Source organism: Cydia pomonella, chromosome 7, assembly GCF_033807575.1.
Source record: "Cydia pomonella isolate Wapato2018A chromosome 7, ilCydPomo1, whole genome shotgun sequence".
Taxonomy (NCBI): Eukaryota; Metazoa; Arthropoda; class Insecta; order Lepidoptera; family Tortricidae; genus Cydia; species Cydia pomonella.
Genome location: NC_084709.1, coordinates 18,123,713 through 18,195,223, shown reverse-complemented (window position 1 = coordinate 18,195,223; position 71,511 = coordinate 18,123,713). Strand labels below are relative to the sequence as shown.

General features: G+C 36.1%; 1 protein-coding gene across 1 annotated transcript; it reads left to right on the top strand.

Annotated features, from left to right (window-relative positions):
* Positions 1 to 22,763: 22,763 nt before the first annotated feature.
* Positions 22,764 to 71,126, top strand: LOC133519513 (vitamin K-dependent protein C). Its single transcript, XM_061853519.1, has 11 exons — positions 22,764 to 23,275; positions 23,565 to 23,670; positions 26,459 to 26,573; positions 29,859 to 29,910; positions 33,523 to 33,635; positions 42,235 to 42,369; positions 43,562 to 43,802; positions 48,304 to 48,506; positions 51,941 to 52,097; positions 56,575 to 56,733; positions 69,928 to 71,126. Exons 1-11 carry the CDS (start codon positions 23,213 to 23,215, stop codon positions 70,045 to 70,047), a joined length of 1,464 nt encoding a protein of 487 aa, XP_061709503.1. The 5' UTR covers positions 22,764 to 23,212; the 3' UTR covers positions 70,048 to 71,126.
* Positions 71,127 to 71,511: the final 385 nt, after the last annotated feature.

The following is a 71,511-nucleotide window of genomic DNA, read 5'->3' as shown; positions in this document are numbered from 1 at the left end:
CACAACAAAGGCTACTTCATATTCCGCAAATTCGCCTATAACTTTTTAAAGAAGGTAATGGAGCATAAATATAACTAAGTTCTACGTTTAAATACTTAGTCGTTAAGATATTGCACATTTTTCAGCAGGTTTTTCAGGTGAATTGAGTACTTTGGCACTTAGTCATTTAGTACGAGCTTGATTGACATTAGCTAATTGCAAGTAGGTACAAATTATACAGCGTGGGCTCAAATAATCAAATAATTTTAACTAAAGCGTGCTTAGAATTAAAATACCTAGTTTTGTTACTTTGGTAGGTATCGCGTGTGTTAAAAATGCTGAGTTTACAAGGTATACTGTTATACCAAAATAAATGAGCATAAAAAAATTAATCAAACTCGTCCTAATCAATAGAAAGTCAATATAGAGCGATTTTTTTAATGCCACTTTCATTATTTTTTTTGGTTTTGATAAATTTGGTGGTTTTTTCTACTCAGAATCATGAGCTCTTTTGATCCTAACGGGAAAAAATGTCCCAGATTTTTTTCCTACTATGTTACTATTACATTAAATTACATTATATACTTTGTATGGCGGTAACAAAAAGGAAAATATCGACATTTATGGGACACTTTTTTCTCCTATAAGATGATAAGGGCTTGCGATTCTAACTAGAAATAACATAAAAATGGCATAAAAGGTCCATAAAAAGGTGGAAAAAAAAAGAAAAATGCTCTATGATACTCCATTATGGACAGTTGTTATTATGGTAACACGATGTCGGGGTGCTGTTTAAGAAAACGCATGTGTTGCGAATTCATCTTCTAAATAATACCTGTAATTAAAGAAGAAAAGATATAAAGATAAATCCATCACAGAAGATTTCAAGTGTAATAAGTTAATAAGAAAATTTCAACAGAAATTCTGATAAAATGGTCCTCATTTCACCCGTTTGTGATCGAAAGCCACATATAGACGTATAATACTTTTTGGGTTTCAGTTGGAAACATTATAATCTGTGAGTTTTGACCGCATTGAATTACTTGTTTTGTTTTCGTAAATTACTTAATAAAAATCCCAAAATGCCATATATTTTAATATATTTATTTTACTCGTAATACCGTCAGAAATAAAAAAAAAAAAAAAAAAAAAAAAAAAAAAAAAAAAAAAAAAAATACGTATTATAATCTGTTGAGTTGTTCACGATCACCGTGTATAAGTAGGTAGGTACCTGGTACATATGATAGTGTATAGGTACGGTCAAGGAATTTAATTTCCTACCCATTTCGTACCTTGTCACCGTGACAAACAACATGAAACCCGCTAGAGACATCTTACTATTGTCACTGTGACAAGGTACGAAATGGGTAGGAAATTAAATTCTTTGACTGTACATATAACTAAAAGTGCTGGCTGCTAATATGCCTGTCGTTTTTATCAGGCAAATAGACACGTTTTGTAGTTTAAAGTAAAAAAGCCTAAACATATTGAGAACAAAAACTAACGTCCCGATTCGAACTCAAATATTAGGTCTAGATACGATATGGATCGGATATGTCAATGTCAAAATTGACGTTTTTGTTTTACCAATCGGTGACGTATAGTGATCTATACATACGTACCAATGATTTTCCTAATAATGTCTCACCGTCTTGGCAGATGATTATCCTCTACCCCTATGTCAAATGTCGTCCTCCATCATACACGCTCCAGAGCCACTGGGATTCATAACGGCTATAGAAACTTAATTTTAACATTGTTTTGTTGTTGGCTATTTCCCATTGCTTTTCACTCACCAGGGTGTGACTGCGAAGCCAAGCCAAGTCGAAATTTAGCCAGCCATGAAAGAAAAGTTTTCTGTATAGATCAAATATTGTGCAAAGTTTATTATGAAATAACTTTCGTTGAAACTATTTAAATAGGACCAATTCCCGTCTACTTAGTTATTGAATGAGACTTATTTGTGCTGTACATTATATAAACACGTTTTTGGTGGGATTTCATTTCTTTTTGTAAGTTGCTTGTGACATTATTTTTTATGTTGTTATTTTTTTCTTTCTTTTTTTAGGGTGTATTTCTTATGAGAGGTGCCTTTTTTCATAGCCCGCTTTGTAATATCACTACATTTGTAAAATATAGTCCCCCGCCGCGTCTGCCTGTCTGTATGTTCGCGATAAACTCAAAAACTACTGAACGGATTTTCATGCAGTTTTCACCTATCATTAGAGTGACACTTGAGATTTTAAGAGTATAATTTTATAAGGTTTACCGTTGTGAGTCGGGTGGGACGCTCTTATATACATAATAAGAAGTCGAAGAATAAGTGTGTGCTTTTATAATTTATAGATCTCTGAGATGAAATTTAGTTTACAGGAAAACCCATACAAATTTCCATCCCCTAATTGGAATAATCCCTAATTGGTGAAGGAACAATTTTCTAAAAATCCTTAAATATGTATTTTATTATTGATAAAATTAATAAAAAAATAAAAAAAAAAATAAAAAAAGCGATTCAAAAAAGCGCTACGAATTTTCAAAAACTCAGTTTTCGGAACCTACTGGACCTTAAAAACTAAATTTTCTAACATACCGCATTACATATGTAATGTACTGAATCTTTAAGAATTAACTTATTGCTTTAAAAGCACAACAAAGGCTACTTCATATTCCGCAAATTCGCCTATAACTTTTTAAAGAAGGTAATGGAGCATAAATATAACTAAGTTCTACGTTTAAATACTTAGTCGTTAAGATATTGCACATTTTTCAGCAGGTTTTTCAGGTGAATTGAGTACTTTGGCACTTAGTCATTTAGTACGAGCTTGATTGACATTAGCTAATTGCAAGTAGGTACAAATTATACAGCGTGGGCTCAAATAATCAAATAACTTTAACTAAAGCGTGCTTTGAATTAAAATACCTAGTTGTGTTACTTTGGTATGTATCGCGTGTGTTAAAAATGCTGAGTATACAAGGTATACTTTTATACCAAAATAAATGAGCATAAAAAAAAAAACTCGTCCTAATCAATAGATTGTCAATATAGAGCGATTTTTTTTATGCCACTTTCATTAATTTTGTTGGTTTTGATAAATTTGGTGTTTTTTCTACTCAGAATCACGAGCTCTTTTGATCCTAATGGGAAAAAAATGTCCCAGATTTTTTTCCTACTATGTTACTATTACATTATATACATATTACATATTTGTATGGCGGTAACAAAAAGGAAAATATGGACATTTTGGGATACTTTTGTCTGCTAGAAGATGAAAAGGGCTTGCGATCCTGACTAGAAATAACACAAAAATGGCATAAAAAGTCACATAAAAAGGTGGCAAAAAAAAAACGCTCTATGATACACCATTATGGGCAGTTGTTATTATGGTCACACGACCTCGGGGTGCTGTTTAAGAAAACGCATATGTTGCGAATTCATCTTCTAAATACTACCTGTAATGAAAGCTTCAAGTATATTAACATAATAAGGAAATTTTAACAGAAATTCTGATAAAATGGTCCTCATTTCACCCTTCTGTGATCGAAAGCCACATATAAACGTATAATACTTTTTGGGTTTCAGTTGGAACCATTATAATCTGTGAGTTTTGACCTCATCGAATTACTTGTTTTGTTTTCGTGAATTACTTAATAAAAATCCTAAAATGCCATATATTTTAATATATTTATTTTACTCGTAATACCGTCAGGAATAAATACGTATATAAAAAAAGCTTTTGAGTTGTTCAAGATCACCTTGTATAAGTAGGTAGGTACCTGGTACATAGTGTATAGGTACCTATCACTAAAAGTGCTGGCTGCTAATATGCCTGTCGTTTTTATCAGGCAAATAGACACGTTTTGTAGTTTAAAGTAAAAACATTCTAAACATACCAATGATTTTCCTAATAACGTCTCACTGTCTTGGCAGATGATTATCCTCTACCCCTATGTCAAATGTCGTCCTCCATCATACACGCACCAGAGCCACTGGGATTCATGATGCCTATAGAAACTTAATTTTAACATTGTTTTGTTATTGGCTATTTCCCATTGCTTTTCACTCACCAGGGTGTGACTGCGAAGCCAAGCCAAGTCGAAATTTAGCCAGCCATGAAAGAAAAGTTTTCTGTATAGATCAAATATTGTGCAAAGTTTATCATGAAATAACTTTCGTTGAAACTATCTAAATATGACCAATTCTCGTCTACTTAGTTATTGAATGATACTTATTTGTGCTGTTTATTATATAAACGTGTTTTTGGTGGGTTTTTACTTCTTTTTGTAAGTTGCTTATGACATTATTTTTTATGTTGTGAATTTTTCTTCCTTTTTTTAGGGTGTATTTCTTATGAGAGGTGCCTTTTTTCATAGCCCGCTTTGTAATATCACTACATTTGTAAAATATAGTCCCCCGCCGCGTCTGCCTGTCTGTATGTTCGCGATAAACTCAAAAACTATTGAACGGATTTTCATGCAGTTTTCACTTATCATTAGAGTGACTCTTGAGGAAGTTTTAAGAGTATCATTTTATAAGGTTTACCGTTGTGAGTCGGGTGGGACGCTCTTATATACATAATAAGAAGTCGAAGAACGTGTGTGCTTTATAATTTTCAGATCTCTGTGATGAAATTTAGTTTACAGGAAAACCCATACAAATTTCCATCCCCTAATTGGAATAATCCCTAATTGGTCAAGGAACAATTTACTAAAAATCCTTAAATATGTATTTTATTATTGATAATGATAAAAAGGAGTCCTTATGTCAATTTTAAGACCTCTAGCATCAAAATATACGAGAGTCTCATAAAAACTTCCATCCCATAGTTTAAGGGAATTTGTTTTTTTTTTTTTTGTTATTTTGTTTACTATCTAATACTAGCTTGCATACCAAATTTCAGCTTTCTAGGACTTTAGGAAGTACCCTAAGAATTCTGATGATCAGTTTGTTGTGTCAGTGACGAAATCGGGTTTTTATTATAAATCAATAAAATATAAAGTATAAGGGCTAACAAAGATGTGTTGAAACGGCATATGAAGAGAACTCATATAGAGCCAACGAAGTGGGAGAGTCTAGCCAGTGACCGTCCACGTTGGAGGCATATTGTGCAGACTCGCGTCAGTTTGAAGCCAGGCGGCTCACAGAACTCGACGCTAAGCGCGACGAGCTGAAGGCCAGACCGCCTGCGGCCATACTTTACAATTATGTCGGAGGGGTACTGACTTGCAACGAGTGTGGTCGTACATTTGCTGCAAAAAATGGCTATATCAGTCACCTGAGAGCGCACCAACGACGCTCTCAGCGATAGAACGCAGTCGCTGTGGTCGAAAACGGCTAGGAGATGATGATGATTGACATCCCAAGCATTTTGTTTACCTGGTAAAATCCAAACGAAAGTTATGAGGGTTCAAAAAATCAATGAAACGCTTCGAGAAAAGGTAGGTTGTGCTTCGCTTGGCTCGTCTTGACAGATTTATATGAATATTTACAGTACATATGGTGCTACTGTCCAGCAAGAGTGCGGGAATGAGCACTTTCCGAGCATATGTCGAAACTTTAAAGAGCCATATGTACTGTAAAACGTTGTACGATACACGTGCGAATAGGTAACAACTCGTGTCGATTTAGAACACTCCCTTCGGTCTTGTTTTAATTTATCACCACTCATTGCGAATTTCCTATTTTCTGCACTTGTATCGTACAAGTTTTACACTACATTAAAAAGTTTCTCTTTAAAGTTTCGACATATGCTCGGAAAGTGCTCAATCCTGCACGCGTAAATAACTATTGAATGTTAGTTTTCGGAAACAATTCTAATGATTTTGGTAGTATATTGCAGTATTATAACAATTAACTATCCGAGATCTTTATATCAATAATTAGGTATCTCGGTTACCGAGATATAAAAGATGACTCACGTTAGAACGGTCCGGGTCCGGGTCGAGGCCTCCGAGCTCAATGAGGGGGGGAGGGGGGTTAAGGGTCGGCAACGTGCATGTAGCTCCCCAGAGTTGCAGGCGTACATAGGCAACGGAGACTGCTTACTATAAGGCGGGCCGTATGCTTGTTTGCCACCGACGTAGTATAAAAAAAAACCACTTTGTTTTCTATAGAAAACATCACGTGATCAGTGATCACCGATCACCCGTCATAGAAAACGAAGTGTAGGAATCCTTAAGTTGGTATTTTCATTATTTTATGAAATGTGTTATTGCCCAGTAATATATGATCACGCGCCATATTGCGGAATTTCATGGAAACTAAATTCTGAATACTAAACTGAACTGTCACCTTGGACTTGAGAATAACAGCGCCCTCTTGACAATGATCATATATTTCTGGTCGGGCTTTAATAATATTTTATGAAATATATGAGTGTTAATTTAAAAAGTTTTATGATGGGTACCTACTACCTATAAGCTTTCAATGTCACCTTTCTTTTGTACAGCCTGGGTCTTTATTGTTTCCCATAAAGTTTTAAGTCATAATGTATTGTTTGTCCGCATTTTCGTTAGCCATAATTTGGTTTTTCTCATAAACGCGTAACTTTTCAGGATTGACATAAAACAAACCTAACCTAACCTATCTATAGGATAACCTAAGGAAATTCCTGAAAAGTTAACGGTTTCAGAGTTATGACTAATGATAATATGACTATCATTACATTATGACTTTCAATAATTATGCGAAAGCAAGGGATCCGGTACAGCCTACAATGACGATAGGTTTTATTTCGGACAATCTATAATTCGACCTGCATAGTACCCTAACATGACACCATCACATTTTGTTTTAAAGATTTAACCATAACAAACTGAGAGGCCAATTAAAACTTACACCTGACTTCAAAACGATATCTAAATAATGTCATTTTGTTCTCATTCGCCCTTTCGTCTCGCTCGCGCTAATGCATGAACGAAAAAGTCCGAGCGAGAAGTACACGCGAATGAAAACTGGCATAATTTACGTTTTAATGTCATGTGCACGTTCGAATTAGCCTACCGTTTTATACAATTATACAGATGTAGTGAATAATCCTTTCCCATCGTATTTTCTCGGAATCGTTCGTATTTATCATGTTACTTCAATCAACCTCAGTACTTTTTGTATCGAAACTGGTTGAAATAGCAAGACACGTTCTTGCGTTTCCGTGAAAATACGATGGGAAAGGAATATTCACTACATCTGTACGAGTACGCGCGTGTAAGCTCGTATAGACCGAATGTGGGGAAATGTAACGCACGTGTAAGCTCTTAACGCCAAAAAAACCGTATAAGTACGCGCAGAAAAATACGCTAGTCTGAAACCGTTCTAACCTATCACAGCATGTTGTGCGGTCATCATCGTGCTTTAATAAAATTTTGAGCTAAAAATGGGACTGGCCTGTCGAAGTAATGTACAGATGGTGCCAGCATAACTTGTCAATTCCACGAATAGTGTCAAATTCCAGGCCAATTTAAGCTAAATCTCATAGAACAAAGCTATATAAAACCTGTTCTGGAGCCATCTATCAAAACCTTTGACAGTTACTAACTCCCTTGGAGTTGTGACTAAAGGGTCGCTTATCAAGTTATCATACCACAGGACGGGCCACCGTGCGCTCGTAGCACAAAAAAAGGTTTTCATCGGCTTTTTGCTTTTTATATTGATCTAAAAGCCATGTTGCGATAATTACTGGTACAGATATCTGGAGCCATCTCACAGTTTAATAATATTTTTACGATCAATCTGGAAATGATCTAAGCGGACGATAGACCGTAATTTTATGGTGACATAAATTCATTTTCGCTCGAGCTAAGTACTCGCGTTCATTGCCAATTAATTTATGTAATTTATGCAACAATGAAGCGAATGTAGGCCTCGAGTGGCGTATCCAGATTGTCAAATCAAGATATTAATTTGATATTCATTACAGCGCATCTCTCTCGCTGATTGTACAGTCACGGACTTTAATTGTTGGGCCATTTAGGGTTCAAGCTAATTTTCTTGTAGTACGTAAATCGTAGGTGTGTTAAGGACAAATCAATTTAATATTTTGTATTTGAATTTGCCTCTAGACCTCTGTTTGCCTCTATATAGATATCTTTCCTGGCATTGGAGACAAATGTAAATTTTGCTCGATCTTGGAGGCTATTTTTAATTATCTTTCAAATACCGTCGCTACGTTGATCAGGTTTTGGACCTAAGTACCTACTAAATTAAAATATACCGAGTAAGTTATCGCGAATATTTTAATTAGAAATCAGATATTCTTTGCTTAAATGCTAAGTTGAATACTGTTCTAGATACAATAATATTGATGGTAGTATAGGAGTAGACTAGTAATAGTATCCATACAATAATGAACTACACGCGTAGGTGATATTCAATGCGCTTGAATTAGAATAATCCTACTTCGATATGATGTGTAAGTACACGTGGAAGCTATAAACACTTAAAGTTAATATTTTCGGTACATGTGAGAAATTATAAAAAAAGTTTTAACATTTCTATCATACCGATCATACTTCAATTTAGTAACATTGCCTAATTTTCTTCCTTGTCTGTCTTCTACAGGCGGTTTTCTGTGTCTTAAAGTACCATTGACCTAACCCTCGCGAGCTCGCGACGTCATCTTAGCGTCATTGTAGCTTATGGTTATGACGCATTGTTGTAAATCCGTCGCGTGTTATATAACAGGAAAAAGCAGCCAAGTGCGAGTGGGACTCGCCCATGAAGGGTTCCGTACCATTTAAGACGTATTAAAAAAAACTACTTACTAGATCTCGTTCAAACCAATTTGTTGTGGAAGTTTGCATGTATTGTATCATGGTACATCATATATTTTTTTTAGTTTTATCATTCTCTTATTTTAGAAGTTACAGGGAAGGTGTTCCCCATTTTACCACTTTGGAAGTGTCTGTCGCGCAAACTATTCAGTTTAGAAAAAAAATGATATTAGAAACCTCAATATCATTTTTGAAGACCTATCCATTACCCCACACGTATGGGTTTGATGAAATTTTTTTTATTGAGTTTCAGTTCTAAGTATGGGGAAGCCCAAAATTTATTGTTTTTAAGGTTCCGTAGTCAACTAGGAACCCTTATAGTTTCGCCATGTCCATCTGTTTGTCTGTCTGTCCGAGGCTTTGCTAAGTGGTCGTTAGTGCTAGAAAGCTGAAATTTGGCATGGATATATAAATCAATAAAGCCGACAAAGTCGTACAATAAACCCTAAATTTTTAAGAATGACTACGGAACCCTATTCTGAGCATGGCCCGACATGCTCTTGGCCGGTTTATTTTATCTATTTTTGTGTGAAAATCTTAATGCGGTTCACAGAATACATCTACTTACCAAGTTTCAACAGTATAGTTCTCATAGTTTCGGAAAAAAGTGGCTGTGACATACGGACGGACAGACAGACAGACATGGGTTCCGTTTTTTGTCATTTGGCTACGGAACCATAAAAACTGGTGACCATGCGGAGGTACTGATGCGTGTGTTTACGACCGTGTGCGTTGAGTCGCGACTATTGAGTTACCTATGTTAGTGTATTGGTAAAATCAGTGTACGTTGCGAGGGACGAGTGTAGGGAATGGAATAATCGGCCAAACTTCATAACCGGTTTCTGTTACGGTTATGCTCGAAAATCGATAATCGGTTATAATCGGTTACGGTTATATTCGACAATAAAATTATAAATTTACCATCAAAATTAAAATGTTATTAAAAGTATAAGTCTTCGTTTTTTAAAACAGTAAAAGTAAAAATATGATCTTGGACGTGATACATTATTTATCATTCAATCAAAATATTGCATAAGGGAAGTCAATTTGGTATATTTTCATTATTAAACTACTCGAATGACAAAAATTATAGTTATAGGCGTGACAGCCAAAAAAGGCAGGATTTTGTAGTATTTAGAAGATCAATTAATAGAATTTGAGTCAAAATAACCGAAAGTAACAGGAACCGGTTATTCGAGTTTCTAGTAATTGGTTATGAAATTTTGTCAAATTAATCATTTATAACCGATTAATAACCGATTATTATACCAACTAGTTTACAGTTGAGATAAATTAATTAAAAACTAACTTAGGTTACTTACACAAAAAAACTTAAAATGTTTTTTTGCATGAACTAACTAAATTAAATAATGATACCTATTTCGGTTACGGTTATAACCGATTTGCATTCCCTAGACGAGCGGCCGATACTTCCCGGACAAGTGCGTGTAATTTACTGTTATCGGTAGCTGAATCACCACTCCCGTCATTATTGAAAAGTTGATCGTTCGCACGCCCGTAGGATTTAAGGGGATGTTCGAGGTTATGAACTGACCTTCAGTTACACTACAATGTTTAGTTGTATATGGTAACGGAACAGTGGAATCTTATACTTACGTTTAATTTTATTTGACATCAATGATATTATGTAACTATGAATAGGTTATTTATACTTATGCACCAGGAGGACAAAAATACTTCCATATTTATTTCGTTACCTACGAATTAATCTGTTATTGTGTTATTGATTAATTTTCGCATACCATTTATCTTTGTCATACTCGTGAAACATAAGCTTGTCTCTTTCTCTTTCGGTGTACGGGTGCTCGTTAGCACATGATTTCTCGCTTGCCTAGGCGCCTATAACCTATCTGGAGTTATAATATCATTGGTTGACCTATCATACATCTAAAAAAAATCGTACGATATTGCACTTGCCAGATTTTCATTTGTTCGAACATATAACCCTAATAATATATTCAGAAGGGTCACAAATCTATCCCAACCCAATTCATCTAATGCTACTTAAATACAATGTCTGTAAAAAAAATTGTAGGGTAAGTGTCATAAGTTTTCGAAAAATATGTATTTAAACAGATTAATTTCAGAAAGTGATATGTACTTTTATAATGGAGAAAAATACTTCGGAACATAGATAGGTTATTTTTATTCAGTCTTATTTTTGTCGATTAACTACGGTCACTGTATAAGATCTGACCAGCAGTGGCGGCGTAGCCTATTTTTGTAGCGGAACGTTTGGCGATATCAAAGGGGACGTATAGATGAAGTAGGTTTCTAATGTTATTTTCATAAACTTGTTGAATTTCATAAGAATCATAAGTCATAGCTAATCCGTAAGCATTTTTCATCTTTACTGTATTCGAATGCCGATATTGTTTTAGAAGGTATGCCGTGAACGACATATTAATTTATACAAATTGCACTTTGTTGTTTTTTTATTTCGCATGGAAGACGGGGTGCCGTAAGAAATCACGGACAGAAAATATGCATCTGATTAAAAAGATTGAAAACCACTTTCAATTTATGTTCGTTAATTTCATGTGGAATGAAAAAATCAAACAAAATGGAGATTTAAAACATTGGCAGCTGTAGACCTACTAGTACCCTACTACTGTAGGCCTACTGGTGATGAACATGAATATTTTTTAAGAGGTTTGGGTATATTGGTGTAGGTAGGAATGCTAAGCACACTTTGATCACAACTTTGATTAATACTTTGATGATTGTTCTTATAATAATTATGTATGTATGTAAGTATGTATATACTTTATTGTACATAGAAATAAAAACACGAAAAACACAGTTACAGAATAATTATCGCGGAAGTCAGCGTTACTTGTAAAGGTACCGTTCGGATTTAGCCTGCACCAGCGTCAATGCTGCAGTAATATCGCGCTGCAATACTGCAGCAGTCCAGTCATGCTGTTAACTGTGTTACTGCAGGAATCTTTAAATCTAGCATAAACCATCATTATCATCTTCCTCTCCTTATCCCGGCTTTTGCCACGGCTCATTACAGCTCCCAGCTTAGCAACAGATCCCAAGAATCGGCGTAGGCACTAGTTTTTAAGAAAGCGACTGCCATATGACCTTCCAACCTCTGGGTAACTAGACCTTATTGGGATTAGCCTGGTTTCCTCACGAAAACATCGTCACCGAAAAGCGACTGGTAAATCAAATAATATTTCGTACATAAGTTCCGAAAAACTCATTGGACGATCCGGAGTTTGAACCCGCGACCTCCGGATTGAAAGTCGCACACTCTTACCGCTAGGCCACCAACGCTTAATCTAGCATAAAACATGTCTTGATAAAATAACCTTTTTGATGTTTACTGCAGTCGGCATCATTACTACTGTAGGAGCGCTACATTACTGCCGAGTGCCGATTGCATTGCTAGCACAAATAGTATAGTCAAGTTAAGAAAAAGTATGGAAGTAAGTCGTGTAGTCGTGCTTTTTTTGGATTTGTTAGATGGCGCAACTAGATTGATTCCCCCGAGTTGCACCGTTTCTATTATGTACGGAAGACCGTTAAATTTTAGGTATAAACTATAAAGTGCCGTAATTTTGGAGTAAATAAAAAGCTATTAGGTTCAAGCTAAGTAGTGTATAGAGAACACCTTGATGCATAGTATATCTTAATTAAAAAGATGTGCAATGTATGATACCCTAAAAAATTTTTTTTTTTCGATTGCGGCTCGAGGATAAGTCAGTCGGTTGGTGCAATCTCAAGTTAAGCTTTTTAAAGCATTATAAACATTCAGTTAACTTTGCACGCCTGGGCAAATTATGGAACATGTATTTTTAATTATTTTGTACATTGTGCTTCGGGGGAAATTAAGAGAGACGTGAAAATTTTAAAAACGGTACTTATCTAAAGACACTACATTTGCACTAAATAAAAAATAGATTTTTTTCACCGGAAGTTTGTAAAAAAGTAAATAGAATTAATCGCAACGAACTGCAAGCGAAGGTGGTTGGCAGCACGTGGCGCGGGGCGCGCGGGGCGGGGAGATAGCGCAGCGCGGTTTGCAATATCTGACAATTTTTCGGATCCGGATACATAGAAATAGGATATCAAGAACGACTGTCAAACTTCAAAAGTGCGACCAAAAATGAAATGCAGGTTTGTGCGTAAATTGTCTATGTGAGATCAAAAATAGTGATGTCATGTAACAACATATTAATAATCTATCGGTGTTTGACTGCTTTATCGACTACTTATTCAAATGTGTTTGATTGTATAAAAAAATGTTATACGAGTAGGTATGAAGTCGCTTCCCTTATGGTCATATAGGGCCCAAAAGGTGCCTATGAAACCAGCATCATATTTTAGTATGTTGTTAAGCATGTTATTCTGACTAAAAAACCATCGGGAGACAGTTTCTAACGTGGTTAAGTCACCAGTTATGACGTCATCAAAATGGCCGGTGCCGTGTTCAGAATATTGCGTACCACAGCAAGTATATCACATGTAAGCTTGTGTGGGGTGTCATAAAAAGCAAAATTAAATGCGCTACAATATCGTTTATACATTTGACCTTGTAAATACCATAGTTTGCGAGAAATTTTAAGTTTTATTTAAATATTCCCGAAAAAAAATCCGTTTTTTGTTTTCATCAACTTCACTAGTAACTTTACAGGAAGACATTGTATCAAGGTATGAATGCTATATTAATAAGCTATAAAATTCCATTAAAATTTTGAAAATCGGTTTATAAACAAGCAAATTACACTATTTTTGTTCCATACCGGATGACACCACCAAGAGTCGGATGGCTGTTTCAATACAATTTGCAAGGCAAATGATGTTTAAGTAAAGGTAACTTGCTGAACGATATTTATAGTAAAGTAATATTTTCGATAAAAGTATTATTATAAAAATTAAGAATACTGAGATCGTTTTATTGTAATTTACTCCGGATCTAGCTAATTAAAGTTACACACTAATTAAACAAAAATATTTATTTTTTTACGTATTATTTTGTCCCAGAACATGCACCTTCGCATGCGCAAAGCATGGTGTATTTAAATCCGTGTTTTACTCCCCCACACCCTGTACAGCGTTCTTTGCACTTGCAAGACAATAGCTCCATGCAGAGGTGTACGCTGGTCCATCATTTTTCTTTCGCCAAGCCTAGTTGCAAGAATCTAGCATTTGTGGGTCGCTATTCAGGTAAATTGGTCCCAATGTGGGTCTGTTAAGCCCTTTTTATATGCTGTAGGAGAGCATCCTGTTGAAGGAATATACTCGATCGCTCTGGTTTTTCCTAAACAAGATCCTCCTCGCAGTATTTACATTACCTATTTGTGTCCCTACTGGGAAGTTATATGTAGGGTTTGCAATTAGAATATTGTGATATTCTAATTATTCGAATATCCACCAAAATAAATATCCGAATAAACTGATTTAGATAACAAGCCTTATTGAGCTTACTGTGGGACTTAGTCAATTTGTGTAATAATGTCCTATAATATTTATTATTTATTATTATTATTATTATAACACAGAAATAACGTTTTTAACTATGATTTAATACAATGATATCACTCCAACTAATTTTAAATGATTACTTGATTACTATAATAATTCATTCGTCATGAAATACTAACTATGAAAGCAATACTTACTTACTTCACTGGATCAGTGACCCAAAAAGAATCTTGGCCTTTGATACAAGAACAACGTCACTCTGCTCTATTCTGCACCACTCCACGCTAGTTCGATACTCCGAGGGCGTTTTAGGGCTACATCGCTCCTGCGGTATATCTTTTCACAGTCCGATTCTCTCCCGTCCACTCCAAGTGACCAAGCCTGCGAAGTCGTGCGGCTATAATCTCGCTAATTATATTGGGTGCCGCAACTAGCTACTCTAGCTCCCTATTTTTCCTACGCTTTCATCTTCTCTATCTTCATCTCTGATAGGTCCCAGAATATGTATTCCGCCAGAATTTCGTCTTCTTCACTAAGAACTTGTTCTTTTTTTTCTGATTCAGAGTCCAAGTGTAATACTTACCGATGTCATTCATCAAAATCTAATTATTGTCTTATAGACTTGAATCATGGACAGTCTACTGATCAGCTTGGACACTAAAACTCGGCGAAGCGCTGCTGAGCATCTTAGGGCATTTTGGATTCGAACATCTATCTCCTCTTCCCGATTACTTTAGGCAGGTCTTTTCTTTTCGATCTGCGGTGGCAGCATGGTTCTATTTTTATCACTTGTCACTATGCCCTTCATGACAAATGATAAAGAGCCGACCATCTTAGCCCTATTCATTTGGAGATATTCTAGTGGTTGATTATCAGACCAATTTTCTCTCCTTCCTACTCTACTATCCTAGCCTTGGCCTTCAGGTTGCTTTTTTTTGAGCCTATAGCCCCAAGTCATCAGGATATCCAATGATCTAATGTTTGCATTAAGCAACATTCGCATTCATTGTATAAAGTTACTGCGTGACACCTGTATGTACCTATCAAAATTGATGTGCTGTTAGTATTTGAATTGATTAAATATATGAAAATATTATATTTAAATGACAAAATGGTATGAAATTATTCATAAATTTCATTAGAAAATTGTTCCGGTTATAGGTCAATAACCATATTTAACGGATCCGTAATATCCGGATCTTATGACCCGATATCCGGATATTTCGGATATCTGGATCTCAAACCCTACGCGCAGCGATTGTTCCGAGACAGTTTGTTTGACACTTTTGACGGGCAACGAGCACAAATCTTTCTTCTGGCATTAAAACGGAACTATTGTTTTAAACAATCATTGAGTGAACTAAGTAGTCTAACGTTTTCGTAAGTATATGGAAAAACGCGATTTTTCGAATTTAACAAACATTGAGCGTACCTGTATTTAATTTGTTGACTGTCTACTGTACATGCCACTACTCGTGCCTCAAGAGCCGTGCTTCGTCGGTGCATCTACGCGCATCCTTCTCTTGCCACTAATCACGCGCTTGTCGCTTCTGTGTATTTATTAGTCTACGTTTTTGGTACTTGATTACAAAACTGCATGTTCCGTATAAAAATGCCAATTTTTTATGCAGTGCGAATGTAAACAAAATCAAATGAATATGATTGCATCAATTTCCAATAGTATTAAAATTTCCCCCGAAGTACAACGACAGTAAAACATGAAAAACTACTTTCCGGGTGTCGCACCATGGTGCGAATTTGACATTGGATTTAGATATTTTTTCTAATTATTTACTCAATTTGCACCGAGTACATTACTTTCCCCAGACCCGCAATGGCCAAAATAGTTTTTTTTTAATGTTGTATTTTTTTTTACCTGTTCCGTAGCTTGAATTAACATAAATAACACGTGCGAATTTAGATATAAGTGTTGTAAAACGTACGCCAAATTACACTGAGTACACCTTTTTTCTCTTCTTAGTTATAACCATTACATTATTTTCAGCCGATTTCACCCCTTTCCGGGGGGGTGAATTTAGTAACGATTGTATAAAGTTCGATTTTTAGCCCATACAAAACAATCCGTAGTGATTTTATTAGTCCTTAGAATTAGTTCCTGACTTTAGTGAAATTTGAGTTAATTTGACCGTACTAAAATGTCAAAATCAATGTTGCGTTGCCTCCAGGTTGAATCTTTCACTTGAGGGGAAAATACCTATCAAAGTTATTGCATTTGCCTCGATATTGGTCGATTGTTCCAACAGTATAAGTCTAAAAGAGTAGGTAAATCACCTTTGGTGTAGTCTAAATACTTCTTTCTGAGGAAAACAAACTACGCTTGTTAGGTATGTCTCATTAACGCGGTTAACTTGACAAACTAACGATAGCATAAAGATAACAATCCTACCATTAAACGATACGTAATGAAAGGGGGGTTTATACGAGCCCATCGTATTTACCTAAATGTATAAACTCGTAGGTTGGTGAACCCACCCAGCCGTTACGGCAAATTTCAACGCTTGGCAAAGATGCCGCTGCAGTCGCCGAGAAAAAGGAATTCTTATTAGAACCCAAATTACTTTCGCCTCGGAAGTAAAGTAAAGGTCAAGTCCGTTAATGCGTTTTCCTTTCCTTTATTTAGTTAAGGCAAGTTAAGGTAACAAAGTTTGCAAGTAATGAGGATATTCACTAACAAGAAAAGCTTCTCAAGTCAAAGCGTATTTCATGTGTGGTTAGTACCTACCTTTATCATCGCAGTTTTTGTATAGTACTTAGAACTTAAACCGAGAAACGACTTAAAATATCACAAGTATAATTTGCGTGGAACAGGATATAGGTACATAGGTAGATTAAATTAATTCTAATATACAAGTTTTGTTTGCCTAATTAATCATTTGATAGACGACGCCTTACGATTTTTTACTAGCACAGACACTAGTTTCCAACTCAGAGGGAAAACTGAACCTCATTGGGCTTAGTTTATTATCGCGAGGTTTCGAAACACTCATTGCTTAATATAAAAAGCAAACAGAAAATAAATTTGGCGTTATTATTTCGTTAACATTCAGGCAAATAGATAAAGCACATAAAAACTCTTTGCTAAAAATAACTACAACTGTTAGTTTTCAAACGTAAACAAAATGTTCAACCATTTAACTTGTTAGGTGAATTCCAAAACCAATACAGATTTTAGACGAAACACAATAAATTCAACCAGTATACAGGCTACCTTTTTATCAGGAAAGCTTTTGCCGAAACTAAACAGGAAATTGCAAAGAGAAAGAGATGCGGCGAATCTTGCGACATATTTCACGAGTATGCCATAGTTGGGTAAATTTCTACATTTCCGCAGATTGATTCACAGTCAAAAGCCTGAGAAAAAGTTTTATCCTACTTGATGTGTGTCCAAAATTGTAATATTATTATATGTTCAGATTAAGTGTCTTTCATATTTAAGTGTTTGTTCCTCTCTCATTTCGGGAAAAGTTGGAAGAGATCTCTATTAGGGATAAGTTCGCCTTTCTACCTATTCTCGTACTTACATCTTTTACTTTGTTATGTCTGTGTTATGTAAACTTGTTTATGTGCAGTTGATATACAAACATACATACACAGTATTTTACACTTGAGAGTTGCACCTTAGTACACTTAAATTTGGTCGTCAAGGCCTAAACAACGAATGCGTAATCGGAGATCACATTCGCTTGAGGGGTGCTCGGTAACCGTTGGTAATAACACTTTACTAATATGGTGTAGGCGCAGCCCACCTATCGTATACTCACTAATTGTGTCGTTGTTGGAGCAGTCTTGGCAACAATTTATTCGTCCATTCCAAGATAGCGACCATGAGAAAGTGAAGAATGAGGCATTGCCATAAAATTTCGTAATTGAGTCATGAATTCTGCTTCGCAGGCCTATTCGAACGTATACTGACATATAAATAATACTTGAACAATTTTACCTCTTTTTTAAGACTAGAATTTATCTAACCTCAAAAGTAGTGGTAATCAACTTTTTCTCCCAAAATGGTAGCTGGTAAATGGTTGATATAATATTTAATATTGCGGTGCAATAATATGTAAATATTATTATAGTTCAGTGCATAGTTACTAACATTTAATATTCTTCTTCTTCTTCAACTTCGAGTTTTCCCGGCCTAGCGCCAGGGTCCGCTTTCGTAGTGAATCTTCTCCACTTTGTCCGGTCTTCGGTATCCTTAGGTGTGAGATTGTTCTCTTTCATGTATGTTGGAGGACAAAAGATACCACTACGGTTATAAAGGTTATAAAGTTTCTAATCAGAAAATAAAACGGAGTATAGTTATCTTGCGTCTTGCCCGCATCAATACATCTGCGAACAAGTACAAGCGAAATGCACGATAATTCAATGTCATCGGTTACATCGGATCGGGTCGGTGTCATTCTGATATCAGTGTACGTTCGATTTGGCCTGTCAGTTATTTCATTGGGTATTTTTTGGGCCGAAGGCTGGAAACTTTAAATTACGGGGAAAATTCAGTAGCCTGTGTACGTCAGAATCAATTTTAACGCATGAAACAACGCGTCAAAAGTATCTGTCAACCTGGAATACTTTTCCAAATATATCTCTACAGTTTTCGTTCAAACGTATCTGTAATAATTAACTTTTTCCATATAATTTTAAAATAATTTTTATTTAATTATTAATTTTGTTTAATTTCTTATTTTTTTAGAAAGAGTTAAGTTATTAGATAATCATATACGTTGTCTGATCGGCTACTTTAATATATGATTGTACAATTGTAGTCTACAAAATGGTGTACCGAGTATTTATAAATGGATTGATCATGACGAAGTATATTGATAGATATGTCAATATACACGTGTTACGAGACGTATAAAAATACACTAATTGCTGATCCTTTTTCGTTGTAACGGAACTAATCAATGTTTGTAATAAAAAAACAACTTGTAATTCTATACAATTTAAATTTTATGTAATAAAATAATCTTATAATGGATATGATTCAAATTGCATATTGTATAATTAAAATATTCAATGAAATGTATGACGTCAATAATAATTCAAATCTCTCTGTTTAAATTTAACTATGGTAATTTTGTATTCAATTTGATAGTTCATAGAGCTTTCAAAAACTTTCCGTTGTTTTCTCCATCCCCAACGACTATGTATTCACCTTGCCACTTTTTGTATTTCTTGTAATTGGAAAGTAAACCAGCGTTAATCTACATTCATCTATTATTTAACACTTTAACAACACCTGAGACCAGCGAAGCTTTTACACTCGTAACTATAGGGTGTCGCTCCTATCACTAGAATAAAAGGCAGCTGCTGATAGGGCGGCTCACAAGCCACCCCATAAATTTTGTAATATGCAATATGATTTTTTCAAATGCAATTAAATAAAAGTAAGACCAAAGTGGTGATGATGTTTGGTGTTAATGATTATTCAGTACTTGTCTGGAACAAATCTAAACAAAGATGGAAAGTTTTACCGATTGTAAAAAAAAAACACCTATGAAAAGTTCCCTTCTTCTGTCCCCTGCGGAAGGGTGACCATGAGGCTAGCTCTAAATTTCCCCGCTGGACGGCGATGCCTATTCTTTGGCCTAGGAATGAGCCAGCATCATTGGAGGTTAAGGTTACTCTTTATTTTTGACGACCAGTCTGGCTTAGTGGGTAGTGAACACAGATAGTTCAGTCATGGGGGCTCTCTATGTATGTAAGTATGTATTTATCTATATACGCATGTATATCGTCGCCTAGGACCCATAGTACAAGATTTGCTTAGCTTGGATCAATCTGTGTAAGATTGTCCCCAAATAAATAAATATTTAACAGTGTTGTAATTTGTATAAATGTATAATTTTTATTGTAATTTAATTTTAGGATAAAATATTAAAAGTAACCATAAAAAATACTTGGCCAATACCTAGAACTGAAAGTATTGCTTTAGTTTGGAATTTCTTGTACCTTTGAATTTACAATAAGTGACTTAACTTTAACAATGAATCTCTGAAGCAAATTAATACTTGGCTACTAAGAAGTTGTGAGAGTTCCCGAGTTATTTTTACGTCTGCTATATTTGTTCAATTCAACGTTCAACTATTACTCCTAAAAGTGAATTTAAATTACCCTTCAATTAGCCCGATTCAGTTTTTTTTAAACGGTTATGGAAATGATCTGTCAGTTATCAAAAGTGACATTTCTGGTTCAGAAATGGTGGTGGTGAAATGTCTCTATTGACAGCTGTTTCACCAATAAATTAAAATAAATCGGCCTCTAGATAGTCTTATATTTGAGAGCATGAATATTAAATGCCGTAAACCAAATAGGTACTTGTAGTTTCTAACTTCTATTGCCGAAATTTAGATTCCGTGTTTCACGGTTTACCGTCCTAAACGTTTCAGTTTGAAAAACTTTTATCTTGAAACTTATCCCAATAGACGCCTAATTACGTCAAGTTATTTTACCTTTTCATTATCCACTTCCCTTGCAATGTTTAATGTTTATTCAGTGAGATCAAGTGGACGCAAGCCGGAATCGCCGCCGGGGAGCTTTGTATATATTGGCTGTCCCAATTAGCAGAATATTTACCATCATTACCTTCTTCCAAATCTTTTATACGCCATTGGCGTTTCTCTGCGTCTTTACCTACTATTTATGTATTATTAGATGTTTGTGATGGTGTGTCTAAATAATCAAATATCTTCTTATGGGGTGTCATTGTTGTTTGAGATGCTTTAGGGTCGAGCAGAGTCAATTGAACCAAGGGGCAGTAGAATCATAATAGTATTTACAGTACATATGGTGCTACTTTACCGCACTAGTGCGAAAATTAGCATATTACGTTACTATGTCGAACATTTAAAGGGCCATATGTACTGTAAAACGTTGTATGATACATGTGCGAATAGGTAATTCACAACTCGTGTCGATTTAAAACACTCCATTCGGTCGTGTTTTAATTTATCGCCACTCGTTTCGAATTTCCTATTTTTCGCACTTGTATCGTAATGTCCTATTTGATAACGATATTAATATATATATTTATCAATACAAACAATGAAGTGCATTGTACAATATGAAAACCGGACAAGTGCGAGTCGAACTCGCTCACCGTGGGTTCTGTGCATAAAAATATACGACTTTCAGATTTTTTCTTCTGTACAAATTAGTGAAAGTTAAAAAAAACTACAAAAAAGATTTAGTCGCCCATACAATTATGACCGCGCATATCGTTGCTTAACCTCGGTGATTGATTACGTACTTTAAATAAAAATATATTTTTTTATGATTTAATTACAAAATTAAATGTATGTAGTTTTCAGATTTTCAGAGTTTCGAGATAAATTTGATTCTATTGAGAGTGTTAAAATGTCGTTTTTTTGCGGCATAAACAGCCGTATCTTTTTTTACGTTAACTTAGAAGTTTGATTTTTTCATAAGATAAGATAAGATATCATTTATTGCATAATTATAGGTGTACAGGTTATAATAGATATTTTGGTAGTGTCGCTATAATTTGCCTGTCAGGCGTACAATGTAATTTTACTTAAATCTAGATGGACTATTTACAATGTTTGTATTTACAATGTTTGTATTTGCCATATTTTTCCTTTTCAGCTATGTTTTACATAAAAAGGAAACATAAGGCAAGCGCTTATCATATTACTAGGCTGTAGAGAAATCTATATTGAAAAAGTCATTTACATTGTAAGGGATTTTCTTTTTCAGTACCTGTATTAAAGATTTTTTAAACGCCTTTACATCCTGATCTTTAATTGAGTCAGGCAATTTATTAAATAATTTAGCAGCCATTACATATAAGCTGAGTTGAGTATATGGTTTTAATTTCAAGTCGCTACCTCCCTCCACGCGTGGCCGAGATAAAGGGTTTTGTCTGATAGCCGGACGGACGGACAGATGGACAACAAAGTGATCTTAAAGCGCGTGGTTGTTTTATGCGGATAACGCTGCGTTTGACGCACATCAGATAATATAATTGCCAAACATCGTTATACGCGGTAAAGGCAGGGGTAACCGCAGCGTGAGACGCAATGCGTCAAACGAGCATAAAAAATATTTTATCCTAATATTAGTATGCGTAAGGAGTAGCCTTGTTTATTGCGTGAAACGCGTCCGTTCGACGTAAGCAGTTAGGGTCTCCCCACACCAATCATCGGAATCGGCAAAAACCGATTGGAAAAAGCTTGATTAAAGCGGGCATAGATGTGGTTGATATACATCAAATTGTGTAAAAATGTTTTCAATAATTCTAATATCCAGAGAGGAAAATGGGGAGGTTTGTTTGGAAAGGCGGTTTCGGACCGAACGTCCACTTTTGTCTATAAAGCTTTTCTATTTATAGTTGTACCTCCAACCTTTGTGTTAGAATTGGGATTTTTTAATATTATTTATTCTCAAAACTATGAACTTTTTGCATTTTTATTAAGATAAAAGAATCCCATACCTTTACAATATACCTTTCTATGGCCGTAACAAAACGGACAAACCAAAAATGCACTTATAGGATATAGGGGACATTTTTTCTCGTAGGTATTAAGATCGAAAGAGCTCGTGATTGAAAATAATATAAAAAATCCAAATTCTAATATGAAAGGTGTAAGGAGACCCTAAATCGCGTTACAGATGCAGCGTTGTACGCATAAAACAAAGTTGCCATCTGTTGTTTTAATGTAGGAAAAATGACAATGCGCTTAACGCTGCGTTTAATGCACGCGTTTGCCGCAAGAAACAATGACGTGTTTGTGGGACGCAGATGCGGCAAACGCATTTCCGCACAAAACAAACTAGTATAAATATTTAACAATATAAAATGAGTCATATTACTAAATAGTTATCATACTTATTAGTTATACGATTAGGTACATAAACCCACTTAATAAAATATACAAAAAAGCAATTCGTTGGAAAATGATTACTCTGAAAATTGTATCTCCTTTATAGATGCCGAATTCAGCTGGAGATTGACATTGCGCCGAAGAATATGAAGCGGTCATGCACACTAGTATCTCTTTTAATATTCACGGAAATTGCATCAACGTATTATGTGAGTACCTCTCGATGCACTCAATATATCAATCACTATGTAACGTCACAGCTGCCCGATCATGCATAGCCAATGCAACTGACAACTCACCTTCCATAAAAAAACGTCTGGCACATTGCCAAATTGAAATATGCCCCGCTTGATCAACCGGCGCACCTATTGTATGGAAAATGGAAGTTGAAAAGAGTAACCTAGTTGCCCTAAATGGCAACAAATTGCTATCGTAAATCACAATGGCTTATTGTTGAAATGTCGTTTAATAGCGAGAGATTTGTCAATTCCTTTTCAGGCTGGAGTAGAAACGTCAGACATGAGTGTTCACAATTATGTTGAAGAGAGAAGGGGGAATGTTAATTTAAGACATAAAAAAGGAAATGACCACGGGAATCAGACTGGTAAGGAACACCAAATATCTTCTTGTGAAATTATAATTAGTGTTTTTATAGTTATGGCAATGTAAAAATTTGCCAAATAGGAATGATACAAATAAAACAATAGACAATAAAGAAGCTTATTGCGGATTATCAAGGCGACATGAATTTGAATTTCTACTAGCGCCTTATCCAAAGATCACTTCTTTTGAAAACGTCAGCGAAAAAATAATTTTAACTTAAGTCGAGAGCGCGCACTGTAAGTTGAGTCAGCATTTATTCCAGGTGTTAAATATGGAGTGCACATTGGCTTTATTCTGAAATATGCACTTGACGAATCAACATGATATTGAAATTGAACTGGATGTGTACGCTCACATGTTTGTACAGGGGGAACAAACTTAATTATTACCATGAGAATAGTAACGTTTAATGTAAAATTACCAAAGAAAGCAGAAGATGATTTTATATTTGTCATGTCTTTAGTGACACTCGGACAATTAAGGCAAATCGATTGAGTAAAAAAATATGAAATTCGGCCCGCGCGTTTGGTCTCTAGAGTGCTACAAAAACTCAAACATACACCTCGACTGGAATGATAAACTCATTACCCACATTTGTATCGTGCTGACGGGTAAATATGGTCAGCAAAACTTTTAGCTTAGCATCCCTGCAGACATATCTGTATTGCTGACTCTACAATGTACATTTAGTGCAATAAATTAATATTTTGCCAAACCAGTATATGGCCTGGCTACTCTAGAGGTATTCCGCGTTATCGACCCTTTATTCATGTACGAAGATTCACAGTCTTTGCAGCTTATTGTCTGCTTCAGGTGTCTTTTTCTCAGCACAGTATATCTTCAGGGGCTTTGATCACCTTACGGATCTTTAGAAACTTAATAACTATTGAGCGCATATTATACACTATTTACTGTCCAAAATAAATATAAAACTACTTACAGAACAGGCAGGCGAACTCCTTCAAAGGATCTCTTCTATTACTGTATAGTAGAAATGTAATGTTATTATAGCAGTCAATTATGTGTAAGCTCCTAGTCTGTTTTAAATTCAAGTGAGCGCCTGACAAAGTCCTTTAAGCCTTGTTAGGCGGTCATCATAATGATGCGGTTTCCGTATTTCGGTTTGGGAGCATTGCGGTAAAGACATTGCGTCCAATATTTGTTATTATCGTTAATTTAGTAAGCCTGTTACAGTCAGTATCAGATTTGAATTAATCGACATTCATGCCAATATCATTTCTTCCTATTCGCAATTCTACACAGTCTAAATTCCTCACAGTAAGTATTTAACCACATTCGCTATTGTGCACAGTCATTATTTGTGTACAGTAGCGATTCAGCCTTTTCGCAATTCTGCACAATCTGAATTCTACACAACGGCATTTCACCACAGTCGCTACTGTGCACAGTCATTATTTGTGCACATTAGCGATTCTCCCTGTTCGCAATCTCGCACAATCTTAATTCTACACAACGGCATTTCACCACAGTCGCTACTGTGCACAGTCATTATTTGTGCACATTAGCGATTCTCCCTGTTCGCAATCTCGCACAATCTTAATTCTACGCAATATCATTTAATCGCATTAATAGTTTATCTTTTCGTTTTTAGTCGATATATTTAGTCAACTGTAATTTTTTGGGTTTGATGGTACCTCAAAAGTTTAAATATAGTCAAGTACAAGTCAGACTCGTGCATGAAGGGTTCCATACCACTAGAAAGTGGTCAAGGGCATGTCGGGCCATGCTTAGTTGTAGGGTTCCGTGGTTTTCCGACAGTCATAGTAAGTGATTCCGATTTAAAGTGAACTATTTGATATATGCTATTGAGATTACATACTAAAAAAATCCTACGTTATGACGGGTATCATATTACAAATTATTTTCTGACCTAAAAACCTTCCTAATACCTCACACATCAAGGTTTTTATGGAATAAAATACCTCCTGCCCTATAACATATTACCCTAAAAAAATCATTTGCCACTTTTTATTTTACCACTTCCGCACGTTTAATATACAAGGTGTTACAAACTGTCAAAAAGTGATAAAGATAGACAGTCGCGTGCATCCAAAGGGGTTGCCGGCCGAATGCATATAGTTATGAGGCAGGCAACCTTTTTTCACGCCTAGGTATGTATAGTGCTTCTCTCAAACTAGCAATGAAATTAAAAACAACTATTAAATAAGAAATATTGTTTTCAATTATTTTTTTCATTTCTGAATGTCATGATGCTGTGTTCCTATATCTGTGAAATGAAAATTAAAAAATAGTACTTAGTCGGCCTAGGCCTTTAATTTAATTGCCGGCTTCTTAGATGTGCTCCGCCCGAAACGAAATGTTTGAAGCCTAAAATACCGAACAGAATGACAATATTTCATTGCATGCTTGAGAAAATGATATTGCGTAGAATTAAGATTGTGTGAGATTGCGAACAGGGAGAATCGCTAATGTGCACAAATAATGACTGTGCACAGTAGCGACTGTGGTGAAATGCAGTTGTGTAGAATTCAGATTGTGCAGAATTGCGAAAAGGCTGAATCGCTAATGTGCACAAATAATGACTGTGCACAGTAGCGACTGTGGTGAAATGCCGTTGTGTAGAATTCAGATTGTGCAGAATTGCGAAAAGGCTGAATCGCTACTGTACACAAATAATGACTGTGCACAATAGCGAATGTGGTTAAATACTTACTGTGAGGAATTTAGACTGTGTAGAATTGCGAATAGGAAGAAATGATATTGGCATGAATGTCGATTAATTCTCAGATTTCTGTATTTCGAATTAGGTCCCTGGATGGCGTGGAGCGCGTGGAGTGGGTGCCGGGACGGGCGGCGCTCGCGGCGGCGGCACTGCCTGCGGCGGAGGCGCTGTGGAGATGTGCTGCAGGTCCAAGTGGCAAGGTGGGAATACAGTTGAAATATCTCGAGTCTCGAGTCTATATTGGATAGGATTTTGGCAAAAACTATTCAATCCATAATAAGTTAATACAATTATTAAATTTCACAACAAACAACATGGCATTACCAATTTTTTTGAGAATAGATGCTTCTTGCTAAACTCGAGTAGTTTCGTCCAATACTCGTAGAAGAATCTTGGCTCATCTTTTGAATCGAGTTTTTGCGGTGTGACTCGAACGGACTGGAGTCCTATAACATAGACAATATCTATAAAATAGTCATAAAAACTCTCAATAGTACTCGTACTCGTTTTTTGTGAACTAGACAACAAATACACGTTCAACGCATGTAATTGTGAAGATGTGTTGATGATTGTAGATGCACCAACAACTTTTCAGTCACGCTCTTATGCAGACCTCGCAGTAAATGGCATGCGATTTTGAGATAATTTCGGACTCGGAAAAGGACTCGAGTTTCTGCACAGAACTCATAGGCCATAGGCGTTGCAATAAGCATTGCAAACAATGGATTAAAAAAGAGTCAAGTTTGTCAGACTCAAGTTTGTGACCTTGGAAGGCCCCCGGGTCATTGTGAAATACTTGAAAAACTATAAAATTTTCGGTTCTTATTACGATTTTCATAATTTTGCTACGGAAAAAGTCACTAGAAAAACTTTTGAGCCGACTACATTTGCAACAGTAGATTGTTTCGTGTGTAATATTAAATGAAAGCTTAATAAATATTCTCTCCATATTTAGCCCCATCATAGCCACCATTCGTCCCGTCCTCGTCTAAGTTCTGAGCATTTCTGAGCTAACGAAGCGAGAGTGAGTTTTTTTTCAAAAGAGCAACAGAGCAGAAATAACTCAGAAATGCTCTTAACTTGGACGCGGATTATACACGTGTACAATATTTAAACAGATTTTATTTAATACTACATATGTGTATTGCTTACTATTAACATATAAAATAAGTATAATAAGCGGGCATCTCGCTCGTTTCTTCCTAGAACGTGCGGAATGTGGAATGACTTGCCTCCTGAGGTATTTCCTTTGCGCTACGACATGGGATTCTTCAAGAAGCGGGTATTTAGGGTTCTCAAGGGTTGGCAACGCTTAAGTGGCTCCTATGGTGTTGCTTATGTCCATGGGCGACGATGACCGCTTCCCATCAGGCAGCTCGTCTGCTCGTTTGCTGACTATGCTAACATAAAAAAAAAGTGCTCAGAGAAAAAGTTTTGTAAGGAATCTAAAAATTAGCCGACCCTTATTTAATGCAAGACGAAATGCAATTTAACTGCCTATCAAGCCTATTAAAAGATTTTTTTTTGGCACATTGATAAAAGTCTAGATATCTGAGTGTAGTCCGGTGAGGATTTCAAAGCCTCGAGTTTGTACCAACACTAATATGTAGGCAAGATATCGGATGACTATCCCAAACCATTCGCTCTCGTATTCTCTGTTCTTCGAAAGTAGAACGGATTTGAAGAACAGTAAAGTCTACTTTAGAATAAAGCCTGTAAGGAATTAAGGCTGTAGAGAAGGCAGCATTCACATTGGAAATATAATATGTTCGCCTAATATAACGTGCATTTAGGCGATCTGTTCGCCGTTCACCGTGTTAGCTATATTTTAAGCTTATTGTACGGACTACATAGAAATGAATCTCTAATGGGCTTTATATTTCAAGTATTCAAACTTATATGAACCGCCGACCTTGTGCTTATATGGATTGTATGATGACCGGCCTGGCCTAATGGGTAGTGACCCTGACTATGAAGCCGATGTTTCTGGGTTCAAATCCCGATATAAGGGATTTATTTGTGCGATGAGGGCGGATATTTGTTCTTGAGCCATGATTGTTTTCTATATATTTATATATTATATATATCGTTGTCTGAGTACCCACAACACAAGCATTCTTGAGCTTACTGTGGGGCTTAGACAATTTTTTATACTACGTCGGTGGCAAACAAGCATACGGCCCGCCTGATGGTAAGCAGTATCCTAACCCCCTCCTGTGGGAGGGTAAGGTTGCCAGAGCTCAACGAGGTGTGCCTCGTTGAGCTCTGGCAACCTTACTCACCGGCAGGAACACAACACTATGAGTAGGGTCTAGTGTTATTTGGCTGCGGTTTTCTGTAAGGTGGAGGTACTTCCCCAGTTGGGCTCTGCTCTAGATCTGGAATGACAACCGCTGGCTGTGCCCTACCACACAAAGCGAGATGACATTCACAATGCCCATACCTCTCTTGTCGACGTAGTTTAAGGACGTACCCGGGTCCAAGGACGTACCTGGGTCCAGGTATAATGATGTCCTATAACATTTGTCCAATTTGTATAATAATGTCCTATAACATCACAACATAAAAATTTATTTATTTGCACCGGAGTTGGTGAGTTTCGAACTATTAATAGAGGTTCCATTGGGTTCCATATAATTAGAGTTGATACATAATCAACCTGTTCAGTCAAGCTGGACTATCTATTTGTGTGTCTATCTGTATATAAATGTACATCTTATACTATACAATATTCATAGTGGATATATATCGTTGACTAGTGCCGACCCATACAACAAGCCTTATTGAGCTTCCCGTCGTGTGGGAAGTAAGTCGATTTGTGTAAGATTGTCTCATATTATTTACTTATTTTTTATTTATTTATTAAGCTTCACAATAAGTTAAAAAAATAAGGTGTATTATATTCAGTTGGATAAATATCTGAAAGTCCATGAAAATCAATTTGGTTTCCCGGATTGTCTACTGAGAGAGTCTGCCATACTGAGCCTTAAGCCTGTCGTTAGGTACTATACCACACGGAAAACACCAGTGCCTGTTTTCTCGACTTATCTAAGGCATTTGACTTAGTAAGTTATGATCTACCGTGGAAAAAGCTTGGAGAGTCTAAGTAATAAATAAAGTCTAATTCTATTTTTATATATTGGTATAGTAAATAATGTTCTATGAGCCGATATAGGCTCTCCGAGTATTACAGGTTGTGGGGTTAGATTTGTTTTTTAACATTGTAATGATTGGATTGGATTTAAATAAACGGATTTATTATTATTATATATATTATATTCCATTTAGTATACAATTTTTCTTGGAATTAGATACAAAAGCGTTATTTTTATGAACTCAACTCATATTTCCCTATTTCGTAGCAACAAATCAAAGAGACAAATTCTATTTCATCTACAACAGTTCCGGGCCCGAAATTCACCGAATCTCTGTGTCTGCACCATTTGTTTACAAACATAGCGTGTTGACAGTAACTTTGTTTACAGATGCGAGTTCCCGGGAAGCCTCGTGCCACCTGCGTCGCTGCATATACAATCAGTAAGCATTCGATACCAGCTTATTTATTTAATCGTATGGCGATATCAAGCGAGTCACATAGGCAAAATTATATACAGTATTATTTATAAGGCAACGTCCAAGTTTTGCAACCACTTCACAGCATCGAGCGTTAAGTCTAGTAGATTATCTAGGCTACCCGAGTATGCTCGGAGTGGGCACCGCTGGCCATGGCTTGGTCTATGTGGATGGATACCAGCTACTAAAGTGGAATTCCATAGAAATGGCCAAAAATGCAAACAAACCAATTTACCTTCATTTCTCCGTATCTCGTACTTTTTATGGACACCCACGATTTTATCAACAGTTTATATACTTAAATCTTTTATTTATATCAATTACTAGTTAAAATATTATATAAATTGTTAATATTTCAATGAAAACAACCACCGTAATACTTTTAAGTTATACAAGGTAAGTATAAAAAATAGTGGAGATTCGTTTAACGGTATCGTGCTCCGATTAAGAAAAATAGAACAATTTTTTTATGACGCGATAAATTGTTCGCCTTTGTGTGAAGAGTTGTCCGACTTGGACGACCTGCCCCATAGAAAAATAAATCTTTGTTTCGCATCAAAAACTTTTTCTTCTACTTTTTTCTAATCAAAACAAGATACCGAAAAGATCCTCACTATTTTTGTAACACCTTGTACGTCAAATGCTAACAAAATCTGTCATATTTGTTTACATTATTTGGCATTTCTATTGAACTCCACTTTACAGTTCTACCCCCTAATTCATAAAACTTAGCAACCTCTTACAAACCTCTCTGGAATATTGTCTCTATCAAACTAAAAGAAATGTTAAAAGGACGGATAGGGACAAACGAGTACGAGTATCAACAGTTTGTTAGACTTATCGTTTATGAATAACGCTTAGAGTGCGTGCGAGTTATAGTTCGTGTCATGTACGATGACGCGCAGATTTATCAAGTCTAACCTTTAATAATATGTCAGTACGAGTCAAGGCATGCTTCTTCGTGAATGAGTCGATCTATGTCTATGACATGACGTTTAGTTGAAGGGCTTAATACATTTACCTCTTCGCAGGAAACTCTACAGTCTTCCGTTTCATTCATCAAAACCCCATCCACGGTGATTCAGGAGACGTGAGCAGGATTAACACCACGCATTCAGTAAATTATAAGGAACTCGTACTAGTATTAATGAGATTAATGTTCATTTTTAGGGTTCCGTAGCCAAATGGCAAAAAACGGAACCCTTATAGATTCGTCATGTCCGTCTGTCTGTCCGATTCTGTCACAGCCACTTTTTTCCGAAACTATAAGAGCTGTACTGTTCAAACTTAGTAAGTGGATGTATTCTATGAACCGCATTAAGATTTTCACACAACAATAGAAAAAAAACAGTAAATTTTGGGGGTTCCCCATACTTAGAACTGAAACTCAAAAAATCTGTTTTCATCAAACCCATACGTGTGGGGTATCTATGGATAGGTCTTCAAAAATGATATTGAGGTTTCTAATATCATTTTTTTCTAAAATGAATAGTTTGCGCGAGAGACACTTCCAAAGTGGTAAAATGTGTCCCCCCCCCCCACCCCGTAACTTCTAAAATAACAAAATGAAAAATCTAAAAAAAATATATGATATACATTGCTATGTAAACTTCCACTGAAAATTGGTTTGAACGAGATCTAGTAAGTAGTTTTTTTTTAATACGTCATGAAACAAAAAAAAAAATTTTTTTTCATCATACCCATACGTGTGGGGTATCTATGGATAGGTCTTCAAAAATGATATTAAGGTTTCTAATATCATTTTTTTCTAAACTGAATAGTTTGCGCGAGAGAACCTTCCAAAGTGAAAAAAAGTGTGTCCCCCCCCTGTAACTTCTAAAATAACAGAATGAAAAATCACTCTACTACAATTAGAGTCTGGTTATTTTTGAAAAATCTTATCTCACTCATGTTTGACGATTTATTTTAATTTAATAATCAAAGTGTTTGTTAATAATAAATAAAAATTAGGTGTTGTAGGTTGACCATGCTATTATAGTCTACTATAATAGCATGGTCAACTTTTTTGATGAGGAACAATTTAATCCTCTAGGATTAAATTGTTCCTCATCAAAAAAGTTAAAAAATAGGATAAGGTAGGGTTGGTTCCCTTAACTACGATGGTGAGCGACCAATTAACGTTTACTGAGTCTGTAATATTAGTCCTGCTCGTGCCTCATAAATCACATACACCAATGTATCGTCTGAATCATACGAATTATCCCGTAGTAACAGATGTAGTTTAAATATCAGAAATAAAGCAACAATTCAGATCGAAAACAAAACCTACAAACTGTGAATAGATCAATAAAACTCGAGCGAATGTTTATTTTCAAATAAAGTCGATGAATTCTGAATGTTTGTTGATAATAACACCTGTTCTAAACTATTATTCTGAGCGAATGTTTGGAAAAAAGCATAAAAACTCGAATTTTGATGAAAACAATCATAAGTCAAAATAATTGAACCGTGAATTACTTCTCATAGCGGAAAGCTACGAGAAGATTGGATAATAATTTTCTTTATAATTAATGATATACTACTAAGGGCCTGTTTCACAATGTCCAATTAAAATCTTGAATAAGCAATTTGTCACTTATCTGACGAATAAAGTCATCGTTGCTCAGTCAGCTTAACTGGTAGATAAATACCTTTAGAACTTAAGGTAGTTTTATCTGGCAGTTAATTTATTTGTTGATTAGCTATCTAATACTTTACTCAGACTTTGTAAAACAGGCCCTAACAAGTTTCTAAACTATATATAATTTCAAGTAAGTACGCAAGCGTACCAGAATTTTCAAGTTTGTGAAGCGTCTGTATTTAATTATTTAAGAGAATATTCAGTGTAAGTTAAGTCAAGGTATAACAAAGATAAAGTGACTAAGTTTTCGTAAAACGTATACCTTTGTTTTGTATTATCTTATACAGAATGTAAAAATACTGGGGATCCGGATGTAGAAGCAAACATTTTTGACGCTAATAAAATTTCACCTTTGTATGGAGGGTTGGACTTGGACGACCCGACCCATGGATATTTTTTTTGGCGCGAAGTTTTTCTTCTTCTAATTTTTCTTAATTAGAACACGGTACCGGATTTTTGTTACACCTTGAATACTTAATGAATCCGCTCCGGTACCCTATTAACTAATGGTTTTTGTTTCAAAAATAACAAAGGTAATACAAATAATAAATTGGAAAATGAAGTTTTTGGCCTATTTTTTTCTTCCCGTTTGGATGATAAAAGATCTACAATACTGTACTTAGGTACGTTTTTCTACTGTCGTTAATAAAAAAAGTCGAACTAACAATAGGTCGACCACATGTATTATGAATTATGATTAAAATACTGAATATGTAAACATTTTTTATCTTACAAACTGCGTAGAGTTAGACCAAGATAAGTCTGCAACGATTTTGATAGCACACGCAATACAAATGTTATTAATACGTCATATTTTCATAGAAGTTTGACTCTTAAAATGACACTTGCACTGCGCGTGCTATCTTGTTGCAGATTTGTCTTGATCTGACTCTAATATAATAGACCATTTTAAAAAGATTGATTTTTATTAACAGATCCAAAGTCGCCAGTTAGATATGAACGAGGACGTGCAGAAAAGATTCCGAGGTTTCTCGGCTTGGACTCCATGGAGTTCCTGCTCCCGGCGGTGTACTACCGTCAGGAAAAGGTACCAATTATTCCTTAGAGTCAGACCAAGCTAAGTTGGCAACGATTTTGATAGCCCAGCTGTACAAGTGTTAAGTAAACATCATAATTTCATAGAAGTTGACATTTAAAATAACACCTGCACTCTCTGTCAGTCTGTCAAAATCGCTGCCAACTTATCTTGAAGCAATTAATATAACAGGGTATCTTATACAGTGTGTAATTATTGTATAATAGCAAGTAGACGTAGGTTTTAGAGATATAAAACAATTTTGAAAGATTTTTTATTTTTAGTCTTAACTACCAGAACATTTTTGTAATTTTTTCGAGTGGCAATGTATTTCGTACATCGTCATTAGTGACTATTGTGATAATTGTGATGTCGTCATTAAATGCGTCATATTGGGTTAAAACAAAGTACCTAGATATATTGGTAAAATAAAAGTTGTCTCTTTTTTATAAAACCTATGAGAGTATGTTAATTATAGTATAGGAGACCTACTGGCGGAGTCGATTAAAACTTCTTGTTATAACAAATCTCCTATAATTAATAAATAATTACAATAACATTCAAATGACATGGAAAAATCAACGATTGTTTCTGAATGTCATGCTTCAACTTAAAACTCGTCGTACAGTCAGCGTCAAATACTTCGTAGCAGTCAAAGTGGCCAAATAGTTCGGTACACCATACTAAATATATGGTGTACCGAACTATTTGGCTACTTTGACTGCTACGAAGTATTTGACGCTGACTGTACCTACCATCGACGTGTGGTCAAAAAGGCCAGACCGCCACAATAGCTTAAACCCTTTGGTTATGCGGTCGTATCAAAAATACACGCTGTATAAGTAACGATATTTTTTGTTTTTGCTGAAGTATATACTTCAAATCTATATTAACGTATTCTATGATTATGTATGGCTAAATCCAGAAAATGTGCATAATAACATTCAAATAAAAACCTTTCAAATTACTTATTTAGTTACTCATTAATGGAGAGCCTAATAGCCTCGGATCGGTAACAAGTTTACTAAAACACCATTAGTTATATTTGTATACTTTCTCTATTGATTGGCCCGGGCGCCTGGCAGTTGTTCGTCGGTGGAGGTCAAGTTCATCTGGGAAACTAGTTATTAGGAAATAGACTAACTTACTAAATAGGGAGTTTTCGATGCTTTATAAATTGTTTACCTACATATGTATAAATTCCAGATCTAGCTTTTAGTGTAAGGCCTGAAGGCGAGCCTCCAGCGAAACGTTCGACGAGGCGTCCAGCGGCAAAATACTGGTCAAATGTGACAGTAAAAAACTCATTAACAATTAAAAAACAAAATAAAGTAAAAATGATAAAAGAACATTTTAAAAGTATATAGCTCAAATTTTGGGTACGCAATACTTAGGATGTATTTTTAATATTTTGAATTGTCTAATGTATGTTTTAGTTTCCCAATATACAGTAATAATTATAAAAATATGAGATATTAATGAAAACAACGTTGTTTCCATACTTATGACCTGGGATGTGGGTATTCTGTGCAGCGTGCACTCAGTTCGGTACTTTTGCCCACTTAATTCTACTAATAGAATTGAAAACGAGTGGTCCACTAGATTTCTAATTTTAATCGCTCGTTTAAAAAAAATAGCATATCGCCCTTTTCCACAGATTTTCGAGTGACGAAATCGAGCGCTCAAAATTCAAAAACCGGCCCGGTCGCTTACACGTTCTTCTAGAACGTCCACTCTGGTCGCACACTTAGAACATTAGTTTCAAATCTGCACCCAAAAATCACAAACAGTAACTTTATACTTAGCAGGCTTTAAACCGGCTTATTCAGAATACGGTGCTCTATTTGCGAATCACGTGATTTATGGAGATTGCTAAATGCAAACAGAATATTGCAGAATCTAATGCGGAATAGACACTATCAGAAAGAATAACATTAACATTATTGTTCATCTCTTCGTTCCATTTTATTTCTCCGTTCTGTTAATGAAACAGTCTTGACATTTTTATATTCATTGGGGGACTCTGCTCGTCTTGGGTTTTTGGATATTTGTTTCGTGGCATTCTGGCTATTTGAACTATTTCATTTTTTGTTTCTACCTTCTATATTTCTAAATTTATGTTGTTTTTTTATTCCATTGGGGTCATACAGAACTATTATGGAGTTCTGTAGTCAACTAGGAACCCTTATAGTTTCGCGAAATCCATCCGTCTAGAAAGTTACAATTTGGCATGGATATATGAATCAATCACGCCGACAGTCTTAAAATAAAAACTAGTAAAGAAATTTCTTTTAGGGTACCTCCTCTACACGTAATGTGAGGTATCTTTTTTCACTTTAATCGTATAGTGTAGGGTGTCTTTTAAAATGATTTGGAGTCTTCAACAACCATTTTTTGACATAAATAACATATTTTCTGAAATAATCGCTACGAAAGAAAAAAAAAATGCCCTAACCCCTCTAAATTTTGACCCTCTACATTTTCGTACCATAGATATATATTTTCTAGATTTTATTTTACCGCTTTGTCGGCGTGATGGATTTATATATCCATGAGAAATTACAGCTTTTTAACACTAATCACGGAATTCACGGAGCAAAGCCGCGGAAGGACAGACAGACAGAAAGACGGACATGATGAAACTATAAGGGTTTCCAGGTGACCACGGAACCTTAAAAATGGAAATAATTAATGACTGTGAAGCAGCAGGAATACCTCGTAGATATTGATAGTAGTCGACTTGTTAAGAAAAAAATACACCAACGAAAAAATAGGTAGGTAACTACTACCCGCTTCTTTCAGATTCTAATGCATTATCTTGTCAAATAATTGCAAAATTACATTTTTTTGTTACTTTATATCATTTTTATTATGGGTGTGTAACCATTTAAGACATACTATCGCAAGTTGAGTTCCGAACTAGCAAGTCTATTATATGTCAGCGCGATACTCGTAGCATAAATTTCGCTCGATACCACAAACCGAACTGGCCATATCTTGTCATAAAACAGACTCTGTAAATTCAAATTTGCTCCAGCCAGGGCTTTTAACAGGTATTTTAAAGTCTCTTCTATCTTTTAATTGCAACGCAGTGAAAGCAGCGAGAAGCTGCCATGCCGTTGTTTTTGTTATTCACGCGAAACGTACCTACTAAAACGCTTATCGTTTACGGAGCCGGCGACGATAAATCTTTTCATGGCGCATAAGCTCACAGCGTCTAAATTAAAAAGAAAAAAACGATAACGAGAGGGGATGCAAGAAATGGAATAAATATAAAATAAGACTGTAATGAGATTTAATATGTGTTTAGGGGCACTTTAAAACTAGTGGTTTTGTGAGCTGCAGACCTCGCGATAAGCTTAAAAATGTAAATTAAAAATACTTTGTTGAGTCATTTTCACAGCCAACTCACGATTGTCTTAATTGCCATAGACCTACTGGCGTATAAGTCCTTTATGCCAATTTTTGCCATTTTAAGCATTAAAAAAAATAACGGCACATAAATTATATCTAACTACCGAACCTGCTCACAAAATTTCATGAGAATCTGTTAAAAATAGCATAATACCTGCAGAGGAGAACATCCGGACATACGAAAGCATTTTTACCCAAGATAAAACGTAGACATTAGTAGCTGTATTAGATTAATGTTACGCGCGATTTTGTGAATTAAAAAGCAGCATATTATGTCTCATAAATTCATATTATATTTAACTGTATGTAACATTGACCGTGGTATATGTAATATAAAGCCCGACCAGAAATATATGATTATTGTCAAGAGGGCGCTGTTATTCTCATATATAGGGTGACAGTTCAGTTTAGTATGAAAAATTTAGTTCCAATGAAATTCCGCAATATATGGCACGTGATCATATATTACATTAGGTCAGGCTTTACCTATAGTTGATATTTATTCTATAAATTACAACTGGTAACACCCTATTGGAATGGAAAGAGTTGCTGCTTATGTATGCCATGTTGTTACTGAACTATGAATGTGTGAGTTTGGCGAAACTGGTTTTCATACTAAAAAACTTTCATTTCATAACTATTATATTATTAATTCGTGTAAATATCAACAAAAGTTCCGAGAAAATCCGGGAGATCGGAAACAGGAATATAGTAGTTATGATTACCACATAAATCCCTTATTAATGCACATTCCTGTGATGGGATTATTTGTCGTGTCGTGACTCATTTACTAAAAGCTATTTGTAGTGGGTGGAATAAATTGCGTAAATCAACTCGAACTGTGCTTAATGCTTTGATAATAATAGTTTACCAACGCTGAAACCTGTGCAACATTTAGAAACCAAAATCCAGTACCAATATAAAATAAATTCAATGCATCATATATGCGTCACATTTGCACATTTTGTTTGTGGTTTACGGAAGCCGATTGTACGCAGCCGAAACATTTTTAATATAATTCGATATATCATATACGTATTTGGGAATAAGGTTTCCTGTTAGTGCGAGAGGTAATTTCTGATATTCGTGGGTACCGAGTAATCAACGATCATTTATGAAGTAATCTCTTGGTAGGTGTAGTTTACGATTATGTACTTAGGTATTTAAACAACTAGCTTTTTAATTTTATATACAATTATCTAAAACTAACCATAACCAACCATTTTAACATTGGTTATAATAATTATAAATACGCATCGATTCACCACACCAGCTCGGAAAGGCTGTCTTTGTACTTCAAAAATGAATAAGAAAGTAAGTAGCATTTTATCTACATGTAAGGCAAAGTAATCTAATGCAAATTTTGAGTTGTTTGTTCATGTTTGCTGATATAATCGACTTTTAGGTGATGATTTCGAATGATAAATATTTAATAGGTAACGTTCATGTGAATTTGATTTGAAATGTTTTACAGTTAGTATTTGCCTCGCGTTGTTGTGGTGAAAAATGTTGTTTTTCAGATTCGATTCCGGAACTATTTTTAATATCTGCCGTCCTATCTCTAAAACCGCTCAAAGCTGCATAATACCAGTTTTCATTTGGACAAATATTCTAAAAGAGAAAAGAATTCTCTATCGACTGGTCTTGGAATCATATTTTTATCTGTTGTAGTTACGGAGATACAGACTCGACCTAACACGCTAACTGCATTATAATTTGATACTTCTCAATACTATAAAATCGCAAACCTACATTATTCTTCTATAAGTAATATAAAAGCGCTTAGCCAGTTTTTTTTATTTTAATTAATCTTTTACGTTATACATAGCTAAAACACATTTACATGGAAAAACTATCAATATGTTTTATCAAGTACAATTTTTTTTATTAAATACTACACAAAAAAACAGTTACTATGCTTAAACATGGCTAACGTTCTTTAACCGTTTGTGTAAAAGACTTTTATTGCGAATCATGTAACAAATACATCACTAAAACCTATTTAGTGTGCTTAACGGGTAATTATGTTTGAGAAAAAGAATAATAATACAACAGTTAAACACGGCCAACCAACAATGCCACGCTAAAACCCCGCTAAGTGTAAAACATATTCCCTTGAATTTTATTACGTAAGGCAGACAGTTTAACAATGCGCCGTGCGCTGTAAGTTGTCTTTTTTATTCGGTGACTGATGGATGCATGCTTATATAAATAAATAAACCGGAAACCGAAAGTAAGTGCTACGATTTACATACAAAAATGGAGAACGATAAACCAATGATAATTCACGTCGGTAGTGGATTTCTACGTACGTGGTCACTACGAAGACATGATCTAATTTAAAAAGCAACTATATATAATAGAGAGTTGCTGTAGGAAATCTAAATAGGTAACGTTAAAAATAATGGCAGGTAGAGTACTAAAATCAGTCCTGGCAGAACACTTTGACCTATCACTATAACTTCAGTGGATTTACCTTGAGACCGTAACGTGAAAGTCCAAATCAAAATGCTTTCTAAATTAGTGTTCATGTTCATGGTGCAGATAGTCTATGGTAGATGAGTAAAAGAGCCTTGACAGTATGTTTAAAGTGGTAGAAGAAGGAAATATAACGTGTTAGAGTATATAAAGTAAGGAAATGAAACAGGAGACAACACGCTGCCCCGTCCTGTGCAGGCACAATAAAGATTAAGAGCAATCCACCTCTGTTGACGCCCTACTTAATAACTATGAAACTAGTTCATTGTCACAGGAGATACATTAAGAGAACGCAATATGCCTACTAAGATGTCGAAGTCACCCGTGTTGAAAGCATTACCGAAATCCAAGAATGATAACACCGTGATATACCATATCTGCAGTATTTTTACAAGAGCGATAATTGTACTGTGCCGAGTAGGGTAACCGGGTTAATATGGGTTCGTGAGTGCATTTCTGTTCAAAATGTAATCTGTTTATGTACAAAAGACACTCAAGAACTTTAGAGAGGAAACAAAGAAATGGAAATAAATAGAGCGGTAGTTTGAGAAGGAGAAGGAGAATTGGACTTTCTAACGGCATCTTACCAAAGCGACGGGAAAATATAAGAAGAATAGGGCTATCGAGGATACATATGATGATATGATCAATAAGGTGAATTAGAGGGAGGATCATGTTTTGGCTCGCATCGTCTTTTCCAACGGCCTTAGACGAGACGAACATTAAAAAAAGTTAAGTAGATGCATTAGAAGGGAAGTTTAGATTTTTCTACTTAACGAGAAAAAGTTTCAGAAGAAAAGAAACTGGCAATCAAAGCGGGGGGGGGGGGGGGGGGGGGGCATTTTCAAAAGTGGGCTTCATTAGACACTGGGCCTTACATGGATCAGGCACCTTACAATGGTTAGTAATCTACTTCTTCACGTACATTTTTTATATAAAATTTTACACATTTTTGAGACTGACACAATTTGCGTTTTAAAAATTTTAAAAAGTTGACTACTGATTTGTCAGTATTTTTTAAGTTTTTGGTTTTATTTTTGCATGCGAATAAATACATATACGATACGCATGTGATTTAACATAGGTATTGAATTTCTCTTAAAACTTAGTAGTATAATGCAGGTTAACATGATTTTGTTAATACAATAAACGTTTTTTTGTGAATATTTCCTTGGAAATAACTAAGTCTTGACCATTACTAAGTCCTAGTGAGCATTACTATTTCGTCATTTAACGGGGTTTTAGTATAGGAATGCATACAAATTACTTCAATATGTATAGTCATTACATAGCTAAAAACGGTTACAGTCCAATAACGTGTTTATTACAAATGTTTTCTAGGTAATATTTTAACAGATAAAATACTATAAAATTGTTCAGTACCTTTGCGGTTATTAAGCTATGTTTTGTTTATTACACAATTCACAATTACGATACTAATAAACACGTAAATTGACTTGGCCGTTATTTAGTAATTTTTTATATGGTATTCAATTCTAAAGAACGGTTAAGGTATACTTAACGGTGTTTTAGGAGTAATATCGCACATATTTTAGTAATTATTTGTAACACTAAAACACAAAATTGTGATTTTCTAATTAATAATATAATATTTGAGGAAACGGTTTTCAAACAAAGTAAGGATAAATTTAGTTTTAATTTTTGCACAAAAGAAATCCGGAAGAAATGTACACATTTTCTAGAGATATGGGTTTGAACGTTTTTTGCCCATATCTCAAAACTATAATTTGTGGGTTAGATAGGTTTTAGTGATAGGACGGCAAATATGTACTTACCTACAAATTTGTACGGAATACGGAACCCTCGACTCGAACTTGTCCATTTTTTTGGAGGGTAGGATTACTAAGTGGATTATAATCCGTTGGTTTTAAAACATTTCTTGAATTTAACAAACTAATTCCACACTACTTAATAAAATGCAAGTGGGACAAGTGGAATAAATAAAGTAGTTTCGTTACAACCGGCTCTAACGACTATTACGAATACGGCTTAGGTACAATTACGAAATCGTTCTTTCCCTATATAGATATATACTTATATTTGTTATCCCAATGTTATATATCTAAGTACGGGCCTTACGTGTACTAATAGTGCTAGTTCAGTGGTGTCACTCACGAATTCGAGCCAACCGTGCAGTCTAACGCAACTAGTTGCGACCGATCGCGCGCGTGATGCGATCTCATCAACCAATCGCATTGGGGCGTTAGACTACACGATTGGCTCGAATTTATGTGACACCGCTGTACTAGCCCAATTCTTATTGCCCGTAAGGGTCCGTAGATATATTATGTCAATGTTTGTATCCTGTTATTATTTGTAATTTATATCTTATTTGATTTTCCGTAAGTTACGAAAAAGTAGGTACACATGTTATTTCCGATTGGAAATAAATATTGCTATTTATGTAACGCTTCCGGTGTCAGAATAATTATGGCCTGTAGGTATAAGAATTCCGGGTTTTTAGTGCACCTTTTCCTTAATCATCGGGAAAAGATTACCTCTGTATGTCACTAAGTATACATATGTATCAAACTTAATTATGAGTAATACGCGTGATGAGATGAAAGAAGTACCTAATTCCAAGCTTCCAAGTTCCAAAACTAATTATTTAATTAAGAAATAAGATTTAACCAAGATTAAGCAGAATATAAAGCTGTCACAATTCACCTAACTAACCATATCATCGTCATCGGTGCAGGTACTGCCGCCGGCCAGCCTTTTGTGGGCGGAAAGTGATCCGCCAGAGCGCCCTCTGCTACCTCGAGGGCAGCTTCTGCCACCGCTGGATCCGCGGCCGCATGCGCCGCAAGGACCCAGGTGAACTTGCACATAGGTACTCTAACTTTACCTAACCTAGTTTATACCTTATGCTTGATCGATTAATGTTGCTTATTATGAAGACTGTTCACGGGTAAAAGTAGACATTCTCATTATCACCTTACTTATCTGTATTAAATCATACACAACATTAGCCTAAATCCCTGGTTTCCTAAGATAGCGGTACCGTCATATAGCGGCCGTATAAATACAGCGGTGGAATGACGTCATTATAACGTTGTCTATGTAAACAAAATGGCGCGGTTTCCTAGAGGGCGGTGATTGAAGGAACATTCTTTTTGCGTCCGTAATATTACGGCCGCTATTTGATGGCACCACTATCCTAAGCAGTCAGAGCATAGTAAAAGCTTGGTCTAAGCTTCAATTAATTGACGAGTTTTGCAATATTTTTATAGAACTTGAATATATGTATGATATTCTAAACTGAATTTGAACATTTTAGGATATACTTGAATGATAATAAAGTTAGGCATATTACATTCAGGCCAATTCGAACGTACACTGAAATCAAAATAACATCTATATCATTCAGTTCTCGTGCATTTCTGTCTTACTTGGCCGTACTTGTATTGGCGCGAGCGAGACACATGATAACTAAATGAAGTCATTTAGATATCATTCTCACGTGAGTGTACGGTCAAATTAGCCTGATTGTCTATTAAAATTAGATATTTTAAGTCAAAAGTAAAAGGAAAATTTATTTTTCCGTGAACAAGCTGAACTACTACTACAAAAAAAACCATTTGTAACATACCTAAGCGATAATATTCTAAGAAATGTGAACATAAATTTTTGCGAAACAACAATAGAAGCAGTGTATAGTCAACCAATTTGAATCCTAGGCCACTATAGAACCTTGTCGCTTTAACTACTCTATACATGACATGCATCACTCAATAAGCACTGTCGTAGAAGTCATTATGACATGGTTCTATAGTGGCTTAGGAATCAAATTGGTTGACCGTACACCAATTCATAAAGACACCTTCCTTATACTGTAGTAGAGTTAGAACAAGCTAAGTTGCAAGTGTTAATTAAACGTCATAATTTCATAGAAGTTTGACGTTTAGTATAACACTTGGGCCAGCGAAATCACTGTCAACTTAGCTTGGTCTAGCTTTAGGAGCCTCAGTGTCATGAATCTCAAGATAAAAATATCTAACTCTACAAAATATGATTAACGTTTTGTTCCAGAAAAAAACCGCACCCAACAAGCATTCGCACGTAGTAGAAACAATGCCGCCACCAGCGCTAGCGATCCATCCTGAAGACACGCGGGTTACACCCAACGTGAAGCTCGAATGTGGTAGAATAGGGCAACACGCCAATGCGCGATCGCGGTTGCGCGGCATGCTGCGCATCATCGGCGGTAGGCCGGCGCCGCCTGGCAAGTGGCCGTGGCAGGTCGCTGTACTTAACCGGTATAAGGTACAGTGTAATTGATATTATAATTTCCAAATGATACGCGGGTTGCACCTATATAAGCTAAGCTGCATCGGTGCGCGAATAAGTTAGTGCTTTCCGGGCTATGTATGTTAGTGGCCGAGATACGAGGTAGGACAATAGAGGCGTGTTTAGATGTTTTTGAGCACCTTGGCCGCTCCGATATATTTAATAGCGATTGTACTTGGGATGTCTATTAAACAGGCTGCGCCAACATCTCCCATTGTGTTAGAGGAGTGGTGAAAAACTTGGGTCAAATGTCGAACGTGCTCTGACTAAAGAAGTCTTGGTTTGCGGTTGATATCCCATTTAATGTGGCCCCAAAATTCCAAGAAACGGCCGTTAGCATGTCATGTATTGAGATTCTCAGTGTCGACATTTCCAAAACCTGGATGTGCTGAATAGAATAGAGCGAAGAGATACTTTACTCCGGGGCAAAATATGCTATTATATCAATTGCATGTGAGACCTCATATGGACCATTGCTGTCTTCTTTGAGCTAGCACTTGCGTATCAGCTAAGGACCTTTGACTCGAGCCAAAGGCGAGCTGTATAAGTATGTATCGTCGACGATCTCAGTTTTACAAGTGATATTAAGTCTAGGTAGAGACATTATTTATCTCGGCCGTTTTCTACCACCGCCCCGTTCGCCAACGGCAGGGCGTTCACCCTTACACCCTGGAGAGGTTCTTAAAATGAAGGTATTTTATAACCTCTCCAGGGACACCTCTCTTTATCGACCTTTTAAAAACCTATACACTCCTTAGTGTACAGGTTTTTAAACGTCGATAACGCGCACGTAACTCCCGTGGAGTTGCAGGAGTCCAACGTCCATAAACTATGGTGATTGCTTATCAACACGCGGGTCGTATGCTTTTTTTCCACCGACGTGGTATTATAAAAATCATATAATGAATTGATTGTTGATCCGCGAAATGTACCTACTAGTAGAAGTGTAAGCATCTATGGTCTTTACTTATCAATCTTCTTTGCTTGAAACTGTATTTATCGGTGATTGGTGGATCCTTTGATGGGCAATTAATAAATGTTAAAGAAAAGAAATACCTATAAAAATAGATGGCACCTTTTAATCAATGTCATTAATGTCAAAGTTACGGACGCTAAAAGACAAATTGAATCACTGCCTGTTAAAACACGTGAAGGTCGTGCACGGACCTATTAAAGAGATCGTCGATTTTGGGCCCATGGCATATGTCGTACAAACTATTACATATGATGCTTAACGAATTTATTTAGGAAATAGACATACCCCTTTCAATAAAATGTCACTCCCGCAGTGACATGTGGCCGACATAATTCAAAGGTAGAGTAATTGCGATGTATGATAAAGGCAGATTCATTCACAAACTCGTAGTCACCGCTTATTCAAATAAAAATAAAATGTAATGTAAAACACAAAATGATTATTGCATACATGTTAGTTACTAAACAATATCTTCTGTTAGAAACATTAAGCCAAGCAGACCTATAAACCCTTCATTGGCTGATATAATCCCTAGGCGGTTTCTAGAGCGCTTGTTAGGCCAGTTAGTTATGTACGAGTACATAGGACCAAGAATAATATGACCTCTCTTTACCTTAACAACAAGGGAGGATCGGAATTAGGATACTTGGGAATAAAGTTGTGGGTTATTAACTTGAAAACTTTCTTAATAAATTATTATTTCTGCCTTTCGGGCGCAAATTTATAATTGTAATTGAAGAGAACGTGAGTTATGGTTTAGCGAATCAGCAAGTTCTAAGTAGGTATAATGTATTGATAACATGGAACATACGTTCCTTGTTGAACAATCTATTAAGATACTCAATCATTTTTACAATGGTATGTACTTTAGAAACATTTTCTTGGTAGCACTATATAACAGCTAATGCTAACTATTTAGTAGGTGATATATACAATACAATACAATACAAATCCTCTTTATTGCACAACCTCATATATGAACCTATAATATATGTTTAAATAAAGTAGGTACTTAATCTCAAAAATATTAAGCTTTAAATTCCTCTTTATCCCGATTCAAAAACACCGATCATATCACCAATCATTCACCGTAAATAGGGAGTATTACTGCATTGTTCTGCACCACCAGAGTGCGGCATTGGCACCTTTCATAAACCATAGGGTAACTTATACATACTGTGCCTTAAACTGTTTTTGACAAGTTTTCACAGATAGTAAAATATGACATTGATGCGTCAAGGTGGTTTGTTTACAAAGGGGCTACCGGGAAACGTGAAAATCGAAATTTAGTTATCTGCCTCTTCATCGCTCCAATATCCAAGAGAGGTTAGATAACGAAATTTCGATTTTCTTGTATACCACGTATATCACGATATAGTATACCACGAGGTATACTCTCAGATTGTGCTGGATTGTGGTAGTGGCGCCCCCTACGCAGAGTTTTGCGTAATATTCCCTATTCTGTTAAGCTTTGGAACGCGCTACAACCTGCTTTGAGACAGTGTCAATCAATGGAATCGCTAAAATATAATATATGATCAAACGAGCTTCGCAATGGCACGATCATTCAATTCTCAGAAGGAACTCAATATTCGCTATGTGCACGACTGTCACGCAACCTAGCGGCCGCAAATCTAGGGGAAAACGTAAATTCACTACATCTTATAAAACTACTCCAAAACTACGAGTAAAAACTACTGAACGGTTTTTCATACGACTTCCATCTATCAATAGAATGATTCTTGAGGAAGGTTTAGGTATGTAACTTGTTATGGTTTTGTGTAAATTGGTTGAAATATAACGATGTTGTCGGAAAAAATCACACTGGCTAGGAGCTTTAATCGAAAACGCTGCCTAATCCGTTTGAGCTATAACAACACAATTATGGTAGGGTTGTCTCTCTTTCATGGGTCTACAAAAAAGTCCGCGACGTTGAATGTCTATCTTTTAAGGATAACTTAAGTACTATACCCATTCTTAACTTCTAGAAAAAGATCACATTCTATGCGGCATTTGTAAAGCTGTTTACACGGTTACAGTATTATATATAGCTATACTTAGCGGATATAATCGTACCTAAAATAAAGGAAGTTGTTGACAAACACATTTAAAGTGTTTTCGAGTGTAGACCAAATATGACTTGTAAGGTAGGTGAAAACCTAAAAACGCTTTCATTGTTTATTCAAGGCAGTAGTTTATGATAATCGCCTAAAAAAAAGAAATGGTAGGTCATGATTGCGTCGATTTGATTGTCCAAATCATCCGGATGTTCCACAGTTCCATTAATAATAAGGAAGTGTGCTATAAAAAACAAAACAAAGTATCTTCAAATTTGATCGTGCAATGTTTTCTTAAATACGTATCATTTATTCATAATCTGCTCCAACTAAGCGTTTGACAGCCCATCATTGTTGTACAGACAGTTCGTTAGCGGCTGTGATTTTGCATCTTCCAAAGAATAAAGCCATTTTATCGCCCGTCATGTAACCGTCAAGTGTCAATGGGTTTCGGCGGAGAATATTTTGAACAGGAACCCTTATTGCTCAGCCTCGCATGACGAACTTAGCGCGGTGGCTGTGATACCAGTATGTTATTTAGGTCACAACTATCCATCATTGTACCTATTTTGATGTAGGAACGGTCTACATCAAAATACACGTATACAAGTGTCCTACTAATGAAGGAGCGTAGTGTTATTGCGTTTCGTATGTATGATCCCTGATTTTGTTATAAACACGGTGTTAATCAATAAATTATTTTATATATTACTTAATGAGCGTTCAGTTACGTGTACTGTATACCCAGCTGCAAATGTGCATACCCACTTTATAAATGAATGCCATTTATAAAACGGATGTACAGTTTTGCAGCTCACTGAACGTAACAAGTGAGTAGATAGGTACTTACGTACTTTAATTTCAATTTAAGTAGATCATGATTATGACAGTCGTATTTTTCGAATAGGAAGGGCACGCTGACAGTTGTCATCTCAAAACAAGTTTGCGAGATTTGCAGTTTTTAAGTTATAAACTGTAAGGAGACCTGTCACCGTACCCATCGAGTTAAAAAAATACTATAAGTACGTACATTTTATAATAAATAAATAAATACGTACAAATTGACTAAGTCCCACGGTAAGCTCAATAAGGCTTGTGTTGAGCTGTGGCAACCTTAATTGACATCCATTTTTTTATATTCAAGTGCGTATTCTATTTAATAAGGCAAGTCGCAAAGTGCAAATAAATTAATTCAATTATCATAATTTCCTGCTATTCTTTTAATATTTTTTAAATTTTATTTATTAATAGCTTAAGTCTAAATTTCCTACTGTACCTATATTGTTTGTCCTAAGATACTGTAATAAGCTGTGGTTACCTATAATTGCATCTACATCTACCCTTAATGTTATGTAAGCTACAGATTATTTTTTCATGATGTATTTATTGTCTGTTGGTGATCCTAAATAAAATAAAAAACAATAACACTTTTTTCAATTCACAGGAAGCATTCTGCGGAGGTACGCTCATATCGCTCCGCTGGGTAGTGACAGCCGCACACTGCGTTCGAAAGCGCCTTTACGTACGTCTCGGCGAACATGATTTGCTTCTTCGGAATCGCGGTGAACTCGAAATGAGGGTCACCGAGGCCGTCATCCATCCGCTGTATGACCCTGACACGGTTGTCAACGACGTCGCGATGCTACGGTAAGTTTTGCTATAATTTACTAAAAGCCAAAAACAAACTTAAACATATAGAATAAAATGTAACCTAAAATTAAAACGATGTACCTACAAAACAAAAACGAATATCTAAAAAAACATGGGTGACCTAGCCCAATATGTTTATATTAACCCAGGTCCGATCCCTGCAGAATGCCCATATTGCTGGCTGCTTTTCCCCCTTTGGATCGATACGAAAAAAAATATTTAGACTGTTGTTCAGTTTTCGAACTCTTTCAAATGATACCCCATTCGACCTAGCCCCCTCCTCATAATTTTCCCCCTCGTCATATTGGGCGTTTTTCATAGTTAATAACAAAAAAAAGTCTCAATGTGTCGGGGTCAGTGTTGTTCATAACTATTCCACATTTCAAATCGATAGCTTAAGCAGTTTTCGAAATATTTAGCAACATGACAGATGGACGGACAGCATCGTACCATCCTTGTGTACCTTTTACGGAACCCTAATTAGCGCTAACATTTCACTGATTTAAAAAATAACCTTATAAAAATATGGAACCCGATTAAATCTGAATAACTATGAACTAACTGCAATAGGTTTTTTTCGCACATGCAAACTTAACTTCTAATTTTAAATAATTGAAGAAATAATAACGAAGTGGCGTTAACTAATATTTTTCTAAAATAAGTATAGCTATATTAACATAAATCCGAAATCGACGTCACGGTTTCTTGTACAACAAGTTTAATGTTTAATATAACGATCTATTTGGATAGCTCAACCTATAATGGGACAAAGGAAACGGCAACTATAAAAACGGCAAGATGTTCCTTTGTTACACCAAGCAATGGATTTATGCCTACTAGAGTGGAAAGACATATCGACATACTGCCAAGAATAGCTTCATTTATCAATAAAATATTTGTGATCTGATTTGCCGCTGTGTGAAATGGGGCGAGACTGATTTGTGTCTGTCACTTTCGTAAAAATCACACACCGTACGTTGATATCAGTTAGGGATCCTCATTTAAACATAGTGTGCATTAAACAATGTAAAACCAAATACATTTTAGTCTATTGGCATTATACAGTAATATTTTTCTTTCGTGTTGTTTAATAGTTATTTATGATGTATGATACAAGTCCGGAAAGTAAAAAAAATGTATTTGTACTTTAAATTACTACTTTTTTTATAATTTATTTATAATATCATAATATCTGTACTTGCTTAACAAAACTTCCGTGAGGCTCAAAAATTATGCATTTAATGGTAACTCACGTTTTTTAAGCCCAATATTGCTTGACATGGGATGGGATGATTGGATTGGATTTTTGGTTAGGTGGAACTATCGTTTGGATAGTTGGACCAAACAATTGATAAGTTTTCCCCGTTTCCCACGTTTTCCGGGAATAACGTACCGCATATCCAAGATAAGTACCAAGGTATTCATATTTTCTGCTTCAAGTAAAACAAAGTAAGTAGCCATACTTGGAAATGTTGTGCGATAATAAAGAATAAAAACTTGAATACCAGCAGATTTATCTACGCTTGAGATGATTTCCCAGAAAAAGATCCGAACGTGAGAGAAAAAAAATGGTAGTACCCTAAAAAAGTTTTTAATAATATAGATGAGTTTCTGTCGTATTGTACTTTAGAAGTTAAATTTCGGCGAACAAAACCTTTTCATTACCTACACAACTTTCTAAAAAAACCTTGAGCTGGGGGTTAAATGTTGTGGTTCACTGTGGTTAAACTGTTTTGTTACAACAAACTTCTTATCTGTGAAAATGCTGTAATTGCTTCATTACTACATCAAAATCGATTTGGTAATGACATTCAAATTTCGAACATCTCTGAAAAAAAAAAGCAATTCGATTCGACCTCTATTCTAATATCAGTCGAGATGCCTTTTTGTTCGTCATGATATGTAAATTGCATACAATTTAGACAAATCTCGCATGTTGATTTGTATCGAACGATACGGAAATAGGCCCCTGACTCTAGTTTGTCTCTGAATTTAAAAAAAAACTACGAATGCGCGACATGCGTGAAAAAAGTTTTTATTTACCGCCATTTGACGTAAAGTTTATCTCTTAATTAGTTTTAAGTATAAAATGAGTTTGTTTTATTGTTTTTAAAGTAACTATAGCAAAATATTCGTTTAAACTGAGGGATAAAGATATTTCGGCGACGCCGCCACATGTCCGCGAGTTCCGCTAAAAGAATAACGATGCCTCAATGTTGGCTGTAATTTGGGTTAGTGAGTATATCATAGAAAGTTTATAATATGTGTGTAGATAAAATAGTGTATGTAACTCTACATAATTAGGCATTAAAACACTTGTGTTTAATACCTTTCATTATGTAGCAGTCACATAAACTATTATATTTTGTGTTTATGTGACTGTAAATTTCAAATACATTGATGATACATTAAACACAACGCATGCGCGCTCGATTAAATCAAACTTTGAAATACAATTGTGGTCAAATGGGCAGATTATTAGTCAAAGATTTTATTTGCATGAGCCGGGAGAAAATACCTTCAATTTAAAGTAAAAGCATTAGCTCGCACAATTAATTTTAGAACCCTGGTCGCCTATTGTACGCCAGGTTTCCGCAACTCAGGCTGGCGCCTATTTTGCACGTATTTAGTCGTCTATATTTAATATTTAGTTGGCCAAATACCTGCTGTAAGTACTGTCTAGCTTATAACTGATGTAATCAATACAAAATTTATACACCAGGTTGCCACGACTTAATAAATCATTTAACAAATTAAATACGGGATAGAATTGGATCAAGCGAACTCTGGATGGAATGTGCAATGATAAAGTGTGGCGATGTCATCATTAATGTTAAAGGACCATGGGCAACTTTGTATGGAGCGTGGTCCAAAAACCAACAGAAATGGGAGTTAGGTCATTAGATAGGTATTTTTATATACTTCATTTCGTTCTACGGGCATGGCACCAAGCGGAATTCTATTGCAGTACTGAGATATTGGTATTTTAGTCAAAATGTCGTCACCCTTATTACCTAGACAAAAGAGTCCAAGTAAGGAAATTAATTGCTGCAGGGTAGATGATCGCGTACCGCAGCAGCGCCGCGCAGCGGCGGACTCTATTGCTTAGGTAATAAAGGTGGTGACATTTGACTAAACTACCAATATATATGTGAAGTTCTGCAATGGAATTTCAATTGTCGCCCATAGAACAAAATTAAGTATAAAGAAATACTTATCTAATGAATGACCTAACACTCAACTCTCTTGATTTTTGGATCATTTTGACGTACCTATAGTCCTTCTATGAAATTATGACGTTTATAATGACAATGGCTCACTTTTTTCCGTTCAAATCCGCAGCGAAGTTAGCTTAGACAGACTCTAACTAAATTTTAATTTAAAAATAACAGTCAACTTAGTTAATTTTTGTGAAATTAAATTTGTGTCAGGTTGCCCGGGCCCGCCCGTTTGGATATGGGGCACGGCATCGCGTGTCTGCCTGGCGAGGAGCAGACCCTGGCGCCGCATACCAGCTGCGTTATCCTTGGCTGGGGCAAGAAGCGGTCTACCGACGTCCACGGCACGAGGATACTGCACGAGGCACAGGTGAGAAAATAAAAACTATATCAGATTACCAGGGTCGTTTGGATCTAGGAAACGGCCCTGTGTATCTCCCTGATGACTAGCCGATTCTATCGTCTAGAATCAGACCCAGATAAGTTGGCAGCGATTTAGATAGCCCAGACGTTGCGAGTGTTTAAGTAAACTTCATAATTTCATAGAAGTTTGACTTTTAAAATAACACTTCCACCGTCTGAGCTATCAACATCACTGCCAACTTAGTTTCGTCTGACTCTACTTGTTTACTTACGTCATGCTTGAGTGGGATAAGAAGCGGTGGACTGACCTAACCTTTGACTGAGATCAAAGATAAGAAGCACCAGGTTACTACATCTAACATGCCATTGTATTCATAACGAGAAGCCAATCCTACCGCCGCACACTAGCTATTACGTCATTCTGGAGTAAGGCAAGAAGCGGCAAACTGACTTTCCCACTCAAACTGAGGTAAAAAGTTGTGGTTGAATCAATACCCTTCCCTTAACTTTTCCTTTCCATCATCGGACATCCAGGCATGGGGGGCGAATGGACCCGCTCGTGGTAAACGTTTCATTTGTTCGCATGAAACGGTTTGCCTCCTCTTTTCTGGTACGGACGGCTAAGGAATGGAATGCGCTCCCGTCAGATCAGTTTATTTAAAAAAAAATACCCGTCACGATATTTCGTCATGTTGATATCTGTGTCTAGGTAGTTATACTCGAAATAAACAGACCCTTTCGGACAAAATTGCACGTGACACATTTTTAATACTGTAAAATACTGTTAGACAAATAAATGATTTTGATGGAATTGCTAGTGTAAATTGTATGCAACTTGTAGCGAATGAGAACGGTGAGCTATACAGATTGCTGTTTCCCAATTCAGATGACTTGGCGCTCGTTTAAATTTGTTTATGTCACATTGTATTTTCAGAGGAAATTGTTCTATCGAGAATGTTAAGGCAGGATTCCACCATCAGTGTGTGGCACTGTGTGGTACAAGCAAATTAACACCGCACACCGCATACTGCACAGTGCCGCATACTGATGGAATCCCGTAAATAAAAGGTAAATTCCAGGTTCTGACTCAGAAGACATGTCATTACTTCACTAGTCCCAAGAGGTTTCGAAAAGGAAAAGACGAGCGAGTGAAAATGACAGTTCCCGTGCTTGTGCAATATGTGCATCAAATGCCATCTTTAGGGTTCCGTAGTCGACTAGCAACCCTTGTAATTTCGCTATGTTCGTCTGTCTTTCTGTCAGTTTATCTGATTCGCCCCCGTAGGTGATACAGGTGTGCTAAGTACGTTGGTCATTGTACTGGAAGCAATATGGTAAGCGATTTGCTCAATAAGAAAACCGATGTGTGTGATGACCAATGCACACGTCTTTTATACGACGTTTTTCAACACACTTGAGACGGAAAAAAAGGAAGGTACGAGATTGAAAAGCTTGATAAATATCACTATGGTATACAATACTTTGTCTATGAGTCAACTAAAATAATACTATCAACTTCCGATGCCAGAGATTTTTTGTAAAATTAGGCACTTGTGAAGTCTATGTGGTCATAACATTAAAATATCTCCTGTGGAAAATCTTTGGGTATAGTATAGTAGTAAAAATCGAAAATATAATATTTAAAAAACTATTTAAGTATATCTCGCACAGCGTGTATATGCTAGACATGTATAAAACAGTTGTTTTTTTTACATGTGTAAATTATAATATTTCTAACAAAGTTGGGCATTGAAGGCAAAGTCAGGGTATTACGCTACGAGTATTATTGTAACACCCATTTTCTAGCAATTTCTGTATAATAATGGTAATTATTATTTAATTGATGAAGTATAAAAGCAAGCGTACTCAAAAGGAATAATTGTCTCCAAAATATCGCTGTATTTAATTTCTATAAATAACAGAAATGTTTTTGGTACAGGATTTGATAAAAATAATACGTGAAATCCAAGACTTAAAATATTTAAAATTATTCGAGGATATTTAACTTTGAGTTAATAATATGTAGCAAGGTAATACAACTAATTGCATGTGATAACTGACCTATAACTCTCGCGTCAAATGATGGAAATAATGAATAGAATCAGGCGTTACTTTGCGGAAATCCATACTAAATAAAACGAAAAATATTACTTTGCATAGCGGCGGTCACGTGGAGCGGGTACAAATGCGATTATACTTCCCCCGTGACTGTTCCTTTAAGTCTTCTTGGGTTGGGCTTAATTTAAAAAATATATATTTTACTGTATGTTTTACTTTGTTCCATTTCTAATTAAATAAATGAGCTCAACTCCATATAAAGAGAGGTATAATGTTAAAAACCGCCTTTATTGTGTCTAGAACTCTAGACTACTAACTACTTATGTGTGTACATTGAGCGATCTGCAATGGCACGAATGCCTAAAAAATAAGATAAATACCCTTTGGCACATGGCAGACAGTAGATTACTTAGAAGATTTGTTAAACGTGTTTATTAGTGTTGGTAGGAGCTTGAGAATTTTGAGTGTAAATCCTTTATTGAGTCTTTTTTCAGTGCAACTCAAAAGGACTCGAGATTCCGAATAAAGATTCCGTCAGCAATATTGTAGGTTTTTTATACATAATAGTAGCAGTAAGAAAATAAGCGTTATTGTATGAATTTTACATGAGGGCAATTCATATTGATTTAAAAAGATGGAATGGTGGACTATAATAAATAAAAGGGGAATTTTATGGTTTATGGTTTAAGATATTTATTTCTCAAAAGATTTACATAAATCACTTACTGAGAAAACAATAATTTTGCTTAAATCGAAATAGGAGAGGGTAGCATGCAAAAACGGTGAACGACTTACGTACAAAGACGCTTGGTAACAACATGCAGTGCGTCGAGGTCGAGGCCAGTTAAACCGAACACGAACTACTCGTGCGACAACTGCTTAGATATAGGGTATTATCGATATTAATTTAATACTTAAATATTCATAATAAATAGATAAAACCACATCAATGACACAATCAATCAATATAAACAAAAAACCTGAAGTAATCGGAATGAGGATTTCTTTTATAGTCAATTCTGAATTTGAATTTATGATAGACAACTAAAATAAGCCTGATGCTGCATGGATGCTGCAACATTGATTTTGTTTTGTAAAAAAAAATCTGTGAAAATGACTCAACTCTCTTGAAAAGACTCGCGTCTCTAAAAAGTACAAAATAACTCAAGTTTCGACTTAATTATATGAGTGAAAAACACAGTCGAGTCTTACGAGGAAAGCAGAGGACTCAAAAGACTCGAGTCTTAACCAACACTAGTGTTTGGTAGCGGAAATTGAAAATATACACCAGGTGGGATTCTATCACTGGAAATAATCTGCGGGGATCATTTCCCGTTGTGCCAGCGATCTCAATTTCCTTAGCATCTCAGATGGATATTGAAATTAAACACCAAAACCCAAGTGTAACATTAACTGTTTTTACCTAGAAATCTAAGAATAGATAAATAAATATATAGTACGGTCGGTTCCCCAACTTAACAAACCAAGTAGCCATACTAAGTTGTATAGAAAAGTGGATACTTATGTGAGGGAACCGACTGTACATACCTATGTATTGTATTGGTACAACTTTTTTTTTTAATGTAGCCTAATGCTGGTATACATAAAACGTATTACTCGTAACAATAAAAACAAATGTCTAGTAAGTAAGAGTATTAGGCAAGGCCAATGAGTGTACTCTGCCAAAACAAAAGAAACATCGGATTTGAAATTTCAGTGGATGCGAGCCAAAACGCGCTTGAGTGTACACAATCCATATTTTTTTCACGCCAATCTGACACGCAATAATTTAAATTATTACCCATTTTAATCGTGTTGAGACACTCATGTTAAAACTTTAGAGTACGCCACCGTGTTTGTGGAATTTTCTAGTCTTTAGGATGTGGGGATACAAGTTACGAGAGTAACTTTACAAAGTTTAAGGAATTATGTCATGTTGTTCGAGCTGCAATTTTGAAGGCTTTTATAATATAATACGCAGGTTTCCTAACAAATTGTGAGTTCGTATCTCGTAACTTGTGTGTTGCTTTACATTGCGGGCCGAATTATTTTGTATCTCAGCAAAATTTATCTCAATACCTTTACTTCATAGGTCCTATGCTAACCACCGGTTAAAAATTCGCCCATATTGAATATACACACTGTATATACGGAATGAATAATTTGTTAGCTTTTGAGAATAAAAAAAAAGTATGTGTTGTTTTGCATGCGTATAATGCGCAGAATCATCACAGACGCTTTGTGCTTTTATGTCCCGGTTAACTATATTTATGTATGCCTTGCTTGGCGGATGCGTGACGTCACCTTACAGTAGCAAGCCGAATAAATGCGCTTATCTAGGTGATTTGCGGTTAATCTGAGGACCGTTAAATGGTGGATTGTGTACTCTATTTTTTAATTCTAATAATAAGTATTCTCTTTGCCAGGTGTCGACAATCCAGCAAGGCGTGTGTCGGCGCTCGTACTGGCAGTACGCGATCACGGATAACATGGTGTGCGCGGGGCGCGGGCGTCGTGACTCTTGCGCTGGAGACTCGGGGGGCCCGCTGCTGTGTCGGGGACAAGACGCGCGCTATTATTTACAGGTGAGTTTGTGGAATACATTACTCCTATGGCTAGATGTATACGATACAGCAGGCGTGCAGGCCGCATAATCTAGCTATACGGGATTACAGACAACATGGCGTGCCCCAGATTCGAGCGGCTGGTAGGTATAGTAGCGGAAGAATGTGCTCCATCTAGTCAAATAATTATCGCGATTCAGTGCTCTCTCATAAGTTCTCAATGTTGATGAGATCGTGTGCTTCAAAGTAGACTTTATTAACTTTACTCCTTTGGTAGAAAACCATTAATAAATCTGGACCAGGGTATACTCTGATTCCAAGGATATAATCCTTAATTAGACCAGGGTATCCTTAAATTTAAATTTTAGGATGTTATTTAATTTGATTTAATTCTATTTTAATTTAATTTAATTCTTTTTGTAATGTGTAAATGTATAATGTATATGGAAATAATTTTCTGAAATAAATTTCATTCATTCATTCATTCATTCATTCATTCATTCATTCATTCATTAAATTACTTCCAAACAAAGGAGAGGTAGCCTCTAAAGAGGTAAAAGTACCTCCACCGTACCTACAGAAGACCACAGCCATAATAACACTGCTACTTACTGTGTGGGTATGTAGCGTTAAGTTACTGATGTTAAGTAAGGTATCCAATGTCTCCAGGAACCACTATGTTGGTCAAGTTTGGCCACTATTTGTCCATTCAACCACTGTGTTGACAGTATTGACACTGATCAACACTCTCAAAGCAGTGAATCCTTGTAATCTTAATAGGTTGGCAACGCGCCTGTAAGTTCAGTAGATATGCAAGCGCCCATAGGCATATCCAAAAAATATACCTACTATAATAATATATAACTTTAGTAAATAATTCACAGTATTATGTATAAAGTCTAGGAAACAAGTGCGAGTCGGACTCGCGCCGCAAGGGTTCCGTAATCACACATTTTTTTAAATATTTTTGTCCTTAAGATCGACCCACGCTTGACCTTCCTTATAAGTTTTATTTTATACTACGACGGTGGCAAACAAGCATACCGCCTCGTTTTATGGTAAGCAGTCTCCGTAGCCTATGTATGCAACTCCAGAGAAGCTACATGCGCGTTGCCGACCCTAACACTCTGCACCCTCGTTCAGCTCTGGCAACCTTACTCACCGGCACAGGAACACAACACTATGAGTAGGGTCTAGTGTTATTTGGCTGTGGTTTTCTGTAAGGTGGAGGTACTTCCCCAGTTGGGCTCTGCTTTAGATCTGGAATGACATCCGCTCCCCATTCATTCCCATTGTTAATGGTTAATAAACTATCTCTTCTGCCTGAAGCAAAGGTGGAGGGATGCCTTGGAGGATAGCCATTATGGAACCCGAACCATAGGAGCTATCCTCCCAGTAATGGACGAGTGGTTGGGCAGAAGAAAGGGGGCCCTTACATTTAGGGTAACGCAGGTGGTGTCCGGACACGGTTGTTTCGGGCACTACCTGCACAAAATACAGAGGGAGCCGGGGCCCCAGTGCCATGAATGTGGTGCGATGGACGACACGGCCCAGCACACTCTAGAGGAGTGCAACCGCTGGGCCGTGGAAAGAGCGGCCCTTAGGGCGGCGACGGGGGTTATAGACCTCTCGCTACACAGCATAATAGCGGCGATGCTGGGTAGCGAGAGGAATTGGGAAGCGGTGGCCTCCTTCTGCGAAGAAGTCATGTCGCAGAAGGAGAAGGCGGAGAGGGAGCGAGAAACGTCTGCTGACGCGATTCCTCTCCGTCGCAAGCGGCAGGGCCAAAGGCAGAGAGCGCATGCTCGCCTCGAGCCTTAGGGCCAGCGGGCACTGGACCCGCATTGCACAGACGTCGTCGGGGGGCGGGGGATCACGCGTTTCTGATCCCCCCCTCCATTGTGAGGGTGCCCTGGCATTAAGCCGGGGCTGCCGGAGGGCGCCGTGGTGAATGTCATCATCGATCCCAGTGCGCCCTCATTAACGGCAAAGAGGGTGAAACGCCGGAGTGGGTTTAGTGGGTAGGGCTAAATTCTCCCCCCCCTCTTCCCTGGAGAGGGGAAAGGAGTGGCGAGTCCCACACACCGTGCGTAAATGCATTCCCACTCCGTCAACAAAAAAAAAAAAGGGACACCTACTTCTGAAATTGTGGCACGAATGTTTCTTTGACACTATTTGACCATATTATACAACAGACTATTCAAGCATCATACCATAGACGAACGCTTTAATTGGGGTCCACACATTGATGCTTTGTGCGATAAATTGCGAGCAATACTTTCTAAGTATTCAGTTATTAGATATAAAGTACCATACAAAATATTAATTAACATGTACAATTAACTAGCTGAATCAATCATAGCATATGGGCTAACAAGTTATGGCAGAACGTTCAAAAGCTACTTAGATAAAATATATAACCTACAACTAAGATTCCTAAAACTATTAGTTCCAAAAAAAATCAAAGATCAATTTAGAGACGACTATAGACATCTGTTTAAATTTTGTAATGTTATGCCCATTTATTGTAAAATAAAATACTTAATTTTAATGGAAAACATTCATAACAAACAAATAATGAAACCTGTTCAATATAAAATACATATAACAAAGATTTCTCAAAAGAAAGTTACAACTATCAACAGCAACAATAAATATGGAGAAAGAACAATAGCGTATATAAAAATTAAAATTAAATATCATTTATTTTCAGGCAACTATGGCCCATACAACGATAGCACCATATATATATGTATATATATAGATATAGGCGATATAGCACCGAGGTTATTTAACGAACTACCCATAAATTTATAAAATACTATAAATGAAAAATACAAATAAATTACTAAAAAAATACTACTTTGATGGCGTCTCAACATAATTTTACCTATACATTATATTATCTAATCTATTAGCAACTACATCATTCATTATTAATTAACAAATGAGTCAGACCCGTGGTTGTTAACTAAATAAATCATTCTGTATTCGCCACACGCCCCACTCGGTGCACACTCAAACTCGTCCGATCTGTTGTAATTAACGTCTTACTTAATAAATGGTATAATGGTATGGGTTTAAGATGTTCTTATCACGCAAGCCGCTCAGCGATGATAAGGAATGCCCGGCCGGACTGTACCTACTTGTGTATGAGCTAATTAGTTATACCCGCCGATGTATTTCTTGTACTTAACTCATTCGTAATTTTATATAATGTATATTTATTTATCCTATGTATCACAATAATTTGTAATGTAAAATGTATCCACGAATGGAGTGTCGATATAAACCCGACAGGGTTTCACGGCACTATTCTGTTTAGTTCAATGTAAGATATTTTATAGAATAAATAAAAAAAAAAAAAAAAACACGACAACGTAGTATCTTAGATTATGTTTTATGGTTTATGTTTTTTTTTTGTTCCTTATTGTTATATTATATTATTTTTTGTTTTATTTTGCATGCCAGTTGCTGGTAAAATGTGTGTTTCCTATGATTAATGTAAATAACTTATGTACCACATTTTATGCGGAATAAATGATTTGATTGATTGATTGATTGAAGACTTAATCCTCCGTTAGGCTCAATAGATGTATTTTTGGTATTAACATGTTGTTCAGATTACAACCTCTATACTACAAGTAACTCATTGATAGTAAGTATTTACTACAAAGTTCAGAAGGGAGAAGTATCTAATCAAAAACCAAACATTGTTGGGGCGTAGCGTAACCTTTGGCAATATTAAATATTCATACTTAAAAGGCTTTTAATAGCATAATAATTGAAAAAGGACCCCACTCCCCCGCCACAATTTCACTGCAAATAATTTCCGCTTTTATCGGGGTAAAAACTTAGTCATTACACTTATTACTTGGATATAATATAAAACCTGATTAAATTTCAGAAAATAACTTTTAAGCGGTTAAAAAGAAAATGGATTTTAGGATGATATCTTAGCAAAATAACAATAATTATCAAGTCTTGAAGAAAAGCCGCTGGGTTTTTGTGGCCATCTTCCAAATTGTCTACGAAATTTACATCCACCGCGGGCTTTTGCTTTCGTTATTTCGGTATGTTTTACAAATAGCTTAAAATATTACGAGGAATTGGAATTTTGAGTGCTATGCCTTACATAAATATTTAAATTTTAATTTTATTGCGAACGGCAAATCTGTATTCTAAAAAAATACCCACACCCGGAAGAAAAAGTAATAAAAATTGGCTAAATGGCAATATTGTTTTTCCATGACAGCAAAATCTTTCATAGAGCTTTATGCGGGGAATAAAAATTACGGCAGACAAATTCAATGTAAACTTATCCACCATAATTGATATTGCGCAATAAAATTGCCTACAGAATAAGGTCAATGATTTTTTTAAAGTTATTCTGACGACAAATTGAGTACATACCTATAGCTGCTCTCCACGAAACATGGCAGATGCGTAGGTAATATCTAAGTATATATGTATCTACATATATTTAAAATTTGATCTATTAAGCCGAATGATTATATGTAATTATCGACTCCTTGTTCAGAAGGCCTACCGCGAACCACGTTCGACGTGTTGCCTCTCTGTCGCACTTGTAAATTCGTACAATAGTGTAACAGGATGGCAACACGTCGAATGTGGTTTGCGGTAGGCCTTCAGACGTCTTAGGTAGTCGTCGGTTCGCTAAAGTATGAATAAAGCACGAAAAATTTTGTACATTGACCCGGCTGTTCCTATGTCTTGGCAAGTTGGCAAGCTTGAAACTTTATGCTTCGCAAGTAATAGTACATATATTCCTGATTGGAGAAGTCTGTGCCATGCCAACAGACTAAAATTTAATAAAATTGTACCTAATTTCTGGCTCCATTTCGATAATTTATTATTGCAGTCTTTGAATATACCACTTCGATACTTGCAGCATATTTTGCTTTTGTTTAAATTTAAATGAAACCATCCGTCTTAGTTTTAGCTTAATAATTTACATATTTAAATTACCTTCTGCTAATCGCAGCAATGAAATTTAAACGTTGTCTGTCATATACAGCTTAATAAGGGTGCTTATTATGCTTAAGTTTTAAGAACGTCTCAGGTATTTAATAAAGCCTAAAGATACATACTTAACTCAAGGTTTGCCGAATTACATCGCTAAATTAGCGGTAATGCCTGCGGCTTCCAAAATGGAAGTCGTGGGAAGCCTGGTTCGTATGGTACAGCGTAAAGTAAATTTTATGATTGTTTAATATGTTTTGGACCCACGGTTCAAAATTAGAGAGGGCGCGCACATATTTTTTTTTCGGAGCGATTGTCTCCCAAAATATTCACTTTATCAAACATTGGTATATTGGGCCCCAAACGAAGACCGGATGGAAGTTGGACAGTCCTTAAGAACCGTGAGATTGAAGACCTAGTGGCTGAACCTAACATCATGGGAGAAAGTAAAGCCCACAGACTCCGTTGGTTAGGCCACCTTGAGAGAATGGACGAAGATCGGAACGTAAAAAGAGCGTACCTGGGTCGCCTAGCAGGAGGACGTCCTATCGGACGCCCTAGATATCGCTGGAGCGACATGGTGGAGGCGGATCTGCGCGAGCTTCGAGTCGACAATTGGCGAGAGGTCGCATAGGACCGAGAAAAGTGGCGCTATCTTGTGTCGGAGGCCAAGTCTCATTTTGGGTCGCTGAGCCAACGGAGTAAGTAGTAAGTAAACATTGGTGAACCGCTCCACACCTTGATTCATTTATATGTGACGTTCCAGGGTTAAAGGTACCTTATGGCAAGCGGCGCTTACGCTGTTATTAACGACGCTTCACTAATGCGAGCTACAGGACGTAAGCGCCAACCGCCATAACCCGTGGAACCCGTGTTACCCGTGGAATGATATCATGCCGAATTGCAGCTTTCTAGCACTAACAATCACGGAGCAAAGCCGCGGACAGACAAATGGACATGGCGAACCCTAAAAAAATGCTTATAAGTACATGTTCTTCAATGTTCTTCAATGTTGTATGCAAATGTTCCAAATATTATAAATATTAAACGTCAAGAGTTAAAGGAGGGTGGGCAAATAGGCCTATTTGAGCAATAAGGGCAAGCAATATATCACCGCATAGGTTACCCTAAGTTGTAAAACTGTTACTATGGCAGGTACTCCCAAATCTTTGTGTGAAAAAAGTTATTACCATAAAAAGTAGTGTGAGTTGAAACGTATATATAGGTTTTTTTCGATACTAAATTTCCGTGCCGCAGATCAGGAAGGTTTTGTTATTGTATCACGATATTTTAGTATTTTATTCGTTTTCTTACTTTTTTTTGTATTTTTTTAAACATATTTGTCAAGTCTCGCCATTCAAAAAAATGGAGTGTATAAAAAAACCGTTGTCGATTTTTCTTATTGGTCAGGGCAGTATCCATACAAGTCTGCCCATTCACCTTTTATATAATAAAAAAAAACATGTCATGTCTGTTATTATAAATGTATTATTCGTTTATTGATTTACAGTTCCACCATTTGTAAATAATAAACTATTCAGACATAAAATGTACACAAGTGTGGTTAACCGTTATTTAAAGAGTAATAAATGTATCCGGTACTTTCAAGATAAACCGGGGCGACGGAAAATAAGTTCAGCCATAATTCCTCAGCTTAGCCGCGAAACTACCTTAGCGGGTAACGGCAGTAACTTTGCCACATAAGCACTAACTAAACAAATATTTCTAACGGGTACTAAAGGTTACCTAAGGCTAAATTTCTACTGAGGAAAAATTTAAAAAGTGGGACACGGACCCGCGACTCCGTCTATATCATACCTCTCGCGTCGTATGACGGTTCCTGTGACAGTTCCTTCCAAAGTTTTATGGTTACATTTAATAAAATAAATAAAAAAACTGTTTTTTGTTATAGGAAAACAATTACATTTCCATTTACTTAGAATTAATCTTGTATTTTTACGATTATAAATGGACTAAGGCAAGGATATGGGGATGCCACCCCAACTACGTTCGATTTCACTATCTGAAGGTTTATTTAATCTTTATTCCGCAATACAAGAAGGCACAAATGGCGGACTTAATACATTCTCTACCAGTCAACCAATGGGTTAAACCAAAAAGATTAAGTAGGTGCAGTGTCTTTTGAAGTAAATGATAATGTAACTAAGATTATATATGAATATCTATATATTGATAAGCTTACACACATACTTAATACAAATAAACATAAATAATCATATGTATACCAAGTCTGATAGAGAAGGTTGTCGTTTAGCAATATTATAAGGCCGCTTGTTGTTACCTACCAATTTATATCTTTTCTCAATTCATATTTTTATTGGTAGTGTGTAATACTTAAAGCATTTTATTATAAATTATTATTTGTATGTCTTTCCCATCACGGAACAATGGTATACCGGACTTTTAAGAGGCGTGCGCGGAGCCGAAGCCAACAAGTAAAGTTTGACACTTAAGTGAAAACTTTAATGAAATTTAAGGTGTACACCGAGCGGGTGCTGGATGTGAGTTGATGGAATCTAATATGAACTAGGCTATTTGGTGAAAGCGATGGACTAAATATAAAACCGGATGCTTGCCTAATAAAATGGTATATAATTTTATTTCTGGCAGACAGTGACAACAATAATCGTAATTTTCATGTTTTTACCGTATTTTTATTACTTAAATGTTACATATCTAAATATTAGATCAATGCGCTAAATTTCCAAAAATTATCTACAAACATTTTACGTAACAGTTAGTCCATATAAATATCATATATTTGCTATGGAATAAAATGGAGCACCCATTTGTACTCATCACCGAGTTACGGTTAACATATACGGAAATTGTTAAAAGGAAATGCGAAAACAGGGTGTTTGTGAAACTCTTGACGCTGCCAACGAAGTTCCCAAGTTTAAATTCCGGTACGAGCATATTACAGGGAAACTTAATGGAGTGAGGGAAACACAGAAAATAAAGGCAACTGCTTTTGCCCTATTAGCTGTGTGACCAACGGAAATCTTTTTTAACCTGAATTACGGTTTTTTTTTTAAATCTTTTGAAGACACAGAAATGATCGTAAAAGTCGTATCAAAACACGGTCATATTTTTTTTATCAGAATTGGCCTTCTACATTAGTAGGTAGCGTGCGGCATGATAATTTGAAACCGCCAACACTAACGATAATTAAATTTTCACCAAGTCAACTTGTAACAGATTGCTCCTTTGATCAGTTTCAAGGCTTTACATACAATCAAGGCACGCAAAGGATTAATTTGAATGTTAGACAGTAGGTATATTGTATCGATTTTGATTGATAATTCTGTAATTTCAGTTACAAAATAAGCGTATATTTAATAAATAGAAAGAAGTGGAAATGGTGAAAGATATCATATTAAAATGAATTGGTTCCATTCAATAATATTCAATGTAAATTATAGATAGGTTTGATTAAAGCTTACGTGTTTCTTTTTTTAATGTAAATAACGAATAAAAATAATATGAGAAGGCGGTAATCATGGACACGGCGCGTATAGTACGTCGGTTCCTCTCTCTGCGGCCCTGAGCTTGGGCCCTGCCCCGCTGCTGGCGGCACCCTAGGTTAGGTTTTTTATAATATGTTTATATGTTTTAGTATTGTTTATATAAAAAAACCTAAAACAAGAAGGAAAGTAAATAAAGAGAATATGAATAATAATATCTACTTATTTCTAACAAATAAAATCTATACATACAACAACCATGAGTAGGTATATAGTACGCACCAACGCCAACGCCGATGGCATCCAAATTTCAATAAAAATGCCCAGCAAATAACATAACTTAACCCTTTTCCAGGCAGCATCAATCTACAAGGTTTTCCCAGAAACCCCAAATATATTCCAATTATTCCAGCTTTGATGATTAATTTGAACAAAAGTCACATATCTCGAAAGTCTAATCTAATTTGAACCTTAAATCCGAATGCTAAGGTTGAAATTGTATCGGCGCGTATGTGGTCGATAAATCGTATTATGCCTAAAAAAGGGTTAAAATATCTGACACTAATATAAAAATAAAACTGATTCATTCACGCAGTGAAATCACATTTAGTACAACATGTTTTGATTATGTTATATTTCAAAATATTATTTTAGAGTACCTACGCATAATATGTGAGCTAAGTATACATTTATTATTCCTTGTTTTATCTGGAAATCTTTCACATCCAAAATCTGATAGTTTCAATAATTCATAATAGTGATTATTAGTACTTAAATCAAATATTTACTTAGTACCTAGGTAGTTACATTGTTGTCCCTGTAAAATAGACGCCGCCTGGTTATAGTTACCAATGGCCTGTTTCATAAAAGCTTGTTAAAAAGGGGGAAGCCCTATCTGATAAAAGAAGTAAAAAAAAACTTCGGCTAGTATTACAAGATTTACAAGTTACATATATACGTACGTCATGTTTTCGTGAAGCAAACCCGGTACTAAACCAAGTGCCTACAGTCGCTATCAGATATATCGGAGCGACCAAGGTGCTCACAAATATCTGAACAGGCCTCTATTGACATGGCGCTAGAGACGCTAGAGTGCGTGTTCAGATATTTTTGAGCACCTCAGCCGCTCGGATATATCTGATGGCGACTGTACTTATTATGAGGGTTACTATTAAAAACTGTGAGCGTCAGGATGGCGAGTGGACCTCATGGAATTTCAACGAAATATTTATTATAAACATATTGTACCTTCTGAAACCAGTGTACCTCTCCCTAAAACGAGATATTTAAAAAAAGGTCCACCCGCCGTCCTAACGTCAGGTTGGTGGGTGGACCTATTAAATCTTGCATTAGGTATTTCACTCAAATCAAAATGTATGTGGTTATACACTAGTATACCTCGGTGTACTTTTAATACAAATAGCTGTACCTCTCCCAAAAATAAGTTACGTCTAATAATCAGTGCACATTGCACCCGCCATTTTAGGGTTAAACAGATATCTACGAGTATGTAGGTTCTATTTGGTATTTTTCGTTACTGGGGGCCTACCGCGAACCACGTTCGATGTGTTGCATCTCTGTCACACTTGTAAATTCGTACGTAAGTGTGACAGGGAGGTTACACGTCTAACGTGGTTCGCGGTAGGCCCTCTGAATATAAAGGATCTAAAAATTCCGGGGATAAAAGGGAATCAAGCGATAGGGGGGATTGAGGCAAATATAAATCGTGTCATTCACGATGACGCGTGCCTTGACTCGTATTATTACAGGTTAAATTTGACAAATGTACGTGTCTTCGTGGATGACACGAACTATAAGTATTGCTTTCGAAGTATAGCTTTTCTTAAACCTTAGTTTTTAATTGCGTGGAATTCTGACGTCTCCTGGTAATGTTAGGCAAAAAATACTCCTTAAATTTATGGTGAGAATTACATGCCAAAATAAAACAATTTTTTAATTTCAATCATCATAATACTTTATTCGTGAAATCAATGATAGTTTAATTTTAAAGTGCAATATTTCGACTAGAGAAAATATCAGGTATTTTTCTGGGGTAAAAAATAATTGTTACTGGTATCATTCTAATGACTTTCATACATCGTAAACCTTTGGACTAAATTTTTTTTTTTATACCTTGTACTATCTTGTCTCGTTTTAAACAAGAAATAATGTTCAAGTGAATTGGTTTATACCGTGGGGGCTCCAGCTATCCTCTATACGAACCCTTATTTAAGTATATCTGGCCACTGCAATATAATTACCTATAATAAGTGTCTATGTCACGGTTTCTAAAATCAAACATTATTTAATTGGTTGAGTTTTATCAAGCGTTTTGACGTAATCCGCCGTTCGTGCGACGGAGGCAGCGGCAAGGGGCGTCCATAGGTGGGAACAAAGGTCGGGCCGCTGTGTTCCACTCCATATGGCCGTCGCTCGCCGCTACCGCCGCCGCACGATGTCGTAACCGAGCCGTGAGCGTGTTCTCCTTACATCTATCTACCCTCTATTTCAAACAAATTCCATAAATGTTTACGTCATGACTCATGTCATTCGGCTTTCAATAGTTTGAACGTGCGAATGTGTTTGAAATTACGTTAAAGGGAACTGCCCACTTTGAAAATTTTCAGTCATATAAGAGTTCATGTAAGAAATATTAACTTCATATAAAAAATATTGGTAATAGTATGTACAGTAAAAAAATGTTCACTATCCCTGAAACATCAAATTATGATAGATGTCAGAATTCCACGCAATTAAACGATTATACGAAGACACGTTTCAACACGTTTTCGTTACCAAGATTGTATTTTTAAATCATCATTTCGTTATACTATGCTTTTCTCAGATTAGTTTTCCAAAATACAATTTTTCTAACTCACCCTAAATTGTCTATTAGCGCCGTTCTTTTTACCATGGCATGATGCCATCTACATAGATAACGCAACCGATTTCTGTCTCCGGTCGTGCGAACGATTGTTTGGCAAAATTGAAGTTTGGAAATGGATGATTCGGGAATCAGTACCCCTAGTGTAAATAAATTCGATTTCCAAACGTGACGTACGCATTTGCGTTTAGTCTCATTTTGTATTGGATTTCGAAAGAGCGCGCCAAGCGGGACGTTTTGGAACCTCAAAATCCCATACAAAATGAGACTTAACGCAAACGCGTTCGTCACGTTATGATGTCGATCAAAGTTACACTAGGGGTACGGTTAGTGAGAACGCAAGTTTTGGCATAGGCGATATCTTTGGAAGATGGATAAAACGGATTTGGCAACGGCAAAACTTGATACATAAATACATAATAGTTTAACTAGGATTTTTTTTGGCATTACTAATCATAGATGAAATTAAACTCTCTGTACGCCGATTTACACAAATAAAAAAGTCAACTACAGTAATTTCACCTAAAAGCCGTAGTCTCTGTGAATAAAGACTTTGTATTTTATTGTTACTTTATAAAATTTAAAGAGAGGTATGGGCATTGTGAATTTCAAAGAGAGGTGTGGACATTGTGAATGTCATCTCGCTTTGTGTTGTAGGGCACAGCACTGCGGATGTCATTCCAGATCGAGAGCAGAGCTCAACTGGGGAAGTACCTCCACCTTACAGAAAACCGTAGCCAAATAACACTAGGCCCTACTCATAGTGTTGTGTTCCTGCCGGTGAGTAAGGTCGCCAGAGCTCAACGAGGGTGCGGAGTGTTGGGGGTCGGCAACGCGACTGTAACTCCTAATTGGAGTTGCAGGCGTACAAAGGCTACGGAGACTGCTTACCATCAGGCGGGCAGTATGCTTGTTTGCCACCGACGTAGTATTAAAAATAGATAATAAAGATATTATTTTAATATTTTGAAGGAAAAAATATATACAACTGTATGTTGGTTGGTTGGTTGGTTGTTGATACCCACTAACGTCCTTGATATTTTTCAGAGACTTCTATTATTATTATAAAATAAGGGTGACAGCTGGTAACTACAGCTAACAAAAGCATGTGGAGTAGATAATAGGTTTACGGATCCTCTTCAACCTACAAGGATAAGAGCAATTAAATGAAATTCAAACGAGTAATGATTGTATACCTATACAGGATGATTTCGTGGTCTTGGAGCACAAGACATCACACAGAATTCAAAGATGAGTCTAATGATGTTGCTCATTATTTACTATCACCAATAATTGTGATTATTTTTCAGATGATAAGTAGAAAAAAACATGTTTGCATACAGTTTGGTCACCCTACTCAATGTGACGTCTTGTCGCTTCCATACAGCGCATGTCAAAAGTCATAGGGTGACCATGATTACTTCGTATAAGATTAATTTTACTTGAAAAATAATAAAAATCTAACTAATTTTCTTTCAGTCAAATACTACCGTATGATAATGTAAATCATTTATAGATTCAGAAAAAGTGGTTCTGGATCACGACCCAGAAATCAACCTGTATATTTCGGGATCTCGAAAACGGCTCCAACGATTTCAAGAAAATTTGTTATATGGGAGTTTTCTGGGGAGAATAATCGATTTACGAGTAGCTAGGTCTTATCTCTGGGAAAACGCGCATTTTTGATTTTCTATGTTTTCCGAGCAAAGCTTTGTCTCTCAGATATTTATTATATTAAACACACAAGCCTGAGTGTGACCGACACGTTCAAATCATACTCGCGACCTTTTAATCAAAGTTTAATATTTATTATATTCATGTCCTTTGGCACTGACCCTATTTATGGGTATATTCGTGTTCCAGGGGATCACGAGCTTCGGCGACGGCTGCGGCAAACGAGGCAAGTACGGGATCTACACCCGCACGGCCGGGTACGTCGCGTGGATTAACAACGTTATGGACAATAAATATTTCGATGATTGACCACACGTGTGTTTTCACGTTACTTATTGAGCGAACATTGTGTAAGCCGAGATCTATGAAAACAGTAGAACCAGCTTAATACTAATAAATGGGCAAATAAGAAGTAATAAGTATTTTGCTTTTAAATTCTTATAAAAATAAATGATCTTAAACCTTTTTAATTATATTAAGTTCAAAGATGACTAAGTATTGTTTTAAAAATATATTATTCAGGGTCGGCAAATACATGCGGAACATAATGTCTGACATATGTCCACCTCTAACAGCAGGGAAATGTAAGCCCTTATCATCCCAATTTATATGCTGAAAATTGGGATGATAATTGATGTTATAATATGAATGATGATTTCGCACATTTTCGGCGTTATCTTAGTAAATTTATGTCGAATAATCGGTTTTAACTGTTTAAATGTCATCATCAGCTTGTTATCATAGACACGTAATTTTATATAGCCTCACAGAAATAAATCAGGAGCTGCAAAATTAGGGGACTTTGTGTGCCAATCAATGTCACTTTTTCTCGAAATTAATCGAGCAAACAACGTGTTTTAAACAGCACAAAAATGTGATAAAATTAAATTTTTGCTGCTAGAGGTAGACTTTTTGCAGAAATTATCTTGCGTATACAAATTGCCAACCCTGAATAATTTATGAAAATATATTTAATAATTTTTGCACTTTATATAATTCAAATTTTAAAACAAAGTGTATCTCTCTTATTTGCCCAGCCTGTACAATCACGTTTAATATGATTTCCCGTGTAATATAACTTAATCGTAGTGTATAATTATCTAGCGCCTATAGCCTACAGTGGCAGCTAAACATCAATCAGGCCGCTTGTTTGCTACGGTCGTGGTATAAAAAATATACACCGTGGGCTCTAATAGCTGGACATATTTTAAATATGTATTCTTGACCGCACTTAGAGACTAAAGTTTTCTGAAACCGGTCTCGTTTTAGAGATAACGACAATTTTTGTGAAAATTTGTTTCTGTAATAACTCAGTGAAAGACGCTTTTTGGCGGCGATGCTGCCACTATGACTATGTGTTTTGGTTTAGACATACCTACTGATAGACTTTAAAGTTTTAAGGGAAATTCGCAAAATTTGTCTATACCTACATAAAAAATAAAAACTACTTATTCGTTGTAATATTATTTGTTCGCTATGATGTAAAAAAAGATAACGTTTCGTCTGCAAAAAACACACACGCACAAAAAAATTGCCTCGTTTGACCAAAAGTCATATACTTAGCATTTTTTGCTCCTTATGACAAATCCTTATGAATGCGTGGTTAAAATCTTTCGGGTTACTCTAGCCTACGGTGTAAATATGTGCCATTTTACATTGGTCCCTGCGACTTTTTATGCTTCGTACGGTTATTACGTTCTCTCGCTTACGGCGTGTTTATGTCAGAATATTCTTACTAAGCGGGGTTTACTGTACAATCTATATAAGTATTAG

What these genes read in the sequence shown, in the direction of transcription:
- LOC133519513 (XM_061853519.1), top strand. Translation starts at nt 23,213, where the DNA reads ATGAAGCGGTCATGCACACTAGTATCTCTTTTAATATTCACGGAAATT. An exon ending in CCAGGTGAACTTGCACATAG is followed by an intron (nt 42,370 to 43,561) that starts GTACTCTAACTT and finishes GATTAACGTTTT; the next exon opens with GTTCCAGAAAAAAACCGCAC. An exon ending in AACGACGTCGCGATGCTACG is followed by an intron (nt 48,507 to 51,940) that starts GTAAGTTTTGCT and finishes AATTTGTGTCAG; the next exon opens with GTTGCCCGGGCCCGCCCGTT.